This window comes from Panthera onca, chromosome C1, assembly GCF_046562875.1.
Source record: "Panthera onca isolate mPanOnc1 chromosome C1, mPanOnc1 haplotype 2, whole genome shotgun sequence".
Classification (NCBI taxonomy): Eukaryota; Metazoa; Chordata; class Mammalia; order Carnivora; family Felidae; genus Panthera; species Panthera onca.
The window spans coordinates 98,025,762-98,097,850 of record NC_138346.1 but is presented as its reverse complement, the minus strand read 5'-3'; the positions used below and the strand labels follow the sequence as shown (position 1 = coordinate 98,097,850).

General features: G+C 36.5%; 1 protein-coding gene across 1 annotated transcript; it reads left to right on the top strand.

The window, feature by feature from the left end:
- Positions 1-34,152: 34,152 nt before the first annotated feature.
- On the top strand, positions 34,153-70,809 carry SLC35F5 (solute carrier family 35 member F5). Its single transcript, XM_060622503.3, has 16 exons — positions 34,153-34,444; positions 35,323-35,413; positions 35,562-35,703; positions 39,362-39,505; positions 42,322-42,384; positions 44,314-44,395; positions 45,181-45,371; positions 50,525-50,606; positions 51,212-51,299; positions 53,035-53,099; positions 55,033-55,137; positions 58,285-58,444; positions 62,850-62,940; positions 66,975-67,129; positions 67,645-67,738; positions 69,963-70,809. The coding sequence occupies exons 1-15, from the start codon at positions 34,405-34,407 to the stop codon at positions 67,718-67,720; spliced, it is 1,575 nt and encodes a 524-aa protein (XP_060478486.1). The 5' UTR covers positions 34,153-34,404; the 3' UTR covers positions 67,721-67,738; positions 69,963-70,809.
- Positions 70,810-72,089: the final 1,280 nt, after the last annotated feature.

Here is a 72,089-nt window from a genome sequence, read left to right as displayed (position 1 = left end):
ATGAATAAAGTCTTGAGTTCAGTTTTATTCATGTTGGCTTCCTAACTTAGGCAAATGTACCATGGTAATATTAGATGTTAACAATAGAGGAAACTGAGTGAGGGGTACGTGGAAACTCTATGCGTTGTCTTGTTAAACTTTTCTGTACATTTTTTAAAGTTTTTTTTTTTTAGAAGCATCTAAAAATCTGCTCTAAGAAATATTGTATAATGTTATAAGATTATGTATTCTGAGAATGCTAATCCTTACATTATATTTATTTCTCTGGGAGAATAATCTGTCTAGAATTATGCATGTTTTGAATTATGTGATCTTATCCCATGGATATAATTCACTACTATGTGCATTATGTATTTACATCCTATTTTGTAAACTGAAATAGGGAAAACTAAAGATTTAAGGCTGAATCATAAGCTAAAAGAAATCCCTCCTCCCAATAAAAACGAAAGAGCAAAACTAAAACTAAAACTAAAACTCTTCCATTTTCTAACATCAAAATTGTGACAGTAACGCTTTACCATTCCATGTGATCTTTGGACAAGTATGTGATCTAAGACCTGGCTTTAAGTGTGGAATCTGGAAACGAGGTCCCCAGGTAGGGCTCTGTCTTATTCCATGATGCAGAAATGTGAGCACAGGTATCCAAATCTTGTAGGCACAATCATAAATCTTTATGAGAAATTTGCCTTTTGCCCATTTAGTTGGTAGGATCTGCTCCCTTCCCTCGCCCCTTCCCCCACTTTGTGTTTTTTATCAAAGCAAAGTGTCTTGGGAGTGGTTGTGGGGAGGGTGTGTTTGTCATCATGTTACATTCCTCTGTAGGTCTCTTTGCAGATAAAAGGTGTCTTTTTATAGACTTCACACTTGTAAAAGAAATTCCAATCATTTAAATTCAAGATGTTTCAGGGTTTACAGTTTCTACTGTTTGCCTCTCTATTTAGAGTATATATCTTGAAATTGTATATCACACTCCCCTATGTGTCATTTCTTATAATAGCATCTCTCTGATATTGACTGGCCATTGGATAAACAGTGCAGTTATATTTCACAATAATTTGAATTAACAAATTTGAAATAGCAAGCAATAAAATATTATTAAAATCTTATTTTATACACGCATGTTGAGATACTAGGAGTACCCGACACTAAAAATTGTTTATTGTATATTAAAGAGTAACTGAGGTAAGGAATGCATTACAGTGGCCCAGGTTTATGTGTACTGACTGTTATTTCTTACATTACATTTATTCTTAAGGAAAATGTCTATGTCTTATGAGTGTTTTGAGTTATGTGAAGTTTTAAGGAGCTATTCCAGTGCCTTGAATGATCCAACCCCCTTACTGTGAATCTGTTTTATTATTGTTGCTGATGTGATTGGTAATGATGATAAAAGTTATTGGCTGCTTAATCCTGTGCCGCATACTGTGGTGCGTACCTGTGTATGCAACCATGTGTATTATTCCTTTATCTATGAGACAGGCAGTTATTATTAATATCATTTCTATTTTGTAAATGAAAAATCTCATGCTTGGCAAATTTAAGTAACTCGTGTCCAAGGGAATACCTTTGGACTTAGGGCTGGAATGAAGCTTTCTTTCTCGGCAGTTTCAAGAATTTTGCTAACCAGTTCAGTATAAAATATTGACCACTCTTGCCTCTGTTATTTCATCCCTGTGGAAAGGTAAGACAGTCTTTGTTTCTGTGATCTTATAACTTGAAGTTTCCATCTGCTTCTGGGTTCTTAGGTCATTCATCTGCCTTCTTGGAAGACATCCCTCTCCCCGCCTCCCATTCCACTGAGATGGTGACGGGACAAATAGAGTGCCACTTTACCTCTGTAATTGTTCAAGACTGAAGAAGCTGTTTAACCTATTTTGTTTGCTTGCTTGTTTGCTTGCTTCTTTGCATGTGTGACTTTTTTTTACATCAGTTAAATTGTCCAGTTTTTTTTTTTTTTTTCCTAAAGTGTGTTACCCCTTACCACTTTTTTAAACAACACTGTCTGTAATCATCGTTTTTCAGCTTCCTGGGAGTAGTTGATATTTTTGGTTATAAAATGGCAATACATATCAACTTTCCCCTGAAAGAGGGATTAAAACATTCGTTTTCCTTTTAGGATTAAAAAAAAAAAAAAAAAAGGTAAATCTACTCATCTTGAACAGAGGCAATTTGGCTCCAGCATGTCTGAGACATTCCATAGCCTGTGATGTAATTTCCTCCCCTAAATCTTTCTATTCAGGGAGACAGAGTAACCTCAGGACAGGGAAGAAACTAATTTTTTTCAGTGTTTTTTTTAATTTTGAGGTATGGTTAAACATCTGGAGTAAAGGAATGTGAGTTGAGCTGGAATAGGGGCTTTCATACTGCATGCAAGTTTATATTTTCTATTTCATAAATTCCTATTAACCGAAGAACTGAAGCTATACTCCATTACTGTTATAATCTCTGCAGAACCTTCATTATGAATTCATATTCTATCACTCAACTAAAACTGAGCTTCATGAAGGTGAGGACTTTGTCATAGAAGACTGCTGGACATGTAGTAGGAATTAAGCTTGTTTTCAATGAATGAATTGTGGTTCAGTAACTGAGATCTCATTAAAGAAGCTTCATAAAACTAAGGAAGTATGTAGAGAATAGCAAACTAGAAGAAACACTGGAAGAGAAGTCAGGGGGCTGGGTTCTACTTTTCAGCTTTGGAAAGTTAGATGGAAGTGTGTAACTTTGGGCAAGTCCCCAAACCACTCTAAAACTCTAAAAGTTAAACTCTTTGGATAGTGAGCTAGGCTTTGCTTTACTTTAATTTCTGAATGTTAGTTCTGATTCAAGGTTTTTAAAGATTTGGTTGATGGAATATTAAGATATTGTGCACTTAAACAGTCTGTTTTTGATGCCATAGATTATGCATAAGCATATTTCTTAGCTAACATAATAAGGTGTGTGATTTACACTACAGACTTAGTAACTATTGAATTTTAAAATTTATGTCATACTGGGGCACCTCGGTGGCTCAGTTGGTTAAGCATCTAACTTTGGCTCAGGTCATGATCTCATGATTCATAGATTCGAGCCCCATGTCAGGCTCTGCGCTGACAACTCGGAGCTTGCTTTGGATTCTCTGTCTCCATCTCTCACTCTCTGCCCCTCCCTTGCTTGCACACTCTCTCTCTCCAAACATTAACAAATTTTTTTAAAAAAATTATGTTGTATCAAATATCACTTGTTAAATAGAATTTAGTATCTTTGAAAACAAATACATTTCCCTAGAGCCTCCTATATTTATGAGTAAACCTATGTACTTAAATGATTTCACATTGTTCCTTTGCTAATTTAAAGGCTGCTCATCTTAGTGGAGGTTCCTTGTTGTTGGAAGGACTAGCCCAGTGGGAAAGTGTTGGCGAGATTCACCCACAAATCAAAGAAGCCAAGTCTGTGATTCAGACTGCCTATCTAGAATTAGAATTACACTTGTCAAGCAGCCAGAGGAGAGACAATGTCCTTATTGGAATACAGCATTTCTTGTCTTCATGATCACCTGAAAATGCCAAAGGCAAAAGACAAGTTGAATCCTGCTGCTAGAGAGGCACAAGAGTGTTTATTCTGCTCTAAACTTGGAAGAGGAGACCTGGGATTCTTGACATCTGGCACTCCAGCTACCTTTATCCAGCAAATGCATTGTGAGAAAGGCAGAACATTTAAAGGCAAAAAGAAAGCAGCCTTTGATGGTTCTTTTATTTATTTATTTTTCATATATTACCTATTTTGAAGGAGACATTGTGCTTCAGGTCAATGTTTTCTTATAAACTTATTTGTAAGTTTACACTGTAAAATGTAAGAAGTGCATTTTCAATTTCAACTCAATATAGCTGCATATACACCTGCAGACATATGTGCACACATATACATACACACATATGGACATAAAACAAAAACTAAGATTCTTCCAAACAATGTCTGCCCTAGCTACAGTTGAGCCATCTGATACTTTTTTTTTTTTTTAATATTACTTCACTTTTTAAAAACTACTGGTTATGGGGCACCTAGGTGACTCAGTCAATTAAGTGTCTGACTCCTGATTTCAGCTCAGGTCATGATCACACGGTTCACCAGTTTAAGCCTCCCACTGGGGTCCATGTTCAGCATATGTCTGCCCAAACAACCATTTCATTCAAAAGGCTCTTTTTCAAGTTGAGGATGTCCTCCCTACTACTGGTTTGTTGAGTGTTTTTTATCTTTTACATATAAGGACTTAGAAGGTGTGTTATATTGATTGGTTCTCTTGTGTTGAACCAACATTGCGTTGCTGGGATACATCGCACCTGGTCATGGTATACAATCCTCTTTATATGCTGCTGGATTCAGTTTGCTAGTGATTTGCTGAGGATTTTTGTATCTTTATTGTTAAGGAATATTAGTCTGTAGGTTGTTTATTTTCCTTGTGATTTCTTTGTTTGGTTTTAGACTCAGGTAATACTAGCTCCACAGAATGAATTGGTCAGTGGCTCTTTCTCTCTTTTCCTTGAAAGAGTTAGTTGGTGAAGAATTGGCACTAAGTCTTCTTTAAATGTTTGGTACCATCCGCCAGTAAACTTGTTTGGGTCTGGGCGTTTCTTTGTCAGTAGTTTTTGATTACTTACTCAATGTTTTTAAACTTGTTTTAGGTCTATTTCAGCATTGAATTTTTTCTTGAATTAGTTTCAGTAGTGTGTGCTTTTCTAGGAATTTTAGTAATTTAAGTATTCTATCTTTCCTTCTTAGTCTGTCTAGATAAAGGTTTACCCATTTTCTTGATTTTTTCAAATAACTAATTTTTGTTGTTGTTGATATTCTCTATTGTTTTTCTGCTTTTTTATTTAATGTTTTTATACTGCAATTTTATTATTTCCTAACTTCTGCTTGCTTTAGCTTTAGAAGCTTTTTGATTCCCCCTGCCCCCAGTTTCTTAAGGTGGAGGGTTAAGTTTTATTTGACATTTTTCTTCTCTTTTAATGTAAGCATTAATAGCTATACATTTCATTCTGAGCATTGCTTTTGCTACACCCCATTTATTTTAGTATGTTCTCTTTTCATTGTCATTGATATCAAAGTATTTTCTAATTTCCCTTGTCAGTTTTTTTTTTTTTTTGATCATTGGTTATTTGAATGTGCTTTTTAGTATTCATGTTTCTGTGAAGTTTCGAAATTTCCTTGTTATCAGTTTCTAATTTTACTCCATTGTGTTGGAGAATATATTTTATATAGTTTCAATCTTTTAAAATTTATAGATACTTACTTAATGGTATACACATATGGCCTATCCTGGAAAATGTTCTATGTGCGTTTAAGTAGAATATGTATTCCACAGTTATTGTGTGGAGTGTTCCATTGATTCCTGCTAAGTTTCCTTGGTTAAGTCTAGTGCTGTTCATTTCTTTGTTGATCTTCTGTCATTTTACCCATTATAGATAGTGAGTTGTTGAAGGATCCAACTTTGAATTGTCTATTTGTCCTTTTGATTCTATCATTTTTGCTTCATATATGTTGGGTCTTCATATATGTTTTTAGGTCCATATATGGTCACAAGTGTTATAATTTCTTATTGATTGACCCTTTTTTCAATATAAAATGTTCTTTTTCTGTAACTATTTTTATCTCAGAACGAACAAAATATTTGTTTGCCATTGGTATAGCCATTCCAACTCTTTTATGGTTATGCTTATGTATGCATATACATCTATATCCATACTTTTACTTACAACCTATTAGACTCCTTGAATCTAAAGTATGTCTCTGTAGACAGCATACAGTCAAATCATGTGGGTTGTTTTTTATTCTGCTAATCTTTGCATTTAAATAAGATAGTTTAAATCATTTACATTTAAATTAAATCATTTACATTTAGCCTTCATTTCTTGTTTATATAGAAACTCAAGGTTACCTAGGGGTGAGTTTAAGGGCCTTCTCAGTTCTTTTTTGAGCATGCACACATCTCTGGTATACGGATATCTCATTCCCAGGTTTTCTTTTAAGCTTTTTGGTAGTCTTTGATTTGCTTCAGTTCTGGTCTACTACCTTTGGCATCCACAAAATTATACAGTAGCCTATAGTTGTTTCTGACATTGTGATCTTTGCATTAGACAAGCTCAGAGTCAGATTAGATACAAATACCATTGCAGGTGAGGTCTTCTTGGGGACCACTAGACTAGCCAAATAATGACAATTCTTTGAGAGTAAGTCTTTGAAGGAGCCCCAATCCTCTAGTAGCTGCCTGGCTGCTGGTTTTTACCTCAAATATAAGCTATTAATTTATTTTTAATTTTTTAATGTTTTTTATTTTATTTTTTTATTTTTGAGAGAGAGACAGACAGACAGAGCATGAGCAGAGGGCAGAGAGGGAGGGAGACACAGAATCCGAAGTAGGCTCCAGAGGCAGAGAAAGAGGGAGACACAATCCGAAGCAGATCATGACCTGAGCCGAACTCGGACACTTAACTGACTGAGCCACCCAGGCGCCCCTAAGCTATTAATTTTTAAGACTACTTTAGAGGTGAGAACAGGAGATGAGACTAGGGCATGTTAAAACCCCACAAAGCTTAATATTCTTACCAAGATTCAACCATTTTTCTTGTGTGACTGTGGGATTTTACAAGCTTTTTGTTAATTTTCAGAGTTCTGAACATGATTCTGACAAGTTTTCCATTTTTTCTTATTGCTTTTATGGAAGACAGAGTTTTTAGAAATCAATACTCTTTTTTACATAATACCATTCAATATTGTTTATTATTTTTGTAATACATTCTGAACATTCTTTAGTGTTTGTGGTGGTACTAAATTTGTCTTTTTTTTTTTTAATGTTACTAATGCTGTGCCTTAGGAACATACCTTAAATTCTTATGGAGGTCTTTTTCAAAAAAATATTTATTTATTTATTTATTTTGAGAGAGAGAGAGTGTGAGCGTGCAAGCTGGGGAGGGGCAGAGAGAGAGAGGGAGAGAGAGAATTCTAAGCAGTTCCCATGCTGTCAGCACAGAGCCCATTGTGGGGCTTGATCCCACGAACTGTGAGATCATGACTGAGCTGAAATCAGGAGTTGGAAGCTTAACTGACTGAGCCATCCAGGGACTCCTCTTATGGAAATCTTTTCCATAAAATTTTTTTCCAATAGATTTTCTGCAAAGTTTCTTTAGAATATAATAGAGAACCCACAAGATACAATATAAAATGCTTCACTGTCTAATATTTGGTATTATTAATTGATGCTTATGTGTTAATGTAACTTGACTATCTTGTTTAAAGTTGCGACTCTCTCTCTAAAAAGTCTGATTTATTTCCCTGATTTGTATTTTTCCACAGCGTCTATCACCATTTTCACTTTCACTTATATATTGTGTGTCTTCCCCCACTCCCATGTAAGCACCATAATGGGTAAGGAATTTCTTAAAATTCAAATCCCAGAAAGAAGGGGAAAAAAAGAAAACAGGCTTCAGAGTTAGCCACTTACTTGTGATAATTGAAAATAATTGAAAAAGCAGCTAACAATTATCAAGTGTTTGCCATGTGCAAACTTCCTTACAAACCTTATCTCATGCAGTCTTTGAAACTTATGAGGTAGGTGCGATTATAATACATTTTAGGAAACTGAAGCATATTCACCATTACCTTTGGTGAAATTTCAACCACTCTTCTTTTCTTTTATAAAATGTGGATTATGTCTATTCTTCACTTAATTTCTGTAAGTGAAGAAACGTGTGTAAGATTTTTAGCATCTGATAGGTGCTTGATAGAAGGTAGTTGTATTGAGTATATAGCCTTCTAATATGACCTTGACATACATGATGAAATGTGGTTTTTTTTCTTTCTCCTCATTGAAAGGGATAGTGTTGTCAAAAAGAGCTCAGAGGACCTCTCCAGAACTAAATTACACCCAGAGACACAAGTTATTTGACTGTGAGGAAATAAAACAAACCTGCTGCCACCAGGATCCCAAAGCTCTAAATCCCACCATTCTCTTCCCAGTGGGGTCACACAGACTGCATTTACTATGAACTCTAGAATGACTGAAAAAAGGTGAGGACCAGAGAATAAAAATCAGAGAAGACACTTAACAGAAGACCATGTGCGGGGGAGCAGTAGGGGAGAAAAAAAAAGTTACAGAGAGGGAGCGAGGCAAACCATAAGAGACTCTTAAATACCGAGAACAAACTGAGGGTTGATGGGGGGTGGGGGAGAGGGGAAAGTGGGTGATGGGCATTGAGGAGGGTACCTGTTGGGATGAACACTGGGTGTTATATGGAAACCAATTTGACAATAAATTATATTTAATATAAAAAAAAAATCAGAGAGGACAAGAACTTCAGTGATACTGAACTCTACCAGAAGGGGGAAACCCAGAGGACAGCTCCCCAGGGCAACAGGGTTCAGGGTCCTAGTCTCCAGTCCCAATCATACAGATGTGGCCTGGAGGGACTCTACGGTTGGCTCAAAGGCATTCTGAATGATAAACTTTCCTAAAGTTTACCAAAAGCACACTCTTTATTCCCAGGTTTTTTTCCTGACAGAGCCTCCTGGTGAAGTTGTTATGGGAGTATAATCAATACATTGGGATGGTTGTAGTTTTTCTCATTAATAAAGAGTCAGAAAGACAAGAGGAGAATAAGACTAGAAATAACATTAACAAAGACAATATTAATAACTATAAAAAGAAAAATAAGGAAAAAGGAAAGGGGGGAGGGAGGAAGAGAAAAAAGAAAAAAAAAAAAGGAAAAATAAACCCCTAGGTGCAAATTTGACTCTTTCATGGAGTCCTTGTCTGAGGACTAGGTATTTTTCAGTTCAGGAAACAGAGACGCAGGAAGAAGATCCTTAAATGAATTTTAAGATCAGTGTGGTATGGTAATTCATTACCACAAAATCACCACATGTTGGAGTAGAAGAGGACACTGCCAATTCTTTCACTGAATAAGGGAAAAGACAAAGTTCCAAAAGGTGTAGTGACTTTCTCAAGACAACATGTCTAATTTGGAAGAAGCTAGGGTTCAAAGAGTTTAAACCTTAAATAAGCCAGAATAATTTTAGAATTTTGGTGGTTAAGGCTTATTATAAAGTAAGAAAAAATATAGAGAACAAAAAGACAAAGAAGCAGGACATAGGGGGATGTTAAAAAAACAAAATACACATTTGCCATGATGAACTTTGGTCTCTTGGACATGCATGGGTTTTGCAGTGTTGTGAAATAGGCGTTAGGATGGGAATAGCTTGTGTGGATGTTAGGCCCGAATCACTGCATGGATACTATGGAGGTTAATTAATTAAATACACACACACACACACACACACACACACACACACACACACACACCTATGTTCATTTAAGAAAATTTTGAAAATACAGAAATAAAAGCAAAATTTTAAAATCACCTTTAATTCCACTACCTGTCTATAAATACCAGTAGTGTTGTAGTATATTTCCTTTCAGTCCCTTTGGGGATTTTTTTTCTGATACGTACACACACACACACATACATACACAGATACACATTTTTTAAAAAATCATCGAGAGCAAGCTATATATGTTGTATTGCCACCTGCTGTTTTCATTTGTGTTATTAGCACTATTTTAATTATCTCAAATATTCATTTTCTAAAATACCTCAATTTATTTAAATCATTCACTAGTGTGAATATTTTTGTTGCCTACCATTTCTTGCTAATATAAAAAATGCTACCCTGAACATCATTGGTGCTAAATCTTTGCACACATCAGTGGTGATTGTTTACTCAGGATAAATTCCTAGAAATAGGTCAAAGGTAATCACATTATTAGATATGAATAGGGAGTACATAATTAAAGGTTTTGATAAATACTTCCAAATTACATTCCAGAACAGTTGTGAAATTGTTAGCAATATAAAAAAAGCAATATAGCAATATAAAAAAAGAAAAAGCAATATAAAAAAATATAAAAAAGCAATCTAAAAAAGAATTAGCAATATAAAAAAAGAAAAGTATGTATGTATATTTGTGTATATTTGTTTGTGTTTGTGTATACAGGTGTGTGTATTTCTTCTAGTAAGGTAGAATACTATTTAGCTTAGGTGACTGTATGGGAGTAAATAGCTGCTAAAGTACATAAAATCTAAAATTTCAATGCTTAACATAATAGAAATTTCTTTTTGCTCATGTGGCTGTCCAATGAGTGGTTCCTGGTGGGGGTGGCTTTCCTCTGTGGCATGATTTAGGGATTCAGGCTCTTCCATCTTGTAACTAGGAATTATTTAGTGCCTTATCATTGTTGTATCCATCTGGTGGGGATAAAGCATGATGGATGTACAACTTCATAGTCCATTAGTTAGAACTTAGTCACATGGTCAACCTAACTGCAAGAGAATATGGGAAATATGGTCAGAGATTGCTGCCACAGGGGCCCAAAAGGATAAACCTAGGTAGGACAATAGAGCAGGTTTATGGAATAAAAATCCTAATGATCACTATATTGACAGAAAAGGTCAATTACAGGTTTACGAATTATTAGCAATGACATAACCATGTATACACTGAGGTTGAATTTTTAAAACTTTATTTATTTATTTTGAGAGAGAGAGAGAGAGGCAGGGAGAGAGGGAAAGAGAGAATCCCAAGCAGGTTCTCTGCTGTTTGTGCAGAGCCTGACATGGTGCTCTATCTCATGAACAGAGACAACATGACCTGAATTAAAATCAAGAGTCAACCAACTGAGCCACCCAGGTGCCCCTGAGGTTGAATTTTTAAAAAAATTTTATTAGGGCAATTTCAGCTCTCTAAAGGTTTTCCACCTGCATATTTATAAATATATGATAGGGCTTTTTTATACCAATTTTAAGAAGGTCTTCCATTCAATATTATACTGTTAGTTTTTCAATACAATAGGCTTATGTGGTAATGAAAAGATGTTAAATGCCAAGTCAAGTAATTAATCATACACAAAGCATGACTTCATTCAATAACATTCAATTCACTTATCTGCTATGGTGCTTAGTATAACACTCAGGCAATAAATTTGCAGGTTCATTGAATGTCTATGCAGGCTGGCCTTAGATTTCATTGATGTGTTCCCTTTTGTCCTCTTCTAGAAGACAACCCATGGCTTAACAATGATATATTTAAGGTCAACTGTAAACATATGAATCGCTTTATATTTTTTTCTCCTTTCACATTAAATGAAAGTTAAGTGGCCTGCCAAGATGATCATTATATAATCTCAGAAATGTCCTTTTGGGAGAGCCAGTAAAATTTTCATAGAACTTGCAACACTATGCCTTCTCTCCCTAGATACTAGCTTCAGTACATCTGGTAACATAGGAAGATTTAGGAAGAGTGAAGTACAATTCCAAGAGACAAAACATTGATTTTTTTTCCCGAACAATTCTCTTGCTTCACTGATTATGCCATTTTGTCCACCCAAGTTGAACTGTGGTAGACAGAGAAAAGACAACTTAGCCTTCCTTCCAACCTTTAAGTTTGTTAAAGGGAAGAAGCTACATAAGTTTACAGTGTAGTTTTGAGTTATTTTGTGGCAAGCAGCAATATATATGCATTAAAGACCATTTGTTCATTGAATGTTTTGTTACATTTACCATCTTTGAGCAACAAGTGCTCTACAGAAGATGTGAAATAGACAATGAAAGATTTTCTTCCTTGAAATCAAAGGAGTCTCTGATAAGAAAACATTCAGTAGGGATACTGCCCAAACAAGAGATAAAGCCAAGTTGAGCACAGTTGGAAGATGTGGCACCAAAATTATAATATGAACAATGGACCAACAGTCAAATCATTGCTTTCAAATCTTCCACAAATACGCTGAGCAGCCATGGACCAAAAGGCTCAGTAAATATAAATAGATAGTAGTCAGAATAAGGAAGATAAACAAAGACAAATGGAAACGAGGTGAGATAGAATATATTAAAATATTTAATGTATTTTAAGGGATAAATGAGGTTAAAATAAAAAACCCTATCCAAAAGTATGTGCTGAGATGTTAAAAAAAAAAAAAAAAAAAAAAAGGTTTTCTCATTTTCTTTCCTTAGTTGACAGCTCTGAATTTTATTAATGAATAGTAAGGCTTGGGTATATGTGACATAAAATGAAACCACTGGAAATATCTGGTGATATTACTATGGATCAATAACTACCCAGAAACATTTTTAAAATCAATTTAATATAGACACATGACTTTTTTGGAATGGTACCAAAAGAAACAAAAGTCGTAAAGGTTTAGAAAAGCATAGAAATGATCTGTCCCTTAAGAAAAATGGTAGGACTCTCCCCCAACCCCCATCCCAGTACTCTTTATCCTGCACTTGTAATCTTTTAGTTGTTCCCTTTGTTTGTTACTGTTCATAGAGCTGTTTCTGATTTATCGGTTTTAGACATTACAGGTTTTTATCGTGGTTCATGGAGATTGAATTTTCCTAGCCTTACTTTTGATTGGGGAATTATATTAAATTTAACCATTGAATATATTAACTACTTTAAGCCATTAACACTTTAATGTGAATAAAAAGCCCTTCAAGTTTTTCCATATTTGATGGCTTTGCTCAGAGAACTTTGGAAAATGTTTACCATTTAGGCAGAAAAATAAGCCTAGCAGAGAGACACGGTGAAGAGAGAGGAAAATGTGGTGATTCTACTCTCTTATCTGATTGTTTTGGTGTTTACAGTCAAATTTCTAAGTAAGCTATCACAATTTTAGAAATAGTCAAAGATTATAATGAGCTGTAATATGGGACAGGAAGTGCTGTGTCTTAGCTGGGCACAGCGAATACCATCTTAGTTCTAATGCAGTGGGAGAAGAGAGAGCACCTACTGAGTAGGCAATGAGTAGTCATTTCCATGTTCGTGTGATTAAAAATATTTTTCCTGTTTTTAAAAATTATGGCTTCTGATTTTCTAAAGAAAAATGGTGGAGAATACTAAAGGGATTGAAAATGAAGAGTCCTTTTTGAACAGAATAGCTCTAGCTATCCTCTAAGAAAAATATTTTTATGTATGTTGAACACTACTTCTAGTAATATGCTTATAGAGAGTTATAAGCTTTCAAAGTTGTTTCAAAGAACATTATATAAGTTGATGATCCTACCAGTCCCATGTGTAGGTGGGACAGAGATTATAATCTTTATTATATAGATATGAAAATGGGGCACAGAAATAATAAATGCCTTCCCCAGGGTCACATGTCTTTGAGTTCTAATTTATTCTCTAGTTTTTCTACTTCAGCATCACGTGGAAACATTGTGAGAAGAATCTTCCATGAAGGGCTGTGGTAGCGTTGGGATGGGGAGAGAAGTTGGCGAATACAAACAAGGCACCAATGTCAAAGTTATCTGCATTCTCCTCAAGTTATTCTTCCTGTGAATCACTGCATATTTGTCAAATAAGTCTGGAATTCCCCTATCTGCTGTTCAGGACTCCCTTTCACTGTAGTGTAGCAATAGCAGTAAGCCTTGACATCAAATCCTGTTGTACAGGTATTGTGTAGTTTTGAGATCCTCCATAAGGCACAAAACCAGCTTGGTGGTTATAGACATTTGGCCATATAGTTAGTAATGTAAATGTTAGTGGCCTGTCCTCCATATTTTTATACATAAAGATAAATCAACAAGAATAATATTATTAAGAGTTGCAGATTGTTCAAAAATAGACTTAGTGAATATAAAACAAGTGGCTTCATGGAGTTTAGGGAGAATGAAGATACTTTATACATTTTACACATTCAGATGTCCTGCAATTCTTGTTTTCATTTAGTTCACTTAAGCTGTGCTTGCATAAAGACTTTATGACAGATCTGAAAGGAAGGAAAAGAATTCAGTCATATTACGTCTAAAGGAAAAATGCAGTTATTAAACCATGTTAATTTTTAACTGAAAAATGATTGTTTCCCTGGATTTTACCACTGTAACTATTTAAATGTAAATTTTTAAAACCACATAAAAGCACCCAGTTAAAGCTTGTGCTGTACTAGGTATTAAAAGCTCTTTACAGGGGTGCCTGGGTGGCTCAGTGGGTTAAGTGTCCAACTTCAGCTCAGGTCATGATCTCACAGTTTGTGAGTTCAAGCCCTGCATCAGGCTCTGTGCTGGCAGCTTGGAGGCTGGAGCCTGCTTTGGATTCTGTCTCCCTCTCTTTCTGACCCTTCCTCGCTTGTGCTCTGTCTCTTTTTCTCTCTCAAAAATAAATAAACATTAAAAAAATAATTTAAAAAATAAAAGCTCTTTACAGACCACAAAAGTTACTGATAATATTTCAAATAGAAGACGTCTATAAATTCACACCATATATACTATTGCATACTAGTAATCTGAGGAAATGAAACATTCTCCTTCAAATTCCTATCCATAATAATAATTTATTTAGACCCTCTCAATGTGTAATATCATTGAAGTTACACCAAATACACACTACCAGAGGTATTTATAGTGGTATTTTCTTTCATATTACATAGCTTCCAGGTAAAAGAAAACTCTACCCTATATTTATAGCTTTCTTATTAAGGATAATTTTCAAACAGAATAATGGAAAATAGAAATAATATAATAATACAGGGAACCCTCACACACTTATCATCCAGTTCCACAAGTGATAAATTCATGGCTACCCTGTTTCATCTTTACCCTTATCCTGTGGTAGATTATAGATGGTTCCACGTTTTTTACCATACCTTCCATTGAGAGATGAAGCCTAATTCCCTTCACCTTGAATGTGGATTGATCATAGAGATCTGTTTGACCATAGAATGTGGCAGAAGTATCTTTCTGGTTATTTCCAAGGTGAAGTCTTAATAAGCCTTCAAATTTCCATCTAGATCCCTTGGGACACATTCTCTGAGAGCCCTGAGCAGCCATGTCAAGTCTGACAACCATGAAACTACACTGAACACATATAGGTGCCCTGATCAAAAGTCTCAGTTGAGCCCTGGCTTCCATTCTGTCTCTTCAAGGGATGTTTGTTTCATCCTCAAACAAACAAATAAAGAAACAAATAAAATCATCTTGAACCTTCTCAACTTGACCATGGGCTAATCAAATGCTACCTAGTGACTTCAGATGGAGTAGAAGAATCCCACAGCTGAGACTTGCTCAAATTCCTAACCCACAGAATTTTAAGATTTAATAAAATGTTTGTTGTTTTGAGCCACTAAATTTGGGGTTTATTATGCTGCAATTGGTACAGTGGAACAATTACATTACCATTATCACCCCTAAAATAATTAACAATGCCCTAAAATATCAAATATCCAGTATTCAAAGCATAAATCATCTTTTTGTTGCATATTTTTTTAACTTTTTTTTTTTTATTTTTAAGTTGGCTCCATGTTCAGTGCAGAGCCTGACACAGGGCTTGAACTCACAAACCATGAGATCATGACCTGAGCCAAGATCAAGAGTTGGACGCTTAACTGACTCAACCACCTGGGCACTCCTTAAATATTTTGTTTTAACCAAGATCTAAATGAAGTCCACACATGGCAACTGATTTTTATATCTCTAAATTTCTCAATCTATTGGTTTCCATTTCCTTTTTGTTTTCCGTCTCAAATCATTTGTTTAAGAAATTGGATTATTTGTCCTCAGTGTGTCCTACAATGAGGGACTTAGTGTTATTTAATGAGTTCTATCACATGTGGTTTAGATATAGAGACTTAATTAATTTCAGGTTGGATTTCTGGCAAGGCTGTGTCACAGGTCGCATTATATACTTGTGTCAGGAGGCACATTACATCAGGTTATCTCTTGTTTTGTGATGTTAGCAGCCATTAACAATCGGTGCCTAGATCCATCCATTAGTCAATGTGGGATTGTGAAATGGAGATTTTATCGGCCATCACTACATAAGAAAGGATCAAAGTATCTCTGCGCCATGACTTTCACTTCATCTTGTTTCCAAAGCAAGTCATGTGGCCAAAGCCAAAGTTAGGAGGTAGCAACACAGTTCTGCCTGCAGTAATAGGTGAAGAGTTAGGCCCCAGGCCACAACTCTGTGTGCGACCTCTCAGACCTATGGGCAATTACAAGGCTTTGCCAGGAAAGCCTCATAGGGGGAAGTTGGCCCTCCCCACACCACACTTGGTACAAGGCACAGTCTGGAGGTGCAGAGAGGGACTCAGGCCCCTCCCCCAGAAGCCATGCTCTCACACATGGCTGCTTTCTTAGCCCAGGTGCCTCCATTCAGACTTCACTTTGCAGGAAACTCAGGTGAGGCCCTTCCCAGGTATAGGCTCCAAGACTCATCAGGACCTTTGTTGAGGCGTTTTTCTCCACTTGGACTAGTACTTTTGTTCTCTGAGCCCTTCCCTCTCTCCTTCCTCTCAGTCCCTGGGTCCACAAAAAGGCAGGAGCCTTGGGTCCAGGCTTGTTGGAGTGAGCTATTCTCCCCATCTTTAGGGCTTCTACTTGCCCCTGGGCCCGTGTAGTTCCCTAGGGAAAACCTGAACACGGGGGAGCTGGTGCCTTTCTCTTTTGCCTCTTACCTGCGTTGTTGCCGTAAGTAAATGTGGCTGAACTGTTGCTGTCAGTTTGGCTGTTGCCCTAATGGACTACCTTGACAACTGTGGTTCAACAAGGAGCATTGCAAAGTCGCATGAAAAAGGATGTGGATCCTGGAGACAGTGAAGAATTGGGCCAAATGTATCAAATATTATTCTTTCCTTATTAATTAGCTAGAATATTTCCTTTAAAAGATTTTTAAAATTTTTATTTAACAATTATTCATTTTTGTGAGATAGAGAGAGACAGAGCATGAGTGGGAGACGGGCAGAGAGTGAGGGAGACACAGAATCCGAAGCAGGCTCCAGGCTATGAGCTGTCAGCACAGAGCCCAACACAGGGCTCAAACTCATGAACCATGAGATCATGACCAGAGCTGAAGTTGGACGCTTAACTGACTGAGCCACCCAGGCACCCCCCCGCCAAAATGTTTATTTACTTATTTTGAAAGAGAGAGGGCACACATGCTCACAGGGGGAGGGGCAGAGAGATCAGGAGAGAATCCCAAGCAGGCTCCCTGCTGTCAGCACAGAGCCCAACTCACAGCTCAAATCCACAGACTGTGAGATCATGACCTGAGCCGAAATCAGGAGTCAGATGCTTAGCTGGCTGAGTCACCCAAGCGCCCCCAGAATATTTCTATAAAAAGAAACTTACTAGTTTTTCAAAATAGTTGGTTGATACTTAGCATGTTCAAAAGCTAACAAATAAATCTCGTAAGATTTTTTAAAAATTAACTATGGATTTCAAACATATTTGTTACTTCAAAATCTATTGCAATTATTAATCTGATTTTGCTTAAATGATTCCATCTTTTGCTAGTGAGAACTTTATGAAGTTACACCTGAACCTTTCTTATATGACCAAGTAGTCTTTGATAGCTTCATTGTTTCTGGTATGACAGGATGCTTCAGACTTCACATCAGGCATTCAACACTTAATTTTATAATATATAGACAGATCCAGGGATGGAGGGTCAACTTAATTTTTAATATATTTGAAGAGAGTTTATTTTCAGTTGGAAGATTAAGTAAGTTTGTGACCAGGACAAATTGTATATAAAATATGCTTTAAAAATTCAAAATTTTAAATGTGGTAGTGAGATTGTTTTCACCATGTTTCAGGAGAGTCAAGCCATGTCTGGTGAGGGCTAACTTCAGAGAGAATAAGGGGGACAATCATCATTGTGTCTTATGTCAGCTTCATCCTCCCTTCAGTACTGAATCCAGGGCCCAGAATGTGACATCTTGCTATCATTGCTAAAACCTAGTATTCATCTTTGGCTTTACCCAAACCTTTTAGATGGCACATACATCTCTCCTGTAGTCAAACGTATTTAATTCATCAAGTACTAACAAGTACTAACTGAGCTCTACCATTGTATAAAAGCAACCAACTGGGGCATGTGGGTGGCTAAGTCGGTTGAGCATCCGACTTCGGCTCAGGTAATGATCTTGCGGTCTGTGAGTTCGAGCCCCGCGTCAGGCTCTATGCTGACAGCTCAGAGCCTGGAGCCTGCTTCGGATTCTGTGTCTCCCTCTCTCTCTGCCCCCTCCCCCGCTCATGCTCCGTCTCTCTCTGTCAAAAATAAATAAACATTAAAAAAAAAAAAAAGCAACCAACTGGGCTCTGTAAAATACAGAAGAAATATATGAGAAAGGTGAAATATATTCCCTGCTTATACAGTCAGGCTGGAGAGACAAGATACAGGAAGAATTAGATTTTGATCCCAGATAATATGTTATTATACGTTCAAACAAGTGACACTAATACTTATTGCTATGGGATTTCAGAGGACAGAGATTAATTAGCTTAGGATGGTCTGAGATGGATTTATGGAGGATTGTTCCTTGATCCAAATACTGAAAAATGAGTGTCATTTCCATGGGTTGAAGTAGAAAGGGAGTGGGGAACATGAGCAGTTTATAAAGATGAGAGTAAAAATGGCCTGCAGGACAGTGGGGGTGGCTGGCTGCTTTGCAGCAGAGGGCACAGGCTGGAAAGCTGAGTAGATACATTGGAATACATGGGCCAGAATCAATCTCCTGGCAATTTGAATGCTAGGCTGAAGAGCTCAGATTTCAGAAAAGCATTTGCCCTTCGTCTCAGCTGCCAAGGTCTTGTCTGTTAACCAATAGCTAGCATATTTATTTCAGAAAAAAATCCAAGTGTATGATTAAAGTAGGAAAAAACTATCAGAGTTTGAAGTGGTAATAGAGTTTGCAGAGTAGAGACTTAAGAGAATGGTAAGGAAAATAAGGTAGTAAACTCAAAGAGAAGAGTCTACTCACTTATGTAACAAATATTTATTGAATACAAACATGTGCAAATCATGGGCTAGGCACTGAGAATGGAGAAGAGTACCATTCATTAAGAACTTATTAATGGTTTGAATAATTGAAGAAGAATCAACACCTTAATATAGATGACTTAATAATTTATTTCCTAACAGTAGAATTTCAGGCTGTGTACTAGTCCACAGAGGAGGTGTTTTTTGTCATACTTGCCTTTCCTGTCATCTCAGGTGATCCAACATGCTCACGCCTACACTACACCCATGTGTTATGCCACACTTGAAAAGTGAATTGAACTCCTCCAAACCGTTAATCTCATTCTCTACACTCTCGTATTCTTGGCTTTTAAGAGCTCCCAGGAGGACAAGGGAGCAGTAAAGCAAGAGTTCTGAAAAGTTGAAGACAACAACATTAAGCGTAAGCTAGCTGCTCTGGAGCGGGGACCTTATTTAGGAGTATTTGTCAGAGAGCATTTATCATGCACTCATTCCATCAGTAAATATTAATTTAGCTCCTTTTATATTTTAGACACTGATCTAGATGCTGGGGATACAGTCGTGAACAAGACTGAAAACCTTCCTGTACCCATGGAGCTGATAATCTGGTGGAAAACAAACGAATAGTGGTAAGTGCTATGAAGAAAAGTATACAGCGAGGCAGGGTGATGAAGAGTGACGGGGGTGGGAGTGGGTGCAGTGATGGGAAGGCAGTAATTTTAGATTGGGTGGATTGGGGAGAAACCTCTCTGAGGAGATGACATGGAACACTTCAGGAATAGTGTTCCAGGAGAAAGAATGGCAGATACAAAGGCTCTAATGCAGGAAGGGCTAAGCATGGCGGAGGTACTGCAAGAAGGCAGTGTGGATGGAATCCTGTGAGCAGGGGGATACATGGCAGGAGAGGGAGGTAGGGGCCAGTGTATCTAGGGTCTTGTAGGTTCTGTAGGAATACTGGATTATTCAGTGTGATAAGAACTGTGGATGGTTTTGAGAATGGGAATGATATGACTTGATTTATATTTTTAGATGATCATTCTAAATACAGTCTGGAGAAAAAGACTGTATAGGGGAACCGTGGATGCAGGTCTGTAGATGCACTGTTGGTAATCGAGGTGAGAAGTGACAGCGGTTTGGACTAGGGTGTGGGGGGAGAGGTTGTGAAAAGTGCCCAGACTTTTGAAGGTGGAGCTGGCAGAACTTGTTGATGTACTTGGGTGTGAGAAAAAAGGTGAATAAAGGCTAACACTCCCCTACCCCAGGGTGAATGGTACGCCCATTTTCTGAGATGGTGAAAGGCCGGGGGAGGAGAAGGTTTGGCACTTATTATTTGCTGAACAATCCAGTAAATCCAACAATCAATGATGGTCCAGAGTGAGGTAAGATGATAAGTGCATGTAGTGGCCGGGAATCATTCTAGATCATCAGAGAATTTCAGGCGTTGGGGTATAGAAACCCTTGAAAAAAGAGAATTTACGAGTGCCGTGGCAGAAAGAAAATTAGCTAGTAGTTAGCACTGGACTGAAGCTCAGAACATTTTCAGGGTTTGAAATAAGGGATGGAAGAGAAAGAATTAGGCATTTCCCCCTAAGGCCTCTAACTTTTACGTTGACCGTGTTCCTCCATTGATCTACTATTTTAGACGCTCAAGAAAGTAAATTTTTTTCTTGATTGTGTAGGAATAAGCTGCCCCTTCAGCTGGAACAGGGAGCTAGAGTATCTCTCCATCCAAGTTTTACAGGCTTTCATCCAAATCTAGCATTGGCATATGTTGCCTAATAAGAAAAGCACAACACTTCCTGAATTGGCTTAACTCCATCTCACACGTGAAGCTTGCTGTAGCCACATAAGTAAACCATGCTTATAGCAGATGGCGGAGGTGTAGTTTCCATTTGAGCAAACTGTCTTTCACTCTTCTCAGCTGTATGCATTCAAGCAACTGCCAAGAGTAAGTTAATTTTCCTTATTTTATTTTGCACATATGTAATTTTAAAATTCTTTATTTTGAAAACTTTAAATTTCCAGAACATTGCCAAGAATTGTACAATGAACTCTCATATACTCTTCCTCTAGACTAATTGCTGGCATTCTGCTATATTTGCCTTACCACCATCTCTTTAGATGTATATATTCATATAACTACACATACACGTGTATTATTATTACTGCTATTTGTGTTGTGGAACCACTTAGTGTAAGTTACAGATACCATAACCCTTTATCTTTTCCTGATGTATTTCCTGATATTCTCTTATATAACCACAGACAATGACCAGGTCCAGTAAATTTAACTTTGATACCCATTACCATCTAATGCACAGTCCATATTCAAATTGTACTTGATGTCCTAGTAATGGCCTTTATAGCTTTTTTTCTTCTGATTCATTGCACTGTATTTAGTTGTCACCTTATGACATATTTGATGTTCTTCTTTTCCTGTCTCTATAGTCATAACTTATGTTGTAAGTCTTTCCCTCTTTATTTAAGTCACTAAGCTATTAACCATTTAAGGGGAGGGGAGGACAAGGCTAGGGGAGGACAAAAAAGTAGAGAAGAAATTTCCCGTTATGTTATTTCTTGAGAAGACAATACTTCCATTCATGACATGACAAGACTATAGCTTCAAAGCTTCAAGTGTGAAATAAGGTATATGTAAGAGCTCAAGGAATTTAGAGAATAAGGGAGGAAAGAGAAAAAGGAAGGAGGAAAAGGAAGAAGGAGAGACAGAGAGGGAAAGAGAGGGAGAGGGAGAGAGGGGGAGAGAGAGAGAGAGAGAGGCAGAAGCACCATAGGGTCAGGGTTAGCCTTCAACTTAGAGAGCCCAACTCTCTGAGGTGGGCTGGGCATTTCTTTACTGGATACTAAAGTAGGAGTGTAACCTGCACCAAAGGTTTTAATTAATGTAATTCTACCTTGGTCCTTAGGTTGAGAGTCATTGTAACACAATCCGAAAACATCACGGTAAGCCAAACAAACTGTTCATCCTGTGCATTCTTCTGATGTTGGTTGGATCTATTTTGGTTTGCAGGTTTGAGACGTCTATATTGACCTCAAAACACATCATTCTACATATGCATTCCCAGTAGGGGCAATCCTCCAGGGAAAATTTAGTTTACTGTTCAGTAAATCTGTGAGTAACATATTTCCATTCATTACACCAAGGTATCTCAGCCTCAGCACTATTGACATTTTGGGATAGGACCATTGTTGGCACTACCGCCATTCTTTGTTAAGGGGATATCCTAAGTTTTAAAGGTGTTTAGTACCATTATTTGCCTCTACTCACTAGATACCAGTAGCACCTACCCCATTGTGATAACCATAACATATCTCCAGAGGTTGCCACATGTCCTTTGCAGGGTTAAAATCAGCCCACTGAGAACCACATTAGACGGAACTCCTCAGGGATGGGGCCATTTCTGATTAACTTATTATTGTGTGATAAGCACCATGTTTGCTACAGGATAAGTACGTGGTAAAGAGCAAGCTAGTGAATTAAAGTGCTATATTTGTGCTAATTTGCTCAGTATCCCTATTATGTTTGTACTCCGTTGTCTCCACTACAGACTTTCTCAGGGATTGAACAAGGAAGGGCTGGCTTGGCTCCATGTAATCTTTATGATGAAAATACATTTCAATTAATAATCAAAGTCCTCGTTGGCCCATCAAATGCAGATGAATAAATACAACCCAGTATGCAATTACTGATCTTCCTCAACTGATGATAGAGTTACGGGCTGATAAGCCCATCATAAATTGAGACTATTCTAAGTCGAAAATGCTTTTAATACACCTAGCCTACCAAACATCATAGCTTAGCCTTGCCTATCTTAAATGTGCTTAGAACACTTACCTTAGCCCACAGGAGGACAGTATCATCAAACACAAAGCCTATTTTATAATGAAGTGATGACTGTCTCATGGAACTGATTGACTATTGTACTGAAAGTGAAAATCCGAATGGCTACATGGATCCACGGCGGTTGTAAGTGTATTGCTTGTTTGCCCTCGTGACTGTAAGGCCGGCTGGGAGCTGCAGCCCGCTGCCCAGATCACAAGAGAGGATCCTATCGTGTATCACTAGCCTGGGAAAAGATCCAATTTCAAGTTTCAAAGTACAGTTCCAAGTGAATGCATATCACTTTCACATCAACATAAGAAAAATTAAAAATTGACATATGAAAAATCATTAAGTCCAACCATATTTAGCTGGGGACCATCTGTATATTCAGATCTATTCATTTCATTTATTAAAGGAAAAGATCATTGACAGTTTAAGGGGGGGCAGGGAAGGTGGTGGGACAAAGACAGCTGACATCTCTCACTGAAAATTCCTGGGTGGAATATACAGAGGGGCGGGTTTTAATGCCCTTGGGGGAATGATCAACTTGGTCTGTTGGGAAAATTGAAGGGTCAATCATCTAAACTACAAGAGACTCCTTTTTAGCTGTAACAGATGCACAGTGTGCAAAAGAACCTTTTGTTTATTTTCATCAGACTGGAAAGGCACGGAGAGATGGGGTGTATGTTAAATCACCGCATTTAAAATACTACCTTAATCTGCGCAGGATGCTAGTAGAGGGGGAGGCTGGGTAGGTAGGGGGCAGGGGTACACAGGAACTCTATATACTTTCTGCTCAGTTTTGCAGTGAACCTAAAACTGCTTTAAAAAAAAAGTCTATGGGGAAAAAAGAAATGTCTTAACATTTGCTAAGACATTAATGCTAAGTTTAGTGGACTCAAACTACATTTTTCAAATTTTCCTATTTCATGTGTCCTTCTCATACTTAATGACCTCAAAAATCATACGGTTTCAGTGATAACAGCTGCTCCAAGGAGACGATAATGATGCAAACTCCTGGCAGGGGGAGAAGCTGAAGTGAAGGTCATTCTAAGATGAGGCTTTTCTGACAGCTTCGGCTGCCTGGTTTTTTTCACCACCCGCACCTCCCTGATTTTCAAAGTACCTATTTTATACTAATTGAACTGCAGTTTAAAACCCTTGAAAGCACAACACAGAGGATTTTTGGAAGGCGAAGCAACACTTCAGGTATTTTAGATTTTGCAAGATTCAGCTTTTAACATCTGGCCTAACAATATCCACATAAATGATAGCTCACTACTTAAAAAAGGAGAGAGATCGAAGATTTAAATGCATCTTCTAGGAGGCAAATTAAGGAGATTTTCAGCAGGATTTATACTCCCCCCACCTCTTGCAACACGGTGTTCTGGTTGCCACACCCTATCATTACATTAGTTGGTTCCCCTCCTTTTCCTGGCTTGGAGCAGCACTCTGCTTTGCCACCTGTTAATCCCATTTCATGCTTTGGAGTTGCCCACTTGACCACTGGTTTTATCTTTGATATTTTCTAGCAGCTGTCATAGATAGCACAGGATAGGATTTGACAACACTGTTCTGTATTTCTTGCTCAGTTCCGACGCTTCTACCTGCTCAGCCAGTTTTACCCACTCAACAGATATGCGAATATGCTCCAGGGACTCTCTGAGGCACTGAAGATATGCACATTGTGCTGTTGGGAAGATATTTAATACTCTTGGTGGCGATACCACATCCAATTCATCGGCAAGTTCTGTTTCTAAAACCTATCTTAAGGTTGTCCAGTTGTCTACATTTTCATGCCTTCTCATCAAGCCTGAGACACCATTGTCTCAGGACTCCCACAGTGACCTTCTGATCTCTCCATTTCCTCTTAACCCACTCCCTATGTGTGCTTCCTATGGCAGCCAGAGCAATTTCTTTTTTTAACATCACCCAGAATGTTGTCGCTTCCTTGCTTAAAACTGATCAATGGCTTCCCATCACACTAAGAAGGGAATCTTAACTTTTTACTATGAGCCTCAGGACTCTGCACATGGGCTGCCACTTGCCACTCCCATCTCATGTTCGTGTTGAACACCTGGTCTTCTTTATTTTTTGTTTAATGTTTTGATTTTTTTAAAGTTTATTTATTTATGTTGAGAGAGAGAGAGAGAATGAGCAGGGTAGGGGCAGAGACAGGAAGGAGAGAGAGAATTCCAAGCAGGCTCCATGAACCATGGAGCCTCGAACCCATGAACCATGATATCAGGACGTGAGCTGAAACCAAGATCGGATGCTTGATTACACCTAGTCTTTCTTAAACCCACCTGCTGATTCCTCCATGGGGTTGCTCTCCCCACAGACTGCAGTTCTCCATTACTGGCTCAGTCTCAGTCTTTAGAACCAAAGTCATCTGCTTAGGGCCTTCCCTGACAGATCTATTGGAAATGAGCCTTTCCTACTTAGTAACATGTCTCCATGTTTACTTCCTTCTGAGCATTTATCACAATCCATATTTGCTTATCTATGTACCTCTCCCTTCTAGAAAATAAACTTCATAATATAAGGGCCCTATTTGTTTTGTTTATTGCTATATCTCTAGGTACCTTGAGGTTAAGGTCATTCTTAGATGGTCCAGTATCTTGAATAGAGGATGGAACACAGTTGGCACTCAATAAATATTTGTAGAGCCGATGGATATTTGCCCCATATTGTCTAGCAATGGTCATTCAAGAGAACATCAATAAATACTTTTTGATCAATTGCCCTATGAGGGCCTATGATAGAAAACAATACCTTGGCAGAATTATGTTTTGAGTTATAGTTCTACATTTTGTTCTCCAGAGTTACTAGGAATTATAACATCATAAACTTATGGTATAAAATATTTAGTGTAAGTGATATATATATTATATATTATACATATATATTATATATTATATGTATATGTATATATGTATATATGTATATATAATAATAATATATAATATATACACATATACATTAGTACAAACATGTATTGCAACACTTTCTAAAGGATGTCCTATGCATAAAATGGCACACTTAAATATTTAAAAATTATAACATTATGAATAAACTTCACTTACTAACATGTATTTTTTGTGAGCTCCAGAAGCAAAACCAGGTCCTTGAAGTCTTGTCTGAAGCAAAGGTCCCAGAGCCATCTTAGGATTTCTCAGGGATGTAACTCTGGCCACAGAAGCAACTCCCCTTCAATAGAATCACTTCCTAGGAAACACCCTCTCACTTGGTTAGGGGTAACTTAGTGATGTGGTCATTTTCTGTGCCCCCCACACATTCTTGGGTACAAACCAGGAGAATGAAAGTGGTGATGGAGAACAGTGCTTTTAAGGAATGGGCTCAGTCATTTTAGGTCACTAAGTATAAAAGTCTCCCTGTTTAGACTTAGTATTAGTAAGTTGAATCTTTTTATGAATTAATCTCAAAGGGGAGAGGAACTCTTTCACGATTGCAAAACATAAGCCTGCCTCCATGTGACAGATGACTCTCAAAAGTCAAATGGGGCCTGGACAAATTGAACTCCTACTACATGAACTACCCAGCATGGACAACTTGTAGCAGGACACTATTTTTAGTACCTTTGGTTTATAACCTGAATTCACCCAGGCTTTTAAGTGGGTACAAGTTCACAGTATCAGCTAGATCTCTCGTTTCACTGGCTTGCACTCTTATCCGTACACATACATAATGCTGGGCCTCATGCCCTGAAAGATCTCCTATACCCCTCTAGTGATTTCTGGAGTCTAGATGCTCCAAACATGTGCTCACACAAGAGCCTTCTCTCTCTTTTGGATGGTGCTTAATTCATGAGGATGAAACCATAATGAATGGGATTCATGCCTTACAAAAGCAGCTCCAGAGAGAGATTAGTGAGATCAGTGACCATGTGAGGGCAGTGAGACACAGTCCTGTCTATGAACTAGGAAAAGGGCCCTCACTTAAATGCAACCGTGCCTTCATTTTGAACTTCCCAGCCTCCAGAACTGTGAGAAATAAATTTCTGTTATTTGTGAGTTACCCAGTTTGTGGTATTTCGTTATAGCAGCCTAAATGGACTAAGGTCGCCTCCCTTTGGGCCACAGTGAATAGTGCTGCTATGAACATGCGTGTACCTGTAAGTGAGCTTTCTCTTACTGGGTGAAACCACTACATTTGGGGCACCACAGAGGGCTTCTACCTCTCAGCATCATTGTTGCACTGCTATGCACCCTCAACAATGACTTTGATGGCATTAAGGTTGTGTGGTTCTCATTTTGTGTGTTGTGTTCTATTCTTTTAGAATGCCGCTTGTTTCTCAATTTCTTACAGAATTTTGAAAGGAAGAGCCCTTTCTCTGTTACTTCTTTCTGCTAGTGTTCAGTGAGGCTGATATGCTAGAAATGAGAATAATATAAGATTTTACTTAACATTGCTCCTTTTCTCTGAGGACCAAGACTTTCTTACAGGGCCACAGACTTGCTTCTGGCTTCTTTCTTTCTTAGGATGAGCCATTTTCAAGAAAAACCTTGGTCTTCATGTGCCTGCCAATGAGTCCCAGATAATTCCAAATGCCTCTTAGACTCCAGCTAGAGCTCCTATTACATATAGATAAAAGGATTCATGGTTAAACCTTCAATAATGGGTACATAATGGTTTGGGTTAACTTGACTATAGCAAATACATGTGGTTGTTTATTTAGATGTTTACTGGTTGTGGTTTTAAAATATGTCCACGAATTTGATACTTCCCTCTATCAAAGGTGGAGCCTAATTCTCACACCCTCTATCCTTTCCACCTCTCCAGTATATGGGCTGGACTTGGTGACCTGTTTCTAATGAGTAGAATATGGTGAAAGTGATGGAGTTGCTCTAGGAGCTAGGTCATAGAAGACACTGTGGTTTCTTCCTTGCTCTCCCTCATACTGCTTGCTCTGGAGGAAGCCAGCAAGCCACCATGTCATGAAGCCACTTAAGTAGTCTGTAGAGAGGTTCACTAAGGGAGGAACTGAGGCCTCCTGTCCTTAGCCAAGGGAGTTTCCCATCTTAAAAGCAGAGCCTTCAGCCCTGTTCCAGCCTTCAGGTGATGGCAGCCCAGCCGCCATCTTGATTGCAGGCTCATGAAGAAACCTTGAGCCAGAACCACTAAGCCAAGCCACTCCCAAATTCCTGACCCACAGAAACTGAAAATTTGTTATAAAGCAATATATAATTAGTATATTTATTGGATGAGCTAGACTTTGCAGGATGCAAACAGGTAATAAGAGTATTCTTTCTCGCTTTTTTTACCTAATAAATATGCCTTCTCTGTTTTTTGCTGCTCAGGATGAAATAATAGGCATGTTGTTTACCTTTTCTGGACATTTTTGGGTATTAAAGAGTCCATTTTTGTCTAATAATCTTGTAATTTGAGCTCGTATACAATTTAAGTTTCATCCCTCTGCCAACTCAGGGATATATTTCAGGCCTGAAAGCATGTGGTTGGGAGGGAAGTGTGGTTGGTTTATTTCCCATCTTTCTCTACTTCCTCTCCCCCACTCCATAGGCTGTGTCTGATGCCTCTGCAGGTAGGGGGTTGGGTAGAGGAATGAAGCCAGGTAAGGAACAGAAAAGGTCTTGACTGGTTTGGTGGCATTATGACATTTGTGACTTCTGGGAATGGCACAGTGGTACACTCATTTGCCTGTACCAACTTGCAAGAGCTAATTGTTCAATTATCAGGGATATTAGGTGGTTGTTAAACCTAGCCATCATTAAAAATTAAATTATTACATAAACTTACAATTGTTTTAAAATAAAAGATAATAAATTCTTATCACTTCCTACTTAACTGCATTTGACTGCAATCTATGTTCCTGAGTTTACTCATGTCTACTGCATCTGCAAGGTGGAAGTACTTTATTGTGTGCTTTTTTTTTTTTTAACGTTTTTATTTATTTTTGAGACAGAGAGAGACAGAGCATGAATGGGGGAGGGGCAGAGAGAGAGGGAGACACAGAATCGGAAGCAGGCTCCAGGCTCTGAGCCATCAGCCCAGAGCCCAATGCGGGGCTCGAACTCACGGACCGTGAGATCGTGACCTGAGCTGAAGTCGGACGCTTAACTGACTGAGCCACCCAGGCGCCCCAAGGTGGAAGTACTTTATAATGGTGTTCTACCTTGCATCTTTTCCCAATGCCACGCAGATGTCATGTGGGTAGCCTGAAGTTGGCTGTGGTGGGAGTCTGGAGCCATGGAATTATACCTTGTAAATCAGAAATGCTACAAGTCTGGATCCTTTTCCTGAAGATCTAGTTGTTAAACCTTTACCAGAACATCTCTGCTATGGTATATTCTAAATGCAGATCTTCATTCTCCTGGAATGCCTCTGGTGGAAAATGTGTTTTCTATAGTTGCCTTTGCATATGCTGTCTTATCTACTTGACCACTTAGAATTTTCCCCCCAAGTAGTTTTCTGTTAGGAATACCCCATTCCTCTAGGCAGCCCTAGTGTAGAGAGTTATCCAAATTGCTCCTTCCTATGGGGTTCCCTTCTGGCCCAGGAGGAACTCACCTTCTTTTGCCTCATCTGAAAGTACAGGCCGTTCCCATCAGAATTCCCTTTGCTCATCTTGCGGTCAGAGCTGTAAGCCTTCTGCAGGCTGCAGCTGCATCCTGTCACTCTCAGATTTGGACACCAGTCTTTGTGTTCCTTACTCTTGAGATAACATGTGCCACGACGTTTGAATGCTCTCTTGATGTGCCTGCCCCCTTGGTTGGCTTGAAGAGAAGCACACCTCCCAATTCCCTATGGGGATATTCAGATTACATGACAACTCTCTTCAAGTGAATATTTTCCCATATTTTGAATCCTTTCATGGATTCTTAGTCTGCATATACAGCTTGGATACAAATGGTGTGCTAATGGTACAACTGGAGTTGGACACCCCCTTTATAAGTCTCCCACAGACTGTTTTGAGACCTCACCTTAAAAAATGACTCTCTTTGCTACCTATTTTTTATTCTGTGTTTTGGGGCCTCTGCTCAAAGCAGGAGAAGACAAGAATAGTCACATCTAACAACCTGTTACACATGTCTTAGCCTCAATCTGTTTTTCCTTTCAAGTCTTTTCAGTTGGGAGTTGAGGCAACGTAGGCTGTACAAAGGCCACATGGGCTTCATAGGTTGCATGGGCTGAGAAAGGGTTCCAGGGACTATGAAGCTCAGTCTGAGTTGTTTACTTAGTGCCTAGCAGCAGATGGGAGCTCAGCTGTTGGTGCAAATGATAAGAGAGGAAAGATCCAACGCTGTGCTGGATGAGTGCTATCAGGTATCAAGTATCAGGAACAGAGCACAAGCCAAAGATGGGGGATACGAGAATAAGTTAGAAGCTGAGGTCAAGATCACATTGGTAAGTGGATATGGCTCTCAGAGAACTCATTACCATGCTCTAGCCGGCTGGCATGGGCCACTCAGCTGGCCGGGGCCTGGTCAGCTGGTTGAAGGCACAGGGTGGGCATGGGCAATGCCATTTTAAGTTCCTCGCGATTAATTAGATGGCCTTTAGTTTCTTGTCTAGTACCTTGCCGATTATGTTTTCAACGGGAAGATACAAAAGGAAGTAATATTCAAGTAAGACCCTTTTCAAAATGAGCATCAATCTGGTGGCTAGCATAGAGTGCTAAAGGGATACTAGAGAAGCACATTTAGATTCAGTATTTCCTAGCTTAGCAAATACTTGCCCTAATAACATAGTCAGTTTTGCCTATAACATGAATTTCTTGAAGGCAGGCTCCTCATTGTATGCAATGTCCCCACAGTACTACCACACTGGTAAGTGTCAAGTGAGTAGTCAGTAATTTCTGATTTACTAAAAGTGTTTCTCTCTTATTTAAAATTCTTAGTTTCCATCATATATAAAATAAAAGTCCAAACTCTCTAACCTAGTTTCCAGAGCATGCTGCAACATCAGAACTCATCTGATCTGTCTCATTTCCCACTGTTTCTCTACATACATGCTGTGCTCTGCCCAGTTTTATAACTTGCCTCTGGACACACCTTTTACTGTTGGTCACGTAGGGGACCAGAATATGCCACCCCAAAATATACTACTTTGGCATAAGGATTATTTTGAGCTGGAGACAAAAGAGAATCAATAGATGTAGAAAGAAGTCTTCCCAAGGCTTCCCTTATCTGACTAAAAGGAGAAATTTGTGAAAAATGAGGACTGTCATTAATAGGAAGTTTCATGGCCATGAAGAAGGTGGAAGGTCAGTGTCAAAATGAACCAACACAAATTTTATTCTGTTAGTTTCTCTCGTATATTTACCTTCCATTGGTTTAGTGCTCTTGAAAGTTTAATAAAACTCTTTCTCTGTTGTTTTGTTATTTCTCTACAAATTATTGTTTTGTTAAGAGCCTATACTAGCCCGAGTTCTAACCACCCCTTTGAGTTACTCTTCATTGAGGTTTCTCCTGAATGATGAGTATTGTACATGTTAATAAACTATTTTTATTTGATCAGTCTGTCTTTTATCAGTCTAATTTTATACCGTCTTAGCAGGAGAACCTAGGAGGATAAAAGGAAAAATAATTTTTCCTCCCTTACACTCAGACTTTTACTCTCTTAGGAAAAAAAAATATCATTCTTCTCCCTGTTCCCTCATTAAATCCTACACATCACTAAAATGAAGCTCAGATTCTACCTGTTCCTAAAGCCTTCTCTACTTAGATGTTTGAAGTGATCATGCCTTCAGAACTCTAGTCCATGCCCTCAAAGACATGGCAATGAATGATCATCAATCAAGCACTGACTTGGCATGCCTATTCTATGTACATTTGGAACTTTTAGTCAAATTTGTGTTGATATTTTGCTCATCTAACCTGCCTTTAAACCCTTTAAAATCTAAGACTTGGTTGTATTCAATAAACCCCAGTACCTGAGATACCTCAGAACCTCCCAAGTTTATGACTTTCCCTGAAGCATATGATTTACCCCATAAAATTCAGTAAGTGACACATTCAAAAGCAGTCTTTTCTATACCACAATTTGTTTAATTGCAAACCTCAATCCATTAAACTATGTCTTGGAAGCAAATAAAATCAAATATTTATTGAGCTATATGCCCAGCATGCTGGTAGCTACTTCAGAGAATAGAATGATACATAGACTTTCGTGAGATTGAAAATACAAAGGGACAAAGACCAGAGCATATATAAAAATAGAACTCTGACCCACAACCATTGCAGTAGTCAGTCCAGAAAGCCAACCACAGTCTCTGCGACAGCTGGCCCAAAATGGCCAGGATTTGATCAGTAACTCCTAGTCATGTATAATTTTACTAGAGCTTGAATTGAATTGTAGTCTTTGAGGCTGGTGCACAGGAGAGTTAGCTAGTGGCTGCTCTGTACATACACAACTTTGTTTTCGTACTCATATTGTGACATATGTATTTTGCGGGAGAAACTACACTCTACATTTCTGGTGGGTTTTTTTGAAGGTGTCAGGCTTAATACCTGATGAATTTTAAGGGTCTACTTTTGTGAGATCTCAGTGAAGAGTGATCAACTTTGAAGAGTAAAAAAGGAAATTAATAAGTTAACCATTTAGTCCTGTGAGACTAGAATAAAGGTGGTACCAACTGACAGAAATGTAGACTTGGGAAAATTAGGTATAAAGGTCAAGAGACTGCAGGAAGTTCAAGTTCATTCAACAAATATTACTGCCAACTCTGTCCTAGGTATTGTTCTAGATGATAGGATATATGGAGAATGATATTGACAAAAATCCTTGCTCTTGTGGAACTTATATATGAAAATGTAGACAGTTGGTATTTGGTGTGAGATTTTGAAGTTACTGAGGACTTATCCTTGAGTATATATTATCCAAGATATATACTTGGGGTCCAAAGAAAGCAATGCCTGAAATTAAGATGGTATCACAGCACAGAAATCACACTAGAATCTGTTGTCACAGAGCAATACAGTGGAATCTCCTTCAGAGGGAACTGGGAAAATACATTAATGGACGATTAACCTAGGGTTGGAGACTGCTTGAAGACAGCTGGTCTGGAATTAACCTTATCTTCACTATCACAAGAGTATCACAGCATTGTCCTTTAGCAGATGCTGTGGAAACAGGTGGTAATAATGGTAACCTGCATTTACATACATTTACAAAGTACTATCATTTGCATTATTTAATTAAGGAAAAGCCAACTGCCTCCCTATGTTTACAGATGGAGAACTGAGGCCAAATTGAGAGTAGAATCATCCTCAAGATTAGCAAACAAATTGTGGTCAGATTAAGAATTAGAAGTTTTCATGATCCTTAGATACTCAGAGGTATTTATATTATTTTTTCGGTCTGTATATTATAAATGTAGCATATAATGAGCTTGACACCCTAAAGAATGTTAAAGAATAAAAAGGATGCTGATTATATTACTTACTATATGCAACCACATTTCCCCTAAGTAGTAATTTTAAGAACATGGTTAAGATTTTTCCAACTCTCAATGACAGGTTTCTGAATAATTCATTAGAGGTGCTTGATACTGATCATTTATTAGAAACTGGTTGAGCAACACAAAAAATGTCCATTGATATTGTTTCATTAGTCATCTGAATATGTAATTTCAGTGAAACAAAAGATTTAAAAGAATTAAAAAATGTAGTATATTGTCACTACGGCAAGAAAGTTAAATTCTTCCTATTTCTTACTATTGCACTTGAAGATGTTAAAAACGCACTGGTGGTGGATAACTCCAGTTAAATTACAGAACCCTTTAGTCTTGTTTTTCTTTTCTAAATACAAATTAGGACGTTGGTCAAGCATTTTTTATGGGATAGTCAAAAGATAGTTAAGAAAAAAATCTATACAGCTTACTATTTACATTTGTGGAGTTCCATGAGCCATGAATTGATCTAAGCCCTTCACATTTGTAAACTAATGTAATCCTGGCTTCCATATGTATGTATGTGTGTGTGTGTGTGTGTGTGTGTGTGTGTGTGTATACACACAAGTGTGCAGATATACATAAACAGATGAGGCAGGTGCCATCATTTTCTCATCATATGAGAAAACTGAGAGCCAAGGAGGTGAAGTAGCTTTCCCCTAGGGACACAGCTTCTACCTCCGAGAACTGGGATCTAGTTTTACACACAAAAGGTTCCAGAAAGCAAAAGTTCTGCCAAGCAACTTTGCTTTTAGGTCCTCTCCAACTCTAGGAAACGGAGCTGCTAGCTTTGGTTCTAGGGCGGGGCCATGTGGAGCCTCGGCCACCTCCCTCGTCCTTTATTCTGCCCCAGCCACCCACGCCCGCTTCCCTCTTCTTCCACCACACCCTGCTTTACTTCTTCTATCTGCGCTCCTCCCCAGCGTCACGGACCGGTCTTCGAGCTCCGCGCCCTTGCAGCCTGTAGTACTCCGCTCCAAGCAGCCAAGTCACCTTGGAGACGCGCCCACGCGCGGTGGGCCGTCGCGCCGCCGTGACGTAACCTCAGCGCCGCAGCCATCGGGCTGGGGGGGCGGGGCGCCGGGGCAGGCTTGGCCGGCTGGGGGCGTGGCCGGGGTCCAGCTTCGGGCCTCCGCGGCCATCGCTGCCTGCGCGGTCCCTTCCCCTCGCCCACTCCCGCCCTTCTGGGCCGAGTGGGGCTGGGCGGCGTCCGCAGCCTCGCCCCGAGGGACACCGCGGCTTCAGGTGCTGGGCCTCCAGCGCAGCGCAATGTCAGGCGCCGCGACAGCTCTGTGAGTCCGAGGCCGCGGCGCTGGGCGGCGGCGGGTCCGGGCCGAGGCCGCTCATGGTGCCGCCACGACACCATCGCGGGGCAGGAAGGCCAGGTAGGCAGGCAGGGGAGGGCCGCGAAATCAACCTGCGCCCAAACCGGCACCGAGTGTCCACGAACGGCCCCACCCCCAGCTGTTGGTGGCGGTCGGAGCGCCCTGGCCGAAATGGTACTGGTCTCCGAGGGGCGGCGTGAGGGGAAGGCTGACAGGGGCGTGTGAGCCTGGTGAGGACTCAGGCACTAGTGGGAGCTGCTCGAGCGCCGCCTCCGGGCTTTTTCTCACTCCCTGAGGAGGCGTCACCGGCTTAACTTTTGTTTTTTTTTTTCCCTCAAAGGAAGAGGATTCCCTTTAACAGCTGTTTCCTCACTCGTCTCGTGAATTTCTCTTTGGATCTAAAGAAACTAGATGCGGTGACAGGCAGGGGTGGGTGCGGGAGCGTAGAGTATCCTCCCCTTCTACCACGTGAGGCGTTTGGAAACGTGCCCTCAAGACTCAAAACAAATCACTTCCTCTCAAATAATCAAACTCCCCTGCCCAGAGACAGGGGACCGAGAAGACGCTCAGAAACAGGCGCGAGTCTAGACATTGCCCCCTGTGGTGGATTCCTCTGTAGGGAGAGGCGAATGGAGTTGTGTATTTACGAAACTTGGAGGAGCTATTTACCAGTCGTTAACTATTGTTAAATACTGCCGTTTGTTGAATACTGGCCTTTTTTTTTTTTTTTTTTTCTGTACTGTGTACGTTTCTGAATATAATTTGAAATATACAGTGAATACCATTAGAGGCTAGAGAATAGTGTCAATTGTATTTAACACACTTAGGTATTTTTCTTTTCATTTGTTCATTTTGAATTTTAAGAGTAAAAAAGATGTGATGAACCTTATTTTGAGTCGTTGATGTTTTCGTAATCATCATTTTATGGTTGTTTTTAGGTGCGCTGAGTTCTTTACCTCCTTTTAGACTCAGATCTGCCAAGTTTTCAGGCATTGCTGTTGAAGATCTCAGAAAGGCCTTCAAAGTAAGGTAAATCCAACTTTTAATTTACCGTGTGACCTTCAAACTGAACCTTAGCTAACCAGTGATGTTTATGTTTCTCTTACGCGAATTTCTCATTTTCTATGGTTATTTTTCGAAACCTTCTCTAATGGGATCTGTATTTTCTACAAAACAGACTGCAGATGGTGTGCGTATTTATCATGAACCGGATGAATTCCCAGAGCAGTGGTTTCACTCAGCGCAGGAGAATGGCTCTTGGGATTGTTATTCTCCTACTTGTTGATGTGATATGGGTCGCATCCTCAGAACTTACTTCGGTATGTAATTCTTGTGTAGGAATGATGTTGCATTCTAGTAATGCTGCTGTCAATCTGCAGTATCTCTCTAATCATTTCTATCTCTCGAGCTTACTTCAAGCAGTATTTTGGGGGCGCCTGGGTGGCTCAGTCCTTTAAGCATCCAACTTCGTCTCGGGTCATGATCTCACGGTTTGGGAGTTCCAGCCCCGCTTCCGGCTCTGTGCTGACATTTTGGAGCCTGGAGCCTGCTTCAGATTCGGGGTCACCCTCTTTCTCTGCCCCTGCCCTGCTCATGCTCTGTCTCTCTCTCCTTCAAAAATAAAATAAACATAAAAATATATTTTTTTAAAGAAACAGTATTTTGAACGTTGAATTACTTATATTCTTTGATAAGTGAATTCGTGTCAATTCAAGTTGAAACAAAAGATACTCTTTTTTGTATCTTAGAGTTTTCATCTGTCTTCTAGAAGAGTTATTTAAAAAAAAAAAGAGTATGTGCATGTTTTCTTAATATTTGAGTATGTGTCTGCTGTTTTCTTGTAAATTCAGGGTTTTTGCTGTTCTTTATAAATACTATTTTCTAGTGGAACAAGTATCTAGGATGCAAAACCATTTGTCACCATTTAGTGGATAGTAAGAATGCTTTTGGACAAATGAGTGAAAGTGATCAGAGTTTTCATTATTGTGCATATGCATGAGTGCATGCAGTTACACATTTGCCGATTCAAACATTGTAAAATACATGGTACACAGCGCATTCAGTTAAATTTTATTTTGCCTTTATCAGAGTACTCGTGATAGTAATGTGTTATTTTGAGTGCACAAAGTAGTTTTTCTTTCTAATTATATATGTAGTTATTTTTATTTGTTTAGTTAATCTCTATAAAAAGACATGCTTTTTATAAAGAAGCTTCACTTTCAGAAATTACTTTTCAACTTACATGTTGCAGTCTTAAGGCTAATATACAAAAGGAAACTAGCATTTATAAAATGAACTTAAATGTGAAAAAAAGCAGTTTGATACTGCTGGTCATCTCACATCATAGCTAAGTAAATAATTGATATTGACATTGTAGCCAATGAATAAATAAATTTTTAGCTGTTTTGGAAGTAGGCTCTGGAATACAACAGCCATTTATTTTTCACTCTTCTATAACTTTTTTTTTTTTTTTAGATTAACATTCTGTAGTTTAACCACAAAGAAATCTCTTTAATGTTGACAGGGAAATAAGCCTATCTTTAAAAATTTATTTTAGTTTTAAATAAATGGTTTTATTTTTATTTATCTGGTAATAAAATTTAGGACAGAAGAGGACCTGATCAAATTATAATTTAAGCAATTCCAATCTATTGATAAGAGAACATTTTATAATTTTGTTATCCAAGAGCATATATGATGTGTCTAATTTTTCAGCCAAATATGCTCATTAAACTTTTGAGATATATTGTGTATTTCAACAAGAAAATCAATCTTTGTATTATAAAAACTTTCTAACATCTACAAAGTAGAGAGAATGGTATAATGGATCTTCATATACCTAACAACTATCAAATTTTGCCAGTCTTCTCTTATCAACCTCCCAGACATGTTTTCCTGGACTATTTTAAAGCACATTCTAGCCACTTATCCTTTCACCTATAAATTTTTTCATATTCACCTCAAACTGAAAGGTCCTAATTTTTAAAAATATGATCACTCTGCCATTAACATATCTAACAAAATTATAATTTCTTAAAATCATCTGGTTCCTGATCCATATTCAAATTGCTTTTAATTCACTTTTGTTCCTTAACTGTACTCTCCCACCCCTGCCTTTTTTAAAAATCATGCTATAAATTTGTCGGAAAAGCTGGATCATTTTTCCTATAGGATATATCACATTCTGGGTATCACAACAAGACTGCCATTAGCCTGGGTGACTCAGACAACAAACATTTATTTCTCACATCTGTGGCCTGGAGAGCTCAAGATCAAGGCACTGGCAGATGCAGTGTCTGGTGAGGATATGCTTCCTGGACCTTAGGTGGCAGTGTTCTCACTGTGTCCTCTCAAGGCAGAAAGGGCAGCATTCTGTGGTGTCTTTATAAGGCACTAATTCCATCCATGAGGGTTCTGTCCTTAGTTATCTCCAAAAGCCTCACCTCCAAATACCGTCACATTTAGGGGTTAGGATTTTAACATATGAACTTGGGGAAGACATACATATTCACTTCATAACACACATTCCAAATTTTGCTGATTGTTTCCTTGAGGTGTCATTTAACTTGCTCCTCCTTTTCTCTTACTTCCTGTAAAATGGTACTTAGGTTAAGTCTTGATTTGATTCAGGTTCAGTTTTTTGGGAAAAATACCTTGGTGGAACTGGGTACTTCCCATGATAACACATGAGTCACAAATGGCTGCAAGTCTTACTTTGGGTGATGCCAACTTTGGCACTATAAAATTTCTTACCAACCTTTAGGTAGTAGTCAGTTATCCATATGATTATTCTCTTGATGGACTATTTCATTTAGGGGTTGTAAAATGATGATTTTTCTAAGGGTCATTACTTCTGCATTTCTTAGCTGGAATTCTTTACGGAGAGCTTTCTGTAACTACTATGTGGTTATCCTGAAACATGGTTCATATAGGAAGGGTTGAATAAATCTTGATTCTTTTCTTTTGTTCATTTTAGAGTAATGTTGCTTAGCAACTTCCATTAGTAACCATAGAGTATCATTATACATTCATGGATTTTTGTATATTTACTGTGTTTCAGACAGTTGTAGTTACTCCGTTTTATGCTTAAACTGTCCTATCTTTGACCAGTGGGGGCCCCTTCAAATTGACTCTACTGTCCTTTCAGTATGATCCTATTAATCTTTAACATCCTATTTGTTTTCTGGTGCAAGATGCCCCAGGCTCATCTGGTACTTTTCCTGCTCCATACTTGGATTTGGTCATTTCTTTAAGAACCCATGGTTTCTTTTAGTGCAAGATAATACAGATTACCATCAGGATTCTATAGGTGCTTACTCCTCCTGGGTCATTTTTTCCAGGCCTTTCAGTATACATAACTAGGAATATTTTTTTAGGAAACAAGAAAATCATGAGTTCTAAGTTAAATGAAGGTGACAGGTTTTATATAATTTCCTAACAATATTAAACTTCATGCAATTTTATTCATACACTGTTCTGCTTTATTACCTTCCTTTATGCTGTTTCCTCTGGGCTATTATTCAGTCCCCCACACTCAGCTCAAGAATAGCTTCTCTTAGGAAACTTCCATAATCCTCAAAATGGTCTGTCTCCCTTTGGTAATTCCATGGTACCTGTATACCCCTATTGTGGTACTTAACACATTATGCTGTTCTTTTCATAAATATATGAAAAGAAAGGCTGTCTTATTTTTCCTTAGCCTTTAGCACAAGTATTCTTTCTTGCATAGTAGGTTTTTGATGAATGTTGAACAGAACATTTTTTTTGGAAGTTGTTGCTGTTTTGTTTGGGAATATTCTTTGTATACAAGCAAATACAATATTTAGAAATGGGTATAAAATATTTTCATAATCCTTTTTGATTTTCTGTTTCACTTGAACTTCTAGAGTTAAAAATCATGTAATAGGCTTATTTTATTAGAGATAAGTAATAAGGTTTAAAGTCATTTCATAGTTTCTGTAAATTTTTCCTCTACAGTATGTTTTTACTCAGTACAACAAGCCGTTCTTCAGCACCTTTGCAAAAACATCTATGTTTGTTCTATACCTTTTGGGCTTTATTATTTGGAAGCCATGGAGACAACAGTGTACAAGAGGATTTCGAGGAAAGCATGCTGCTTTTGTAAGTTTTAAATTTTAAGTGCTTGTTGGAGAGGGGATTTATTTTTTCAAAGTGTAAAGTTAGTAGTGTCTCAAAGGACTGTCAAATTTCAAGTTGTTAAAATGAATGAAGATAACATAAGAGAAACCGACTTTTGTCCAAAATTTTAAATTCTTCTTCTAATCAACCTGGTATCAAAATATCTTATGAGAAATCAAAGGTGCATAATCACTTTCTTGCTGTTACCTCATAACATCCTTTGAGTTGTTAAAAATTATTGAGCTGGCCCAAAGCAATTAATGTGGAGATGAAGATGAAAGTGAGGAGTAAGAAGAATATCTGGAGTCTTTGGTCATTTGCACACTGGTTGAATAGCATCTAATTAGTGGTAAAGTTGATTGTAGAAATGAAGTAATTCAAGGTTTTATTTATTGAAATGAGAATAGCATATTTAGACCATGTTTCAGATGTTTGGCTAACCAAATTATATTCTTTCATTGATAATCAGCACATAATGTGCTGATTCATAGAGTTGAGAGAAATAGCAGTTTATATAGTGATGTATCTTCCTTGTAGAAGTAGACACTGAATTTTTGAGAGTGAAGAATATTAAACTGCCTCTTACATTCTCTTCTTTTTCCCATCTTTCCTTTTCTCTTCTTTTAAAATTGTGATAGAATATGCATAACATCAGATTTACCATTTTAGCCCCTTTTCTCCCCCCCCTTTTTTATTGTAGTTAGATATAGATGGCATAAAATTTACAATTTTAACCATTTTTAAATGTATAGTGGCATAGAGACACTTTGGTGGCTCAGCTGGTTGAACGTCCCACTTTGGCTTAGGTCATGATCTCAGTTTGTGGATTCGAGCCCTGCATCAGGCTCATTGCTGTCAGCACGGAGTCTGCTTCAGATCCTCTGTTCCTGCTCTCTCTCTGCCCCTCCCCTCATTCTCTCTCTCTCTCTCTCTCCCCCAAAAATAAATTAAAAAATAAAAATAAATGTATAGTGTCATATAATGAACATTTTAAATGCTCGGTGGCATTAAATATATTCTCTTTGCTGTGCAGCCATCACCACTATCCATCTCCAGAACTTCTTCATTATCCCGAACAGAAACTCTATCCATTAAATAATAACTAACTCCCATTCCCCACTCTTTCCAAATACTTTCTTTCTCTTTTATTTTTTTGGTGTGTGTTATTTTTTGTGCATTAGACTAGTATTATTTATTGTCTTTTCTAATGAACACGTTCTATTTTTTACTTTGCAAAGGTAATGTACATTATAGAAATGTGTATACATTGTAGTATTACATGTAGGAATATGTTATGTGTATATAATACATGCACATTATTGAAAATTTAGAAAATACGGAGGGACAAAAAGAAGAAAATAAGTAATTCCAACATTCACAGAATAACCCCAGAGTATTTTGGCATATATCCTGCCATTCTTTTTCATGTATTTTCATTTTATATTTTATAAATTGGAATTGTACCATTATGTCCTGTTTTACAACTGGCTTTCTGTTCTTAGTGGTATATCATGAGCAATAATGTAGTATTCCTAGAACATTTTTTAATGTTTTTTTTTATAGTAGTGATGAATGTTTATTGTTGAAGACAAATTATGGTAATAAGAAGAACAAGAATAGTCTGTCCATAATCTCACCATTCTAACAGCACTATATATATTTGATACTTTCTAGAGCTGTGTATTTATGTGCATATATTTAAAATTATAGTAGAAATAAGTTTAATATCATTGTCTAACCTGATTTTGCCTTTCATGTAACAATATATCATAAATACTTTTCCAGGCCAATAAATAAACGTTTCTTATTATCTTTTCTATTTTATTTAACTGTTCCTTGATAATTAGGTTGTTTTCACTTTCTCTTTTGATGTAAATAAATAGGAATATTTTTTATACACATCTGTAGTTATTTACTTAGGATAAATTTTGCAAAGCCTAATTGCTGGATAAAAAACTAATGCCATTTTTCAGGCTTTTGCTTCTTACTACTAAATTACTGTCTATATTTCATATCACTGTTAGCAATGCATGCGATTGAATCCTTACCAAACCCCAACATTTATTAATTTGACAGGTGAACAGTTATACTTTGTTTAATCTGCCTGCTTTTGGTAGCTTTTTCTTTTATTTGTTGTGTAATAGAATTCTTTTTGAGTTGTCTATACCTTGTTTATTTTTCTACATTGACTCCTTCTTATTGACTTATAAGAATTCTTTTAAGAGCCTGGGCTTTGGTGTTTGAATCTTGTTCTGTCATTTGCTTATTGCTGACCTTGAGCAAGTTATTTAACTTCTTCAGACTTTAAGCAGAGATAATAGGGTAGCTGTGGGTATGAATAAAAGTATGCTTCTGCAGCAGTAGCCCAGAGTTCTCCCAAGTGCAGTCCAGGCCCTGAGATCCATTTAGGGCGTTCTTGGTGTTAATACTGTTATCAGTGTAACACTAAGATGTTTTTTGTCTTTTTCACTAACCCACTTGTCCTTTCCCTGCCAATCTGAAATGTTATAATAGTATTGTGAAAAGGTTGTAAGTTTTGTATTTAGACTGACTTGAATTTTAATCCTGGCTCTGTCACTTAGATGAAATCTCTCAGCTTCAGTTTCTTCATCAGTAAAATGAAATTGATAATACCTACCTTGATGATTGAATACTTGGCATTAGCTGCTATTTTTATTAATAATTATACTCTTAAAGGTCTACTCTGGATTCTTGATTCTGTTCCTTTGAGCTGTGAATGACAGCAGCCTTACTTTATAACATGAGTTTAATCATATTTTATGTCCCATTATCTGTAGTTTGAAGATGCTGAAGGGTACTTTGCTGCTTGCACAACAGATACAACTATGAATAGTTCTTTGGTAAGTGCTTTTTTTCTCATCAGAAGTGGAATGGGTGGAATTGAGCCGTGACAGGAAGGACTGAAATAGCTTTATAGCACCACTATATTAAGATATAGATATATCTTAAAACTGGGTGCCTTCCATAAGAATTATAACTTAGTACTTTGTTTCCTGGGACCTAGAAGTAAGCAATTCCACCTTCTAAAGAGAGAGGGGAAGAGTATATTGGTTATGGAGTGAAAATACTAAGGGACAGTCCTTTGTCCTTTGTTTCTTGCTAACTTTGTCACTTTGTGTTCATTATTATTATTATCACTTAGAAACAAATATATTTGCTGGACACTGACAATATATAAGCAGATTATTTATTCCACAAATTTTTATACAAATTTTAAGAGCACTTAATATTTGTTAAGCACTTGTTCTAGGCTCTAGAGATATAGCTTATGTTCTAGTGTGTGAGAGTGTGTGTTTTGGGAGGGGGAAAGAGATAATAAGTGAACCAGTAAAGTAATTAACATATTCACTTATTTTAAGCATTTATAATCTAGTTGGAGAGAAAGTATGTAGAAATCTGGGTTTTTGTAGATCATTGTTAAGGCCCTTCTGTAAAATGTATTGGTCCAAATGTGGCATTCTATCTTATAAAAATTTTAATGTTACTCTAAAGTTTAACACCAGTTTATAAAGTACTAGTGTGGTGACTTTATTATTGTTTGCCTTTTTGAACTGTAGTTGTATGCAGGATAGGCTACCAGATGCTCTAAAGAATTTATGAAGCTTAGAGAAAATGTCATTTCTTTTGTCTGGGATCTTTAAAATCAGCAAGGTTAATATCAGTTGCCTCTATCAGCGTAGAAGAAAGAGTTGAGGTGGCAGACTATTCTTATAACTACTCTTCTACTGATTTTTGCTGTTATCTGTGAGATGGATATGTCAACATTTTCTAGACCAAATGCTGTAATGAAAAGTTTAGTGAATGAAGAGACTATGTCTTTTTTAAGACCCTGTTGCCTCTTCATTTACTGAATATTTTTCATTGGCAGAGTTCTATGCCAAGAGCTAAAGGGAAATTAAATTAAAACATTTTCTGTTAATTTAAGAAACAGCCTAGTTAAAGAATTGTGCCTTAAATATAGATCATTTAAAGAACATTTGTAAAAACAGAAGAATTCAGAACCATTTAAAAACATAGACCTTTAATGCATGGTTAGATAAACCTGGTAGTTCTGTTGTCTACCACTTGATTATTTTATATCTCGGCTTCTATAAAAGTATTTTTTTAATGTTTATTTATTTATTTTGTGAGTGAGAGGAGTGAGTGGGGTGGGGAGAGGCAGAGAGAGCTAGAGAGAAAGAATCCTGAGCAGGCTCAGCCTGGAGCCCAACTCTGGGTTTGATCCCACAACTGTGAGATTATGCCCTGAGCTGAAATCAAGAATCAGATGCTCAACCACCTGAGCCACCCAGGTGCGCCAAGTTTTTTTAAATACCATTTTATGAGGTTGTTATGAGGACTAATGGGAAATATATGATATTTACACATTATATACTTGATTATCTCTTTATTGTCTGCCTTCCCCTTTAACCTACATGATCATTGATGACAGAGACTTTGTCTTCTTTCACTTTTATAGCCCCGTGATCTATAACGGTTTCTGACATAGTAGAAATTTAGCATGTATTTGTTAAAAGAATACATGAAAAGGAATAGGAGATAATCTGTTAGCTTGAGAAAGGGGTCTGTTTTTATAACATTTAAAGGCTAAATATCGTAATGTACCAATGCTGTTCCAATATACTTTGGAAAATTCTCTGTAAATATGGTGGTGAACAGCTGTGTTTTGAGCGGTATATATGACTATATACTCTCATCTTAAATTTTAGACAATATATCAACTATTATATTTGCTGTTTATATTTGTTCCTGTTTTTCTTGCATTCTAGAGTGAACCTTTGTATGTTCCTGTGAAATTTCATGATATTCCAAGTGAAAAACCTGAGAACACAAACATTGATACTGAAAAAAGTAAGCAAAATTTAGAATTTTATAACTTAGAAATGGGAAGAAATTTTAGTTTCATTTAAACCATCCCCAAACTTAGTGATTTTGTGGGTTGACTAGGATCACCTGGCATTTCTTCTTTTCCATGTGGTGTTGGCTTGGCCTGTAGTCTTCCAGAAGTTTTGTCTAGAAGGTTTTATTAATTCAACTAGAAATAATTTAAAAATATCAGAAATCTGTATGGTTTTGTTATATATATATTTTCAAATGGACAGTGTCCTCTTCAGCCATGCCACTAAACACCCCTAATAGCAAATTATAAGAGTTTCTTGTATCTGTGAATGGTGCAAAAAATGTCAGCTTCAGTGTAAGACAGTGTTTATCCATAATACTCTCTTGCAAAGAGTGAACCTCTAGAGGAGTGTTCCGCATGCTTGACCAGGAAAATAGTTCTCGTAAATTGGGTATCTATGAGGAAAAATCCAAGAAAAGTTATACAATAAATGCTAAAATAATAACCATACTATAATCCTGGCCAGGCAATATATGTACATAATTGCAGAACCCTTGTTTGAATATTTGGTCTCATTTTAAAGCCTTTAAAACATTTTTATAGATGAAAACCGTCTTCCTGTTAATTCTTTGAGTAGAGCTGCTCCAGGTAATAATATAACTGGTTTTCTTTGCTGTCCAAGTCTGATCATATATGGATTAAAGAATACACATTTATCAGTTAATTAAAATTTATGGGTTTTGTTGGATGTGAGGGGAGACATTTAATGATTTTGTATTATACTTTTCCTTTTAAGCTCCCAAAAAGTCTCGTGTAAGGTTCAGTAATATCATGGAGATTCGACAGCTTCCATCAAGCCATGCATTGGAAGCCAAGCTGTCTCGCATGTCACATCCTACTGTGAAAGAACAAGAATCCTTACTCAAAACTGTAGGGAAACTTACTGCAACTCAAGTAGCAAAAATTAGCTTTTTTTTTTGCTTTGTGGTAGGTCTTCTCTTTATTATATGTTTAGAACTTGAATTTTAAGACAGTGTACATACCAACAGAGTGCTATTTAAGTGTAATACTGTTAGTTTGCTTAATCGTGACTTTAAACTCAGCTATCTGGCATCATTGGGGAATTTGAGTATCAGAGTCAATAATTGCTTGCCATACCTCAGAGAATTCGGTAATTACTATAACATTATAGCTACTTCTGTATATATTTGGAATTTGACATTGCTTCAGGGTCAGAATAATTAATAGTTATTTTATACTATGATGTATACAAGGGCTAATAAATACCCAGATAAGAGTTTACTGTATGCATTGATTTTGTCAAAAAAGTGGTTTGGTGGTTGTATAATAAATTCATGTAAATGTGGTCATATATTTTAGCAACTACTCATAGTAAACATTTCTACAGAATTTTTTGTAGTATTGTTGATAGCTTCTTTATTATATTAATATAGAAACTGAAAAATGTGCTTAAGATTTCATGATAGAACAATCTTGTAGCAAATACTCTTTTTGAATAAGCTGGGATTACTTGTCTGAGTTAGTGAAAACTCTGGAGTTTAGAATTTAATAATGAATTTCATTGCTCTTTGCTGTGTATGTCATTGGAAGCAGCCTAATCCAAGGTTCTTTAGTATGAGCCTATAAGATTTAAGTTTATATTGAACTTTTTTAAACACTAGATAATGCATGCTAATGTCAATATCATTAGCCTGATTATAAGATTTTTTTACTTCCCAGTTTTGCCTCATCGCGTAGCCCACTTTTTTCTATCCTCTTCCTGGATAACATCTAATTGAGTGTTACTTTGATTAATATATTCAGCAGTGCAAATCAGAAAATCTTTGTGAGTGATGATAATTACATATATACTAAAAAGCTCATACATTTGGATTATGCTGTTAATATGGATTTCCAAATGTTTGCTTATTTTAAAAGAATGTAAGGCAAGAGTAAGATTTATTAATTATATGTTACCTAATTTTCAAATGAGACTTGAGGTGGAGAATAATAAAAGTGTCTATATAGTAAAAGTTAAACCTGAGTGGCTCAGTTGGTTAAATGTCCAACTCTTGATTTTGCCTCAGGTCACTATCTCACACTTCATGAGACTGGGCCTCACACTGGGCTCTGTGCTGACATCATGGAGCCTGCTTGGGATTCTCTCTCTCTGTCTCTCTGCCCCTCCCTTGCTCATGGTCTCTCTCAGAATAAATATATAAACTTTAAAAAAAAAGAGGGAAAGATAAGAGCCAGATTAAATGGGTAGTGTGTGTGTGTGTGTGTGTGTGTGTGTGTGTGTGTGTGTGTGTGTGTCTGTTTGTGGGGGGAGCTAGTTGTGGAATAGGATGATTATATCAGGAACTTCAATTTAAAGGAAGAAAGCTACTTCAAATGAGCACACAGTTTATCCCTAGGCAAATTGGTAAAAGGAAAGGCAAATAGGAAAACCTCATGAATTACACAACTTATTGCCTATTAAAAAGAAATACTGTATTTCCCTTCTTTGGATAAAGCAATTTTCCAACTCACGACTCTGAGAGAATGTATTACATAGATTAAATACATTACATAGGTACTATTCCATGTAGCAGGTTTATATACAGATAGATATGTGCATATAAAAAGCCTTTTAAAAATGGTGATGAAATATATGTGCTATACATTTGCTATTTTAACCTTTTTTTTTTTTTCATTTTAACCATTTTTAAGTGTATATAGCTTTAGTGGCATTAAGTATGTTCACATCGTTGTACAACCACCACCATCTATCAACAGAACATTTTTCATTGTGTAAAACTGAAATTCTATGTCCATTAAATAAGTCCCCTTTATTATCTTCCCCAGCCTCTGACAACCACCATTCTACTTTCTGTCACTATGAATTTGACCACTCTTAAGTACCTTGTATGAATGGAATCATATACTGTTTTTCCTTTTATGACTGGCTTACCTCAGCATAAAGTCTTCAAGGTTCATCCTCATAGCATGTGTCAGAACTTTCTTCCTTTTAATTTTTTTTTAAGTTTATTTGTTTTGAGAGAGAGAGAGAGAGAGAATGCACACACGCCTGGGGGAAGGGCAGAGAGAGAAGGGCAGAGAGAGGATCCCAAGCAGGCCTCCACACTGTCAGTGTGGAGCCCAAGGCAGAGTTTGAACTCAGGAACCATGAAATCATCACCTGAGCCGAAATCAAGAGTTGGATGCTTAACTGACTGAGCCACCCAGGTACCCCAGAACATTCTTCCTTTTAAAGGATGAATACTATTTCATTGTATGGATATACCATGTTTTGTTTATTTATCCGTTGATCTGCATTTGGGTGGTTTCCACTTTTGGTAGTCTTTAAAATAAAATTAAAATAAAATAAAATAAAATAAAATAAAATAAAACAAAACCTAAATAAGTTACAAGCCTAGAAAGCTATGTTAGTATTTAATAAAGACACTTCTATAGAAAGAATAATAAAGCTTTTTGGAAACCTTATTTAAGAGAGTGATAAGCTTTGATAAGGTTTAGAGCAGTGCTATTCAATACAAATATAATACGAGCCTGAAATGTGGTTGTCCTATGTATTTTTGAATTTTCTACAATTAGAAAAAAATTAAAAAAAAATTTAAAATGTTTATTTATTTTTGAGAGAGAGAAAGAGAGAGACAGACAGACAAAGCATGAGCTGGGGAGGGGCAGAGAGAGAGGGAGACACAGAATCCGAAGCAGGCTCCAGGCTGTCACCTGTTAGCACAGAGCCCAATGTGGGGCTTGAACCTACAAACCCTGAGATCATGACGTGAGCTGAAGTTGGATGCTTAACTGACTGAGCCACCCAGGCACCCCCCAAATTTTTTAAATGATATTTTAAAAATTTTTTAAAGAGAAATCAAGTTAAGAGAAACAAGTAAAGTTAATTTTAATACTATATTTTTATTTAATGCACCATGTATAAAATATTTTAACATGTTATCAGTGTAAGAATTGAGATAGTTTATATTCTTTTTCTGTACTAAAATCTTCTAAGCATTTCAATTTCATTTAAATTTCTATTTTTATTTAAGTTTCTATTTCTTTTCAACTTCAGTTTTTCAGTTTTAGTTGCAAAACATTTCAGTTCAGGCTAGCTACTTTTCAGTTCCTCAGTAGCTACATGTGGCTAGTGGCTAATGTACAGTGCAGGACAGAAGGAGTTAGTGATTACTGTATTTGCCAGTCCACCTTGAATGTCTTTTGTCTCATGAGGACTTGTGGTCTTTTGATTTTTCTCTGTAGGATATAATTTGGGTCATATAGTACTTATCTAGAGTACCTTTTATGATAATTTTAAAATAACTTATCACTCATGAAATAATGAAATATATGACTTATTTGTGATAGATTATTAGTAAGTGGTTGTCCTCAACTCTGGAATAATAAAGTGAAACACTGTAAGGTTAATTTTTATTGGAGGGTAATTGAGATGAATCTTCTTTTGTGATAAGAGTGCGTTGGGTTTGAAAGCCAGAGAATGGGGAGAGGTGAAGAATAGGAAGGTCTTTCTAGGAAGAGTTTATGTATAACTCATGATGAATTCTTAGGAGTTTTGAATGGCTGCTACCTAAGTGATCTGTTTTTATTTCTGTATCTTGTATTAGCAGAGACAGTGAGATTGTTTGGAAAATGAGTATTTATGTGTTAAAGTGGTAAGGAAAGTGGGTCCAGAAAGCTAATGATCACCCTGTAAGTTTTATCAAGGTTCTTGCAGACAGATCTCCAAAAGATAATTAAGAGTAGAATCTTACTTTTCTAGCATTGAACCACAAGCAGATTGTGGCTTTTATTGCCATATATGTTTGATACTGTTCATCTTAGCAATTGCTACCTCATTTTCTCGTTTAGAAAGTCAAGTGAAATTATCTAGGGAGTCAGAGAACTACAGATGGTGTCAGAATCACTTTGCTATAGTTTTAATCTGGCTTTCACTTTGAGTACAGTGTAGACTACATGAATCTACTAGACTCAGCTATCTGCTGCCTTCTAGCAGTGGTCTAAGATATGCCTTTGTTGCTTCGCTGAAATGTGTATGCTAATAATTATAGTACTCACGTAACTAAAAGTTCTGAGAGAGATCAAGAGATGTACCTTTCTTAAGAGGACATTCGTTCTTCAGTGGAATATGAATGTCTAAGTAACAGTGATGCCAAAAACAGAGAGGAGTTAATTGACTTTGATCCAGCAGTCTGCTTCTTAGTATATATATTAGTGACACTCATGCACATATGTACCCGGAGGCATGCACTAGAATGTTCATAGTATCATTGCTTGAAATAGTCAAAAAATATCCATTAACAGAAAAATGGATGAGTTGTGATAATAGGCATTAGGATATCTAATAGGAGTGAAAATAAATGAATTTTGGAACACCTGCCCCCAACACACACATCAGGCTTCATAAAAAGAAGTCTTACTTCTTATTCCTTAAATTAGGCACAGTATTGAGGATATAAGAATCTCCTAGCCTGGATGAGCCTAAGAGAAGAAAAAAAAATCCTCAAACTGGAAAACTTCCTTAAATTATATCCAGTTATGAGAACTCTTTGTATTGTGTCTCCAAACTGAGTATCAGAGAAATAATCATAATTAGCTAGCAAATTCACATTTTTTTATTGGACTTTTTTAGATTTCCAAAATGAATGTCTTTTTATCTATCAGTCTACCTAGTTGGTAGCTACCTTGATCCATCCCCATAGGCATCATCTCGTTGAGTAGATTTCTCATCATGCTGTATTTATCTGTACATATTTTAATATTGGAGAATTTCCCCAAATTCAAATTTGATTTAGATAAACTTTAATAGAATGCTAGAAGTGTTTGGATAAAGCAAATTTTAAAGTTGATACTCAGTTTTACCCTCATTAAAAAAAAAAACTTGAATACTAATTTTAATGAGCTATTGTTAATTTCTTAAGGGAAGTTGAATAGCAACGATCTTAGATCTAATTGTAAATGCCCTCTTTTTTGAGCTTGTGATTTTTCAATAGAAAGCAATTTTTAAAGGCTCTTATGATAAAATATTTAGGGGGAGAAAAAAAAAGGAGGGTCCTATAAACTGTGACAGATGTAAGCATGTCATTCAATTGGGTTCACTTTGTTTTCTTTGTCTTTAGTGGTTTCTGGCAAATTTGTCATATCAAGAAGCACTTTCGGACACACAGGTTGCTATAGTTAATATCTTGTCCTCAACCTCTGGTAAGAAATTTGTCTTCAAAATTTACATTATAACTTGAAACCTTTTTCTGTTATATGTGTATGTACATATACACACATTTTTATCTTATTACAAATTACATTCATTCTAATAATGCACATTAGTGTGTTGTAACTACATAAATGTTTGTAGTTTTATGCTGTGGCCTTGTACTGTTTACATTCCTTCGACTATGTTATGGCATTTTTTATATAACAACATATTAAAGTTTGATGGGCTGTTTTTTTTGTATTGTAGTTGTCATTCCTTTCACATATTCTTTCTGAAGATCTTTTTCTGGACCCTTTGGCTAAATGTAATTGCTTTTTTCAGAACCATAATTTACCCAATGAAAGATGTTTTATTTTAAAAATTGAATCACCTTCCAAATCTGGGAGAGAAAAAGTATTTTTGAAGCTGTAAAAATAACTTGAGCACACATGCTTGATTATGATGAGGTCATAATGTTACTCTGAATGCTCAATTTAACTCTTATTAGTTTAAAATAAGTAGGGTTATACTTAATCTGTATTGTTGAAATAAACATGATTTAGTTTAAAGGCTGCTTTCCACAGTATTAAAGCTGATGTATCTTTTTTCCCTGCAGGACTTTTTACCTTAATTCTTGCTGCAGTGTTTCCAAGTAACAGTGGAGATAGATTTACTCTTTCTAAACTACTAGCTGTAATTTTAAGGTAAGAATGTAACATAATAGCTAGTTAATTCTGCTTAAAAATATAATGTTTAAAATTTTTCTGTTAGTGACATAGGATAGTTTATATTATACTATGGCAAAGCAAGATGAGGATGAAAGAAGGGTTTATGTGGATATCATGCTATGCAGCCTTGGATCAGGTCCTTCTTTAGTTTTCTAAATGGTCCTGGGGAGAGTAACTGGAGGGAGGGACCCCAAAGCAGCTTTGGTTCCCATTCAAGTGAGGACAGACAGTATACTACTGTGTATTGTACTGATGTTTACATTTAACTTAATGTGGCACCTTAATCCTTATCACCTCCTAAGTTCCTGTTTCCTTCTCCTAAAACAAGTTCCTCTTTCTGTTTTGGTTTTGGGTTTTATATCTCCTACTTCTAATAATCAAACGTGCAGTCTTCTCTGATTATTTCATCCTCACATGATCTTTCAGTTGTTTTCTGTATAAACCATCTGGCAGTTTTGAATTAGTGTGTAACATCAGTATTGTCAATAGCTGTATTTAAATCTTTTATGTAACTTTGTGTATGTTTGTCTTGTCTTTTCTATGGGTTATAAACCTTTAAAGGCCAGAGCCTTGTTTGCTGCTTATTTGTGCCGCCTGCAGTGTAGCGTAGGGCTTTGCTTACTGACAGTACTCAACAAAGATGTATTGGTTTGATAAAGCTGTTGTCTTTATGAGAAAAAATCAGAAATCAGAGAAGAAAGTTGAATGATTTAATGAAGAGAGTAGTGTTTCTTAGCTGTCAGAGCTGGGTTTGAGTCAGAGCTTTGTTCTTTTTTCCTGTCAGTTTCCTTAAGCTCTCTGAGATAGTTTCCTAGGTGAGAACATGATGATCGTATTAGCCTCGTTTGAAAGTTTGGAGCCAGTGTATATAAAAAGCAATTATCACAGGGACTGAGGTACTTGGTAGTCACATACGTGGTAGCTCTTATTACGGTGTGTTTTTCTCTTTTAGCCATAACCGTGGTAGTTTTCAGGGGTAGGCCGGTTGACCCAACTAATTTATTATTTAGATGTTATGCCCACTAGAAGTTTATTATATTGCATTCATGATTAGCTAATGTTTTAGCTAAACCTATTCTTGTGTTAGGGGAATACAATATATTTGTATTGGGGAAGTAAATGAAGTTTAATTCGGTTGAATTTTTTGTCAATTTATAATTAATTTAATTGTTCAAATATTTAAGTATGGTTTTATTGTTAATTTAGGTTTTACCAATAGGCAGCATTTGTGCTACCGTTAGGTTTGTATGGGTATACTGTATGCATATCTTCAAAAACAAGTTTGGAAGAGGCTGAAAAGTTAGTTACTTCTTAACCAAAAGCAGTAGGTAGCATAGGAGGTAAGAATACTTACCTAGAAGCAGGCTACCGATAGATTCAGTCCTATCTGTGTGATTTTGGTCAAGTTACTTCATATGTTTGTGTGTGAGTTTTCTCATGTGTAAAATGGTAATGGTAACAACAGTAATACCTTTATTATAAAGTAATTTGTACATTTTGCAAGAATTAAATGATTTAAATACAAGTATAGCATTTACACTGTCCTGTTATTGTTAAATATTATTAATTAAATCACTAAGTTCTTTGACAGTTTAAGTTTTGCTCAGTTTTGAGCATAGTTTTGATTACTTGTAAATAATTTTTATCTTCATTACTAGCCCTTTTAAGGAATGTATTATTTTGCTTATTAGTAATGCTCTTACTCTCACAGCATTGGAGGTGTTGTGCTGGTTAATTTGTCAGGGTCTGAAAAATCTGCTGGAAGAGATACAATAGGTAAGTAAGTACTTGACTCTGCATTCTTTCTGTTACAGTATACAAGACAGTTTGTACATATCAGTGTTTATGTCCTTGTGTGCATGTATGTGCATGTGCACACACACACACAGAGGGTGGGCACTAATGGGGCCTTTTTTTTTTTTAACGTTTTTTTGGAAATCATGTAAAAAAATTAAAAAATAGTTAATAGAATTCTCATATAGCCATCACTCAGATTCTCCGCTGTGTACATAGCTTCAGTATAGTTATAAAAATCAGGAATTAACATTGATTATAATTTAGTTAATTTGTATATCCTTTTCATATTTCACCATGTTTCCCATGAATGTTCTTTTTCTGGTCCAGCATCACTTGTTGCACTTAGTTGTCATGTCTCCTTAGTTTCCTTTAATCTAGAACTGTACCTCAGTCTTTTTTTTTTTTTTTTTTTCTTTTATAACCTTAACACTTTGAAAAGGATACTGTCCAGTTGTTTTGTGGTATGTTCCTCACTCTTGGTTTGTCTGATACTTCCTTATGGTTAAATTTATGTTGTGTATTTTTGATTAGAATGCCATGGAAGTGATATTGGAAGTGTCCTGATCGGTAAATCATATTAGATTCTGGCACATGGTGTTGTCCCATTAGTAGTGACTAATTTTAAGGTAGTGCCTGCCAGGATGCTCCAGTGTCAAGTTACTAACTTTTTTCTTTGCAACTAGTAAGCATCTTGTAGGGAGATACTTTGAGACTACGCACATACCATGTTTCTATTATACTTGCACCCACTAATTTTGTGGTTCACTCATGATTCTTGCCTGAAACATTTAGTGCTATGGTGAACACTCAGTTTCGATCTATTGTTTAGACTGAACAAAAACAAAGATAGTAGAACCCAGTTTTATGGCTTCCTTCTGGATACTTTGTTTAGATATTTGAAATTCATTGAATGGAACACTGCTTTCTAAACTATCCCTGGTTATTGCCCAGGCATAGTTCATGCCTTGAACTGCTTATGTCTTTCTCACCCTTGAACTGATAGCTATGCCTTGAACTATATCATTTCTTACCCAGAGCAGCTTTGTATATGTAAAACGATATATGTATTTGTTGTGTATGTGTGAGGTTTTATTGATAGACTTTTTTTGCTTTCTTAAAAAAGTTAAATTTTTAAAAAATAGATTCAATAAAACATTGGAATTTGGGATAATTAATTGAAGTATTAAATGTGGTCACTTGGCAGACAGCACATTAATTTAGCTGTTTTTAAAACTTAGTTAAATGTCTTTGAGAATGAGTTAATATTAAAGAGAATCAGCATTTATTATGCCCGTACTATACGCCATGTATTAGATATTTTAGAAAACATTAAAAAGTATGTTTGTACTTTTCAAGTTCTTGACTTTAATCATTACCTAGACTTACAAAATAAAAACACTAGAGAATAAAATAATATTACATTTAACCATGTAAATATTAAATTGTCTAAAATAGAAGACCAGGAGGATGGAAATTCAGTGGAGTAGGAGGAGGATGCTTTGTGGCAGACGTGGGACTTGAACAGGGCCTTGAAGATGGTAGTACAATATATACTAAAGATGATACATGACAGTGGGGAGGACTGTATAAGCAATGGCTTAACCATATTACACCAGACAGTGTCAGGTGTCAAACTGAAGTAGCATTTCAAAATTAAAAAAACAAATAGTTACTTCCATGGTTTTAACATTATGTGTGTTTGTATAGATCATTGGATGTTTGCACATGTGTTTGTTCACTCTTTAAACTGCTTCCTGAACTCCTGGAGGACATGGAGGGGGTGGGCTATACTTTATCTTTTCATATTTGTGTACTTCTTGAAATAGTATCTGACACCGTATTAGATTTTAAATAAGTGTGTGTTGAATGAATTAATGAAAAATGCATGAACTCATTATGTTGATTTTTACAGGTTCCATTTGGTCTCTTGTTGGAGCCATGCTCTATGCTGTCTATATTGTTATGATTAAGAGAAAAGTAGACAGAGAAGATAAGTTGGATATTCCAATGTTCTTTGGTAAGAATATGTTTAACCTGTGAGGCTATTTACTCTGAATGATTAGCTTAGGGTTTTGTTTTAGAGGGAATAAGGAAGCCTTTCTCTTTTCCTCCATATGATTCTTTAAAACCATCAGATTTTAAGGCTCATGAAGTCCAGTCTCAGTGTTTTTCTCATACCTTGCCCTGCATAACTGTGTACCTCTGACAGAAGGCCAGTTTCCTCAGTGTGAAGTAAAGAAAGAAATTCTTCCTAATGCCTTTTTTGCATTCATGTTTCAGCCTGTGAATCAGATATTTTCCTCATTGATAGGAAAGAATTATGCTATTACAAGCATGTGAGAGAATACCTGTTGTATTACACATTTTACCATTTTTGACTTTTTAGAAGCAAAGAATACTATTCTAGTCTATGTACTTTTCATTAAAACTCATGGGACACTTAAAGGCTTTCCATCTGCTCTTTAAGATATAGGCTTTTTTATGACATAGATTTTTCAAATTACCAAAATGTAGTTTCTGGAATCAGTTCTTAATTTTTGTAAATAAAATACTGAATATGAGAACTTATAAATTCTCATTTGCCTGATATCAGCTGAGTAAAATAGTTGTGTTATCTGTCAGATATCTGTAGATATCTTCTAAAAGATATCTGAATATCAGTAGATTAAAAAAAGCCTGGATGAAAGTTCAAAGTACAGCTTATGGGGAATTAGGAGACCAGGAATATAGTTGTTATAATTTCATTTATTTCATACTCATCTGAGAAATAAGGAGATTGGACAGATGAGTAGCTTTCGAAATGATTTGCAGAGGATCCTGGGATGGGTGGGAGGAGGTGGAGTTGCATGTATGGTTCTGGTTCTTAGAGCCCTTTGTTGCTTCAGCTGGAACAGCTCTGTTTTCTTGGGCTTTTGCATTATAATTTGATTTGTAGAAAATATTTTTCTGCTAAGAAATGTTTGAATATCTTCACCTAAAGTTTAACAGAAACAAAACATTTGGAAAGCTACCAGACCAGGTGATCACTCAAGTTTAAGTATGGAATTCAATAAATATGCCTTAAATATGAAGGTAACTTTAATAATGTCTTATTTTAGGGTCATAGAAAATTCCACCTGGAATGGAATGAAATGCTAATATTTTCTGAGTGTGTGTTTTTTTTTAAGATTGGCAATTTTCAGGAAAAATTGTTTAATTTATTCTTATTACATACAGACAAAAAAATCATATGTGATTTTTATATATCATATATGACATGATCTATAACACAATATTGATTTGATCTGGGCTTTATAATAGGCAGGACCAGAAAGAAGTTAGGATTGGGTTGTGGAGGGTTCTTTGGGGATGGAGATGTGAGCAGAGCATAACAGGGAACAGTGAGTGGATCTGTGCGATTGTGCTGGAAAGCCCACTTTAGGGAAGAACAGGAGGGTATACAGGCCAGATTCTGGAGGGTGGAAGCAATTGGGACCTTTGTTTTTAGGTTCAGAGGTTGGTAATACATGTGGGATTCCATAGACTTGATAGTCCAGGGACAGCAAAGTAGATTCGGTTTTTGATGATGCCAAATTTCGGTGTTTTGATTATGACAACTTCTTAATGTTGTGTAAGCTTTTCAGATCATGAGTCCCTTCTGTATGTGTGTCATTTTGTTTGTTTTTATTTTTATCACTAGATGTCTTAAATTGGGTATTCTAAAAGCAGGATATGAGACAGGAATTTCTTATGGGTGATTATTGAGGGGATGCTCTGCAGGGAAACCTGACAAGGGAGTAAGAAAAGCAGGATAGAGTAGGGGAAAGAACTGTTATGGTCTCAGTATAATTGAGGTTTGGCCCAGTTCATGGCATGTTGGGGCAGGAGATGGAGGGGGAAAGGAGCCGGTAATGTCTAGGTACTCCTCACAGACGTCCTCACAGACAGTAGGATTTCAGCCATGAGAGGAGCCTTGTGCATCCTCTATGGGTTAGTTGTGGGATGCAGACGGTGTGGTGATCACTTCTTGGGAAAATTTGGCTTGTTTGCTCTCCGAGACCATTCTTCAGAGGAGGCAGGTAACTGTGAATCTTTAGGAGCAGATAGAGACTAGGTGCTCCAGTCCTGTAAAGATTTAACTAGGCATCCGAAATACTAGCCTATTATTTAGCAACAAATATGAAATATATATTTACTATAACTTAACTTTGAAGAAAGCTCTATAGTTATCTAATGAATCTCATAGTGGATCTGCAATGTTAAACTGTATAGAAAGTGCGATAAAAATTACTATAAAATTGTAATTTTTTTCTTTACAGTCTTTGTATTCATAGGGACTCATAAACTTGCATTTCTATAATAACAATAATAGCTCACCTTTTACTAACTTTTTACTTTATGCTAGTACTATGCTGTATTTTGTAAGTGTTAATCTAATTCTCCCACTAACCTATTTAGATATGATTTTACACTCATGGATTGGAAAACTGAGGCTTCAAAGAGGTTCTGCATCTTGCACAAAGTTTACACTACTAGTGAATGGTAGAGCTGGGATTGGAACCCAGAGCAATTAGACTGCAGAGCACATACAGTCAACCACTAAATGTTACAGCCTTCCTTTATGAGTAGTCAGTCTGTCCTTAGTTCATATGTTGAGTAGCTATTTATGTAGGTATGTTCTCTCACCAACTAGTTTATAGGCTCCTGGAAGGCAAGAACCAAGAATGTATTGTTTTGGAAACTTCCTTCATTATTCCGAGCATGCCACAGGTGTTTTATACATAAATATGAGGAATCAGGGAGCAGCCATCAACTTCCTCATAATTTAGGCTGAATATCCATATACACACCATATACCAATTGTTTCTTTAAGTTTGAAGACACTAAATTATTGGTAGCTAAGGTTAGCAACCTTTCTTTCTGAATTAAGTAGTTTATTCCATAGGAATTGCTCCATGCAGTGAATAGTTGAACCTTGAAGATTCAGTGATCACCAGCTGCTAGTGTAGTTTTTTCTGGTGTTGAGTTGTCCATAGATATGAACCAAAGAAACACAAGTTCCAGTTAAGAAAACCAGTTAGAACTCTTTGTGTAAAATATAATGTTCTCTAATTATAGAGTTATAAGTTTGAAAATTTTAAATAAATCACAATTACTAACTTTTGTCTCTTTTATACATATTTAGGTTTTGTAGGTCTGTTTAATCTGCTGCTCTTATGGCCAGGTTTCTTTTTACTTCATTATACTGGATTTGAGGACTTTGAGTTTCCCAATAAAGTAGTATTAATGTGCATTATCATTAATGGCCTTATTGGAACGGTTCTCTCAGAGTTCCTGTGGTTGTGGTATGTACTATTTATTACACTATCATTTATTAGTTACCAGTTTATGGACTTTGGGATAGATTAAGTATTTTATATTTCTTCTGTCTTTTGATGGTTCCTCCTGTGCACCTTCCCACCCCGCACACTTCACAATTTAATAAAGTAACTCTACTAGAGCAAGAACTTTGTCTTTTAACTTCTGTGCACCCATTGTGTAGAGTATTACCTTGCACATAGAATGAGCTCAACAAATATTTGTTGAATAAATTTCTGATGAACATAAATGATCTACATTTGTAAAAGTGTTTTAAAGGTAGAATGTTAATATAAATGAAAGGTGCCATTACCTAATGGACATCTAAACTTACGAGGTTTATATTCTAAATATGAATAACATGAGTTCTGAGTGAGAATCTAGGGAGCTTTGCTTATTTAGGAGACTTTGGAATGTCTGGTTGTTCATAGATGCTTTTTGTTTTTTTATTCTTAGGGCTTTTCGTGTAAGTGAGCCAGATGTGTAACCCTAAACCTCAATTAACTTGGAATGATAATATGCTTTGAAATGTTATAATACCAAGTATGTTGATATGTCATAATGATCCTAAAATAGTTTGAAGACAATATTATGTGTGGTGTTTAAGAAATCTTTCAGATATAGAGCTTGATACTTAGTCCTGTTTCCATCTAATAGGAACTGAAAAAAAAAACAACAACAACAACAACACAAATTGTACCTAAACTCCTAAAAGGAATTTTTTATTATATGCTAGTTAAGACTACTAACTAGTTTTCCCTTGCAAAAGACTACAACAAAAGTAGCCTTTTCCATGGATTTCCTTAATGCTTTGCCTGTACTTTCCCCCTTCCTCAATTAAGGAAATTTCTCTGTTTTCTTGATAGTCTCCCACACTCCCTTTCATTTGTAGTACTGAAAGATTAACTTTCATTTGTAGTAATTTATGTATTTAAATTCCTTTGCTGATCTAAAACTCTTTGATATCAGAATCCATTTACTCATTCATTCTTCCATCTTTCATTGCATGTATTTTAGGTGCGCATCAAAGAGAGTTATGTATTTTATTTCCTAGATTATATATCATATATTCTCTTTCATCCTATTCTTTTCTATCAGTTTTGGTATTTCTTTTGTCTCATTTCTCTTGCCTCTCTCTACTCTTGGGTCTGGACAGGTAGAATTACTTACTCTGGTAGAGTTTTGGTTGAACTCAGTTGAGTCGTGAAGAATTGTTGATCTTCAGCCATTTTTTACTGCAATTTAAATAATTATGTGTACTTAACTATATTTCAATACAAGTTCATGTTTTCTAGTTCTTTAAGTTTAGTTTAAGTTAGAAAATTTCAAAGCAAATGAATATATTTCAAAGCAATAATTAGATTTTTCTTTGGGTGTTGGCTAGAGAAAGCGTTTAGTATGATGCTTATTACATTAAGACTCATAGTAAACATGGACTGTGCCACCTGTAAGTATTAAAATGCTCATTCTTTATTGAGAGCTTTATTTTTAATAAACATATACAATAGAGTTTTATTATGTTTAGCAGAATTTGATGTAGGTTCTGGAGGATGATCAAGCATGACATGTAATTTCTCTATGTGAGTTTTTTAGTTGCTCCCTTGGAGAAACTTTACATTTAAATAAATAATAACATGTTTTGAAATTTTTTTAATATAACTTTTTTAGAATGAAAAGAGTAATTCATGCAAAGGTATACAAAAGGGTGTACAATGAAAAGGAAATCCTATTATCTCTTTTTCACTCCAAATCTCCATTCCTTTCTTTCATAGACAACCACTGTTAACTACTAAGCCTTCTACAAATTTTTCTGTACATGCAGAAGGGTGTGTCAGTCTCCTAATTACCACCCCCCACTCCAACAAATTGTTTTATTTTTAAGACACAAATGGGAGCATACTATAGATAGTGTTCTGTACTTTGGTTTTTTTTCACAGATTATCTTATAAGTCTTCACATATCAGCACTTGGGTTCAGTTCATTTTTTAAAGCCTGTGTATAGTTCTAATACATTATGTTTCAATCCATTATGTAACATAATAAGTAGAATATAATGTATGTTACTGGTTCCTTATTGAGAGGCATTTTAAGTTTCCATTCCTTTACTTTGTAAATAAAATAGCGTTGAATATTCTCCTATATGTCTTTGGGTATATATGTAAGCATTCTATAGGATAAATATCTGTAAGTGGAAAAGACTGAGTCAATTATAGGGACTTTAGATTTTGATAGAGAATTGCAATGTCATTCTCCACAGAGGAAACACAACTTATATTCCCAGCTGTGTATATGTGAGTATTGATATATGAATATATGAGTATTGTTGAATAGTTAAACTATACAAAGTCATATATTATGATAAAAGCTATATTTATCCTTACCTAGAATGGATTTTTCAGGATCTCAAGAAGGTTTATTTTTCAGATACACTCTAATACTTGAGTGTTTAGAGTACTAATGATAACAACTCAGTAGCAGCAAACCAGTCAGTGAAGAAACAAACATATCCCTTATACTCTGGGTGTTCTTGGCAACAAAACAAGTATAAGAAACATGTCTCTCTATATTTTACCTTTTTTTAAATTATAAGAAAATAGACATTTCTCAGAAGTCATAATTTGCATGTATAATGATTCCCTTCTTTGGGAGAAGCAGGGTTATTGTATGTTTAACTGTAAATGGAACAGTAAACTTCAGTGTACATAATCAAGGGCTGAGTAGTAAACTACAGATTTAAAAGTATGGTTGTGAACTTTTTTTTGTAAATTAAAGATGTGTTCTTGTCCCTCATTGTTTATTTTTTAAAAATTGAGGTGTACTGTAAAGCGCATATACTGTACCATTTGTATTAGATGTTGAATGGTAGCACCTAGTTCTCTGTCTCAGCATTTCCCAGAGTGTGCCCCTGAAATGATAAAAGATGATAAAAGGATTCAACCATCAGCCAAATTAGGAAAAGGCAGTATAAGTCAAATAGTTTTCTTTTTCTATATTTATTTTGAGAGAGAGAGCATGCACATGCAAGCACAGGCGGTGGAGGGTCAGTGGAAGACAGAGAGAATCCTAAGCAGGCTCTGTGCTCTGTGCTAAGCTTGATCTCATGACAGTGAGATCATGACATCAGCTGAAATCAAGATTCAGATGTTTAACCAACTTAGCCACCCAGGCACCCCAAATAGTTTCCTTTTTAATACTTCATCTCAGACTCTTTATGATAGTACTTTGTGTTACAAATCTCTAAGTACATATGCTGCATTAAAAAAGAAAAAATTGACCTCCTGAACTGTCTTTTCACAGAGCAGCTAGCTCATAAGTAGTGGGAACCACTAGTACTTGAGTTCTCTTTCCTGCATTAAGAACTAATGGTATAGCCTCTAGTGAATATGTTGAGTGACACTTTATCAAGATAGCCTCTTCTATTGCAGGATAGCATTATTAATACTAACATATACTGAGCTAGAATTTACTAACCTAGAATTTCCATGGGTCTGTAAGTCACAATTACATGCATTACAGTTTTATCTTGGCTTGTAATTTCTTTTTTTTTTCTTTTTTTCTTTTTTAAAGTAACCTCTGCCTGCAATGTGGGGCTCAAACTCATGACCCTGAGATCAAGAATCTCATGTTCTACTGACTGAGCCAGCCAGGCGCTCCGTTTTCTTTTCATACAAATTATTAGTCTGTATAAATGGCTTATCTATTTGGTATAATGCTTTCTTTCATTTTTTTTTTTTCTTTCAACTAAACAAAATCATGTGCAGATTGCTATTTCAAAATTTGATACCAACATTGGTAGTTCAAGGGGAAAATAAAGTGAAGAGCTTAAGTTTGGTTAGGACATTTGCTAGAAAAATGGAAAGCAATAAGGAAGTACATTAAAAAATAACCAGTCCTTTTCAATGCTGAGCCAAACCAAAAGAACAACACAGGTCAGAAGACTATTTTAGTTTTCATGAGGGTGAGATATTTTTGGTTTGGTGAAAGACTCACGTGTTGGCTTATCACTTTCTTAGAAGTCTGTGGTGTGAAGTGTTGTCCTGCAGTTTAATAAAGCTGTTTCCTTTGTTAGCTAAGTATTGTCATTACAAAACTATGAGAACTCTTTCAGCAATTTTATTAAAAATGTTAATGAAATAGAAGCTATGCATCCAAATTGAATAATATCTGTAAGCAGATCTGGAAAATGCCATAAAGTACTTTGAAAGTTTTATTCTTACGTATTTGGATTTTTAGTATTTGAAGGTAAACTTTAAGAATCTTTCTAGTTGCTTTATTGTGTCTGAGTCTGTCCTAAGCTTTTGTTTTTGCTCCTGATCTCTCATGTCCATATTTCGTTTGGTTGTTTTACTTTTCTAATATGGAAACATGTATTTTCTTATTTTTCCTTTTTAGGGGCTGCTTTCTTACCTCATCGTTGATAGGCACACTTGCACTAAGCCTTACAATACCTCTGTCCATAATAGCTGACATGTGTATGCGAAAGGTAAGACACACTATTTATTAGATATTTTAGATGTAGTTTTAAAACAGAGACAGTGAAAGTTAGGGCACATGATTAAATGTCCCAAGGTGCTTTACTACATAGAGATATATAAAAAGTACCAAAGAAATGGATAATCTCTTGCATTTTTAGCTTTTCAATTTTTTTTTTCTTAATTTCTTAGTGAAGAACAAACAGTATCTTTATATGTAGTTCTCCAGTTTTATAGCTGATTATTGCATGTTTTCTTTGGTAAGTCAGTGGTATAGAATAGAAAATGGGATATATCTTATTATATAATTAGTGGTGTTTTGATTTCTAAGATAAATTCCAAAGTTTCTTTAATAGTGTGATACTATTATCAGTCTGAGCAACAGGAATAATGTTTCTCAGCAAATGCTCATTTCTGTCTGGTTCAGGAGGGGCAAGTGCTCTGTTCCTCTTCTGTGATGTCCTGGTCTGGATGCAGGGACCTTTACGATGAACATTGGCAATGATAACATCACAGAAAAGAGAATACCTTGTAACAGCCCGAAGGGAGGAGTTTCTTTAGTGCTTTTGGGGGTAAGGGGGAGAAAGGCATGCCATATATATTCAACTAAAAGATGTAGTGTAGTCATTTATCAGTTCAGTGTTTGTAAAACTTTGAACTCCAGGTATTAAGTAACAAAATTGCGTGTGTGTGTGTGTGTGTGTGTGTGTGTGTGTGTGTGTGTGTGGTTTGGTTTAATACAATTTGAAGAGGGAATACTTGAAAGCCCTAAGGCTTATAATGTGTAGAAATTATAATCAAAGTTTTAAAGATATTTTTTTTTAGATCTTTGTGCAGTTTTTAGGATAAAGGCAAAATACTCTCAGTGATATGTATTTTCTTTATTTAAAAAACGGTTCTGTTGCTGATACTTTGTTTCATGGCTCAGTAAATTCTTGCTTATTTGTCATGGTTATTAACAGAGTTTCACCTTAATTTAGGTTATCTTCTATATCATGCATTTTCAAAGAGCAAGAATATTGTAACATATACATAACACTAAAGTTATACATCATTAGATTCTTTATAGGTTTAAATAATATCCAGGTCCTTCCACATCTCAGGATCTTGAATATCAACCAAAATTGCTCTAGTGAAACTAGGGGAGTGCTGTATAAGAGGATTTTGGTAGACTACTATGTAAATGAGCTTTTCTGTACTGATATTTTGAAAATATCAGCTTTTGCTGATTTGAAAAATAAAAATTGAAGGTTAATTTTAGGATTTTTAAAACACTGTCACAGGGGATCTAATTTTATTTAATGAGTATGTAATTTATGGATTCAGATATTTTAAGATGAGGGCAAAACATAAGGAAAATGAAGATAAATGATTGATTGATTAGAAAAACATAACCAGTCTTTTCTCGATTGTCTTCACATCTCGAATTGGGTAGCCAGTTAAATGAGTTGGCTGGGCCTCCAGTGAGAATCAAGGGTAGGAAGATACTTTCTAGAAAAAGTGGCAGGGTGTCCCAGAACTGTAATAGAAACAGGAGAACTCTACTTTCATGTTTTGTTTTTTTTTTTTTAATTCTAATAAGCAACTATTTATAGTTTCTGAAATTTCAGCATTTATCAATATTTTTTATTGTGCTTAAAATAAATTATTTAAACCTATTTATAATTGATATTTTGTATGATAGGAAGCATCTCTGCTAGTATTCACATTTATATCCAGATATGGTCAGGTTTAGACAGTAATGTAGACAATTTTTTGTCATTGTCTTCATTTTATTTTATTTATTTTTAATTTTTTAATGTTGTTATTTATTTTTGAGAGAGAGAGAGGGCAAGCAGGGGAGGAGCAGAGAGAGAGGGAAACACAGAATCCTAAGCAGGCTTCAGGCTCTGAGCTGTCAGCACAGAGCCCAACGTGGGGCTTGAACTCACAAACCACGAGATCATGACCTGAGCCGAAGTTGGACACTCAACTGACTTGAGTCACCCGGGCACCCCTCAGTGTCTTCATTTTAAAATGCTGTCTTCATAGCTTGTTGGAAATAAAATCAGAACTTTTTTATTATGTGGCAACACATAAATAACTGCATTGTTACAGGTGAACTTTGCTTTTAAAGGTCAAGTAGGGTTCTACCCACCTTTACAAAGTTTACTTTTACTCAGTTGTAAAATAGGGTTTTAGCTGAATATTCATGAAATCACTCTTATCTACTATATCTATATCTTTAACTTTCATTAGTCATAAGTTTTCATATTTTTTCTGGTCTTGGGTCATTTAAATATGTCATGGCTTTTCTAGATTATTAATATTCTGGCAAATATTCCAAGAATATGTTTTGCCAAAAATTTGATAGCATTGTGAAGGCTTTTTAGTATCTCTTACTGACTGCTCTTTCCTGGGTATTCTTAGGCTCACAGCCTGTGTGTGTATCTGCAAGCAGGACATGCATATTAAAAGTTGTCAGTGATTATTCTTGCATTATGCATTGTGAGTCCTTCATAAAAAATATTCTCACAAAACCCCTTTGCTCTAATGGTGCTGTGAACTGGAGTAGTATATGTTTCCCACCAGAGGGAGTCTTGTTTATGATTCTAAACTGCACTTTTTTTTTTTTTAATACTTACAGAGAACAAGCACAGTTTTTCTTATTTTAAAGATAGGAGTTACTATTTTCATCAGTATGTTGAAAGCAAATCACACCACTGGGTTGCAGCTGAGTCTCAATCAGTGCAGCCTTCTTTGACAATTGGTTTTGATTCTTAGTTGAATCTAGATGGTAGAGGTAAACTAATGAAGGGAAAGATTTTTCTTCACTTTATGGCATCTCATTATCTTCAATTTTCTTGACAACCCTGATAAAATGATGGATTGGAGGCTCAACCTTGATGATATCTGATGGGCTTTTCACCCCTGAGGCCCTGCTTGCTGCTGTCTTCTCTGGCTCACGTTTCTTAGTAAAAGTGTTCTTGTTTGTTGTCTTTAGTGTACTTAAGCCATGATTTCGTTTTGGAATTTTTTTCATTTGTTACTACATAATCAAATTATTTTAAGAGTAAGCAGGAGAATTTGTTGCAAATTTTTAAAAAAAATTTTTTAATGTTTATTTATTTTGAGAGAGAGACTGAGAGTGAGCAGCAGAGGGACAGAGAGAGAGGGAGACATAGAATCCAAAACAGGCTACAGGCTCTGAGCTGTTAGCACAGAGCTCAACGTGGGGCTCGAACCCACGAACTGTGAGATGATGACCTGAGCAGAAGTCGGACGCTTAACTGACAGAGCCACCCAGGTGCCCCTGTTGCAAACTGTTAATTAAAGGTTTGCACAAGTTGCACTTAAGGGTTTTTGGTGCTGTCTTTGGGAAGGAATGGTAACATAGCACAATGTATCACAACATATTATAGCATAGTTTTTTAAAATGTGAGTTTTTGGAGCACCTGGCTGGCTCGGTTGAGTGTCTAACTCTTGATTTCAGCTCAGGTCATGATCCCAGTGTCATGGGATTGATCCCCCATGTCAGGTTCCACACTGAACCTGGATTCTCTTTCTCCCTGTGCCACTCAACCCTGCTTGTGCTCGCTCGCTCTCTCTCTCTCTCTCTCCATCTGTAAAATAAAAAAGTAAAAATAAAAATGTGAGTTTTTGAAGGTGACTTCAAAACTGAAGGGAGGATCTACTTGAGGATCGGCAGTAATCAGTACAGGAAAAAAATGGGCAATGTGTTGTAGAAGACAAAGCTAAATGGTTCGTAATTCTGCTCTCAGATGTGCTATGCCTAATACAGGAAAAGCATGCCTTCTGGCTTTCCTAGGCCATTTTCCAAGCAAGACATGTTTTTGTTGGTAATTTAAGCAAGTGGAATCATATGCTGAAGTTCTGAATCCTCATATTTAATAATATACTTAATATATTATTAATGCTAAGTATTATCTTCTTGGGTTTTGACTTATTCCTGCAGATTTTCATAAATGGAAAACTTATTTTAAAGAATAAAGTTGTCTTAATGATAATGGTGGATTGTTTTTATTTTTCTATCTTTTATTTTTAGGTGCAGTTTTCTTGGTTATTTTTTGCAGGCGCGATCCCTGTATTTTTTTCATTTTTTATTGTAACTCTCCTCTGCCATTATAATAATTGGGATCCTGTGATGGTGGGAATCAGAAGAATTTTTGCCTTTATATGCAGAAAACATCGTATTCAGAGGTATATTTGGTTCCAGTATAAGTTTTTGAAAATATAATCCTTGCTAATTAAACTGGAAATCGTATCATGCTGGACTAATTTGTAGACACTTTGTGAAGAATTACTGAAAGATTATAATTTTATATGTACTATGCCACATAAAATTAAAATAAGTTGTTTAGATCCTTTGTGTGGTAAGATAGTTTCTTCACAACTACTTTAAAAAATATTTTGATTTATAGGTAAAACCAAAGTGCTTACTGTTTTGCTGTGATGAATTTAAATGTAGAAAACTTTCATTGGTGTGAACAAAATTTAAATAAAATATGATAACACTGCTCCAAATATCTTTCTTTTTTAAGAGAGAAAGATTTTTACATCCTACTATAAAAAGAACTTGGGGCATGTTGTTGGGAAGTCTTGCCTTAGTCTTAGTGTTGACCTCACAGCTTCAGCCAGTAGAATAGATAATTTTTAAGGGCTCCTTTCCATTCAAAAGCTTTCCTTAACTATTGCCTTAAAAACATTTTTTTAAGGGTTCCAGAAGACAGTGAACAGTGCGAGAGTCTCATTCCTATGCACGGTGTTTCTCAGGAGGACGGAGCTAGTTAGCTGTTGTCTGTAGTCCAGGTTTGTATGTTAGCTAGTATTCGTGCTGAATAAGGTTCTTTATTCCTGTAATCTCAAATACTGTCTAGAGGGTAAGGGAGTCAAACTCTGGACCCATACTGCCTGGGTTCCAATTCTAGCTTCTCTGTGCACTAGCTGTGTGACCTTATACAAGGTTCTTCACCTGTCTGTGCCTCAGTTTTCTTATTTGTGAAGTGGGGTTGTGGTAGTCCCTCCTCTCTCATAAGATTACTGGGAATATTAAATACTTGGTAAGATTTAAAGTGTGCAATAGTGCCTGACTCAAATTAAGTGATCCCAAGTTCAACTATTACTTTTATTCACGCTAAGGATCATAATTTTATTTAATAATACATGTTAGAAAAATGTTTTTCCTCTAGTATAAAAGTAAGAAAAAATATATTAATTTGGTGTATATCCAGTCTTTTCTCTGTATGTCTGTGTGTGTTGTCTACAACTGGCATAGTGTATATCCTGATTCTCTGACTATGCTTTTTCAATTAATGTTTCAAGAACATTTCCCCATTTTTAAAAAATTGTAAGAAATACTATCTTTTATATTTCTGACAAGACAGATGAGTACGTGGTATTTTTATCTTTCACTGCATCAATGCTTGAAATACATCTAACATATATTTTTGGCAGCTATAAAAGTAGTTATGTACTTATTTAGAATGAGAAATCACAGTAAATTACTGAAATTCTGCAGATTCAGGTCCCTTTCTTCTTAAGATAACCTGAGGCAGTTTATATTGAAATGTTTCCTGACTCAGCTGGGCTTCCCCTCCTCACTTAGAACATTTAACAACTCCTGTCAACTCCTTGCACTCAAATTGGCCTTTGAAGGTTAAGTGTCATCATCTTTGTGGCAGATACACCTCTAACCTAGGGCTAAGTGTCTTGGTCTTGTGTTTTCCTTTGGTCATTTTGTATTCCAGCTTTTACTGTTACAATGGTCACCCATGCACATAGTTGAGAGAGTTCGAGTTCTAGTTCTACGAGATTGCTCGTACAGAGCAGCTGCCGCCTGCCCTGCCCACCTGCTTCTGCTCTCCCGCTCTAAGAAGTCAACGTTAAACTCGTCAGTTGTTTTGACCCCCCTCTTCCCCCCCTCCCCCCACCCCACCTCACACACTGTCTTCAAGTACCACACTTATACTTCTGTTTCTTGATTTCTCTGTTTTAGGCATCTTCAGTTGATGTTCCCACTTTGGTAGATGAGGATAGATTACATTCAAGTTTCATCCTCCTCTCTCCCCACCCCACTTGCCTGCTTTTCCACCACCTCCTCATCCCAGTGTACTTATTGTATAATTATGGATAGATTTGTAAGCAGTGTTTGCATGGTCATGGTGATGTAAATGTTACTTTTACCTGAGTCATGGTGGATTGTGCTTGGCATTTCCACAGTCCAGAGACCCTTTGTTACACTTTTAGAGAATACACCTCACATTTTCTCTGGGGATAGAGAAGGGGCACTTGATCAGCTGTAAAAAGTAAGGCAGGACATTTGAATGTCTAACTGCTTTTTCTATAAACCGTGCCAGTCTTTCTGTTTTAGCTGTTTCTTCACTCCTCCTTTTAGAGATACCTGCTTCGCTGTTGTTTTCTAGTCCCTGCTCTTCCCTTTGTCCATGTGACTTTTTCCTTAAGAAAAATCCCTTTATTTTCTTTTTACTGAGGTTTTGGCAGCAAAGTAGAACCAAATATGTTTACTTACCATCTTTAAATTTTAAAAAGTACATATAGTTATTTTTTAAAGCTTTGTAGTGCTGTAACGTATGCACTCTTTCCCTACTGTGTGTGCATTATTCCCATGGTCACACTCATGCCCCCCCACCCCCACCCCAGGCAAGGACTCAGTAAATTTGGGAGTGAGAACTGGATAAGAGGAGATAGTGAAGACGGACCTCGGCAGAGTGTAAGGGAAAGGTGTGGCAGGAGTCTTTGTTGCATCGGGGTAATGGTGGGTATGCCATGAGTCAAACTGTCACCACATGATCTGTAAGCAGTGTTGGCCTTAGACACTGCTGTGGAACTCACTCCCATGTGCTTTTAGTGCTCACCTCCAGTTCCAGTATCCAGTTGTTAAGTGTAATAAACTGTGTTTGTTATATATTTCAATGTTAAGATAATTTGCTTTTTACAGTATAAACTGTAAAAATTAAAGCTATGACAGCTATAATCTAATGATGATTTTGTGTTTGTTTGTTTTTATTTTTAGCTTGATAATGGAACATTATGCAGCGAAGAGACAATCCCTGGCAAGTTTTTGTAGAAAATGTTTCAGTGCCTAGTCTGAAAAATAACAGTTTCAGTTCTTTGGAACTCTAAAATATATTTTCCTCATACCTGTTTTCTTCATTTCATAATGAAGTACTTTGCTATGTAGCTGTGTACATATCACCACAGTTATAGGAAGTTCCAGTCCACAGTCCCGCTAAAAGACCAACCTGCCTTACACATCTCAAGGAATTCAGCTGATGAAATAATTTGAACTAATCAAGGAATAAAATTCTGATGTTCTGGAGACTTTATTTTCACATTATTTGTTAAACACTGGGCTATATTATGAAAATGTTTTCAAGAAATCATTTAAGTATATAGATCAGTGTTTCTTACAGATAAAATGATACAATAAGCTGCCTATAATAGGTATGGATTATACTTTTAAGTTTCGTAGAATATTGCAAATTAACAACACAGAAAAATGTTTAATTTTATGCAAGTGTGTCCATGCAAATTTAGTGGGACTTTAAAGAGAATCAATCTTTGAGAAAAGTCTGGTTCACTCACACTACATATGCTGTATTACCCTTTCATAGCATTAGGTGCCTTGTATTTTAAATCTGTGACAAACTATGACAAATTTTTAAAGGGGAAGTATTATTGTAAAATGAAGAATTATGTATTTCTAAAGGCTGTATTGCTGTAAATTTAATTGATAAAGCTCTGCTTAATTTAGAGTTTTGAAGAAATATTCTCTCTTCAATTAAGACATTTTCATAATGGAATGATTTAAATTGAAGTGATGAAGAGTATTATTGAAATAAAATGTTTATATATATGTACTTGCGTGCTACAGATCTATGAATTGGTTTCTGATTTTTTTTTTCATATATGTGCCAGATTACTCTAGAACTGGATGTCTCTTAAATAATTCTAGTTTTCCGAAATAAATGTTTAATGGTTAAACATTTTACCTTGTTTGTTAAGAAGGTAAAAAAAAAATACTTTAAAAATTCCATTTGAATTTTTCCGCTACCAAGCTTAAGTTAAATATAAAATACTCCTAATTACAACTCTTAAATTTGAGTTTTATATGTACTTACTTTGCAACTGCCCCTGTTCACTGCAGACGTCAGTGAATGAACAGGTGTCTCAGGATTCATCTAGACTTTTGATGAATCACCCATTTCCTTTTCAAGTTTTGTGAAAATAGTTCATTTCTCTTCAAAATTTTCTAACAGATCTGATTTTTAAAATTCTCTTTGCAGTGTTTGGCTTCAGTTTGTGTTATTCACACTTTTAAAGTTGTTTTGGTGTTACCATAAGTCTAAAATGGAGTTTAACCATCTTTTTGCTTGTCCTGAGATCTTTTATATTAGCTTAAAAGATTGTTTATGACGTTAAATTTAAAAAACAAATGGTTGTTCTCCTATTTAGTGCCACCAATAATTCTTGTAAAGCTAAAAGTAGTATTGATTTTGTTACTGTGACCCAGGGTAAAGGCATTGTAAAGAATATGGACCTATAATGAATTTTTGAAAAAAATATTTATTTAGTTTTGGGAGAGTGCAAGTGGGGGAGGGCGGGGAGAGGGGGACAGAGGATCCTAAGTGGGCTTTGTGCTGACAGGCTGACAAGCAGCGAGTCTGATGTAGGCTCGAACTCATGAACTGCGAGATCGTGTCCTGAGATGGCCGAAGGTGGACACTCAACCAACTGAGCCACCCAGGTGCCCCTGCCTATTTTTTTTAAGTAGGCTCCATGCCCAACATGGGGCTTGAACTCATGACCCTGACATCAAGAGTTGGATGCTTTACCGACCAAGCCAGCCAGGCTAAGGAATTTTTTCTTAAAAAGAAATTAATGAAGTAACATTTCATTTGCTCAAGCTTCAGTTGAGGTTTATTATCTAGATACCCTTTACTTTCTGTTTTTTTCTGTTTTGTCACCAATACCTTCAACAAATTACAGGGTAAAATCGTTGAAACAGTGAAGGCAGAATTCAAAATTTAAATTATTCTGTAAAAATGGTAGGAAATGAGGTTGAACTTAGAATTTTTTGGGTTTTCTTATGCTCTGTGTTCACATGTCTTACAGATCATGCGTTGTCACTCAAGGACTC

Excerpts from the sequence above, each read along its gene's own strand:
- SLC35F5 (XM_060622503.3), top strand. The coding sequence starts at position 34,405 with ATGGTGCCGCCACGACACCATCGCGGGGCAGGAAGGCCAG. Across the intron at positions 35,414-35,561 it reads AGAAAGGCCTTCAAAGTAAG|ACTGCAGATGGTGTGCGTAT; the intron begins GTAAATCCAACT and ends TCTACAAAACAG. Across the intron at positions 62,941-66,974 it reads CTGACATGTGTATGCGAAAG|GTGCAGTTTTCTTGGTTATT; the intron begins GTAAGACACACT and ends TTTTATTTTTAG.